This window comes from Propithecus coquereli, unplaced genomic scaffold (assembly GCF_000956105.1).
Source record: "Propithecus coquereli isolate 6110/MARCELLA unplaced genomic scaffold, Pcoq_1.0 Scaffold13, whole genome shotgun sequence".
NCBI classification, from domain to species: Eukaryota; Metazoa; Chordata; class Mammalia; order Primates; family Indriidae; genus Propithecus; species Propithecus coquereli.
This window is the reverse complement of record NW_012137191.1, coordinates 513,612-582,570: the sequence shown is the minus strand read 5'-3', so window position 1 is coordinate 582,570 and position 68,959 is coordinate 513,612. Positions and strand designations below refer to the sequence as shown.

The following is a 68,959-nucleotide window of genomic DNA, read 5'->3' as shown; positions in this document are numbered from 1 at the left end:
GGCTCTTCCCAGCCTTGCTCAGCCACCGGCCAGGCGTCCCAGTAGATAGAGCATCACCAAGAAAGGTCAAGCGCTCAGCCTCAGGCCGGCAAGTTCCGTTTCCTCTGCTGCATTCATCACCACTGGCTGCTCCAGACTGCAGCTGGGCATACCACCCAGACAGACAGACAGAGCAGAGCCCCACGGAGCCCCGGCCAGGCAGAGAACACAGAAAGGCCGCTGCCCTACCTCCCTCAACCCCACTTCCCACTCCCTCTCTGCCCACACCCGCTGGCCAGTCTCAGCTCACACCCCAGCCTCCAGGAGGCAGGCCTCGACCACACCAGCCTCTCTCATCTGTCCCTCTCCTGAGGTCCCAAAGCTTGTGCCACACATCTCCCCTGCTCCCCCGACACACGATGCTGGCTTTCCAACAGCATCTGCGAGCGACTGAGTGATTGGTTGGGTATCGAGTATGGAAGCTGCCAAATGGGGATCTGGGCCTTTTTCCTTTCTGCTCTCTGTGGCCTTGCCTCTTGCTCCCCAGGCTCGCAGCGAAGGTGCTAAGGTCTCAGGAGGCAGAGGCACAGTGTCCCTACCCAGGTTCAGCCCCCAGGCCTGCCCTCCCCCATGGCTCCAGGGAAGGGGGCTGGGCTGCTCTCCTGAGGAGGAAAGGAAGGTGAGAGTCATTGACCTGGGAAGTTTCCATGAACTCTGGCCATGAGGGAGAAAGGGTGGTGGCACCAGAAGGCTGGGCCCTGAGCAGGGTAGGGAGCAACCTCCCCATAAACTTCTAATTGGATCCCACGAGACCTGCCCTTAGCAGGTAGACGGGCTGGGGACTGCTTGCCACCATGGACATTAGAGGAATTAGAGATGTTTGGAGCAAGGACGGAGGACCGTGAAGGCTCCCACTGATCCCAGCAGGCAAGCGCAGCCTGGGTGGGTGAACTGAGCGGTGTGAGTGAGAGAGAAGGGAGAGTGACGGTCCCAGGAAGCACCAAGTTCTGTACCCCCAGCCACTGACTCAGCGCCTCCTCCTTCCCCTAAACACCTCCCTCTCAAGCTGATGGGAACAAAGACACCGCAAGTTTCCAGTTGTAAAGATTGGGAGGAAAAATTGAGAACAAAGATCAAGGCTTCAGATTTTCCATGACATTGGTGCAGGGGCGGGGGCACCATGCCTGTCTGGCACAGCCCCTATCCCCGATGCCCTCTGGGAAGCAGGAAACTGTCAGCTGGCCATTAGCATGGCGCCTCCCCTGGGTTGGCCTGGGCAGGAGGCGTGCACACCGCCAGGCCAGGCTATCCGGGCAGAGCCTCCTCAACTCAGGTCTCCTCCCATTGCTCAGAGATCAGCCAGCCTCAGAGGCCAGGAGCTGGGAGGCAGGGGCACACCCTGCAGATCCCCAAACCTGCAGCACTGTGCAGAGGTCAAGGGTCAGGAGGGACAGGGGCAGGGGACCAACAGATAGAGGATAGGAGAAGGAGGTGTGGACTTTGGGTGGGTGGGGTTGTGGTGGTGGTGAGATCTGGAGCCCTCTTGCAGGAGGTCAAAGGGCAGCTGAAGCTGGACTGCCTCCCAGGGTGGGGCTGACACTGAGGAGCCAGTCTCTGTGCACCCCCAACTCCCCTTGCACCCTGTTCTTGCAGCTTCTGGGAGGCTGGGGGAGCTAGGACACAGAGAGGTGAGCCCATCCAGCAAAACACGCAATGGTACATCCATTTAATGGAGCATTCTTCAGCTGTAAAAAGTGAAATAAATCTGTGCATATTGACAGGGAAGACAATCAAGGTACATTAAGCGGGGGAAAAAAAGATTGAAAAATGATATGTAGATTCTGACACCATTTTTTAAAAAATAAATAAACCAAATACATTTATATATGTGTATCTAAATAATGTAGATAACTGCATGTTTGAATGTGCTTGAAAGTATAGAAGGATAAATGCTAAATTGTTAAAAGGAATTATATCTGAGATAATTTGGACTAGAATTAGAGAGGAGAGACTTTTTATATTTGAATATTTATAATAAGCATGTATTATTTTATAATTAAAAAGAAAAAAGGTGGTAAGGGTTGGGGAGGTGGTTCAGAACAATCCAAGTATGTAGACAGATCTGGGCATACACGCACGGGCATGCCAGGTACACACACGTGCACACACACGTGTATACACGTACACACCAAGCACACCTGGCCCACCAAGGAGGGCACACCTGGTAAACCTGGCAAAACTTGGGCACCACCTGGCGCAGGCACAAGCCCACAGTGCTGAGTCCGCATGGCATGTGCCAGGCAGGGCCCACAGCTCTCTCTAGGCACCAGTCCTATCCCAGGTCAGCCCAGCTCCTCTTGCTCCCCCAACCTCCAATTTACCTCCCTCCCTCCACCACGTCCTGCCAGGTACTCAGAAAGCAGGACCTTCTCCAGAAAGTCAGGAGAGTCAACAATTCCTGGTGGGCGGCACCCGGCCTGGCTATGAAGATGGCCTCCCCCTTCTCTAGGGCCCTGGAGTGGCCGTCTCCAATGCTGGGGCTGTCCCAGCATTTCCTGTGGGTTCTGGTTTCACCAAAGAACCACCCCAGGAAATTGGCCAATCCAAAATATGATCCTGGTTCTTCCACTTGTTGTCTGGCCTAGGACTAATTATTTAAACTGTCTAAGCCTCAGTTTCTTCATCTGTAAACTGGGAATAATAAGGTTATTGTGAAACTCAAAGATGATAATATCTAAGAAATTCTAAATGCTTCAGAAGACAGAGAAGGAAATGATGATCGCAAAAGTCAGGATACCAGTTCCCTCGGGGAGGAGGGATGGGGTTGAGATCAGGGGAGGATAGAAGGACTTCTCACGTGCTAGCAGTATTCTGTGTCTTGACCTGGGTGGTAGAAACAGGGGTGCTTGACTTACAATTATTTATTAATCTGTACATATATACTTAATACATATATGGTATGTTTCACAATAAGAGAAGAAAAAGTAAATACGTTGGAAATTTTCATGCTTAGTGTAAATGTAAAAGTAGCGTTAAGAAGTTCAAATTCCCATCTTCGTACCCTCTGAGGAGGCTCTGGAACTCTAAATTTTGCCTGGTTTCCCAGGGAAATGAAACGGGGTGGAGAGTAGGAGAGCTATGGCCTGAGTTAGCTGGGCGGCAAGGATCAGCTAATAAAAAGAGATTCCAGTTATAAATTCAGACCAGCCTGGCTTTCCTTGCTGGGAGATGCCTAGGAGGGAGGGGCGCCCCAGGGGTGTGGACAGATTCAGGGAAGGCAGTCGGTCCACTCAAAACAGCTCTCCCCTCCCTGTGGCACCTCCCCCCGCGGAGTGCTGCAGACAGCAGGCACATCCTTCTGCCCTGACTTCCTGGCTGGCATCATCCTCACCCCTGCAAAGCCCCTCAGACTCCAAACAGGCTCCTTTACCCCACTCCTTATTCTTCCACAGCACGGCCCCTTCCTTGGACCTCAGGCCCAGCACTTCCCTGCTCCCCCGGCAATTCCACTGCTTGTCAGAGGACCCCAGACGAGGTCCCCAGTCCTCCCACCCCCCCACATCCCAGTCTCTCCTCCCCACTCTGCGGCTCCCCTAGACTTCAAGCAACTTCACCGGAGCACAAGGCATCACCCCCTGTGCTCCCGCTGACTCCACGCTCTCCACACTGTGAAGGTAGAGGGAGCCCTCAGGAGACCCCAGGCACTGGGCAGCCACAGGAATTTCCACGTGGGCCTGGCCAGGGCACTGCCTGGTGGCCGCCGACTCCCTCCTCTCACATCTGACTTGCTCCCTGTCTCCTCCTGACTCGGCTTCTGTTCAACTCTGGGATTTAATTTCTCTCCCATCCTTGGTTTTCTGTGGGTCTCTGTCTCCACCGTCCTCCTCAGCCAGCACAGGGGCAGCAGGAACCTTCTGTCTGAGTGGGGTGCTGGTGGGCCTTGGTCCTGGCTGGCGCCTCGCAGCCTGCACTGGAGGTCTCCCCACCCCCGCTAAGGGAGGCGGCTGAGGCGCGGAGCCCAAAGGCTTGCACGGCAGAGTGGGGCAGAAAGGGAAGAGGAAGATGATGAAACCTGGGGTGCAGGAGGACACGGAGAGTGTAAGGGGCAAAAAGGAAGTTCTAGAGAAAAACATGGTCATGGGGAAATAAGGTGGATTGCAGGGATAGGTTCTGATGTTAAGTTCTGTTCAGTGTCTAACCTCAATTCTGCCTGCTGCAGAGCTGGCTTTTTCCCACCTATATTTCTTGCATCCTCAGAATTTGTGCAGGACATAATGTGAAAGCAAGCATGAGAGGTGCTTGTAGGGGACAGAGAGTCTTTCTCCTTGGCCTGTGAAGCCACCAGAATGTCCCCTCCCAACTGGCAACCACCTGATAGCTCTTTAGTCCTTGGCATGGTCCAGAGACCAAACTGTGGGTAGTGGCAGCTCCAAGCCGTTTAGACAATCTTCCTTTCACAAGTTTATTTATTATTCTTTTCCCACCTCTCCACCCGTTCCCCACCAGCTGCTTAAAATATTTTTCAAACAGAAAAATCTAACCACAGCTGGAAACCAACCCCAAAGTTAGTCCGGAACGTGGGCGCTGCCAGGGAAAATTGCTGGGGCTCAGGCGGGGCTGTGGGAGGAAGGGCCTCAGCCACCGGCACAGGCTAGTTCTGCAGGGGCCTGCAGGGGGGACATGGATGAGGGCAGAGGGCACAGGAGCCCACCCGCATTCCTCAGACCATCAGTGAGGACCAGCTGCGTGTTAGGCTCTGCACGGGGGCTATGAGGGACACAAACTGGCTTAAGTAAAAGAGACTGACCCCAATCTCAAGGACTTATAGGTGTAATGAGGAGGTAAGGCCCAGACACGAACATTCCCACGACCACAGCAGCATGCACTTACAGATTGGTCACTCTGTACCGAGTCCTGGCCTCAGCACTTTACCTGCAGTAACTCATTTAAAATCCTCATCAACCCTGTAAGAAAGGTACTATTATTATCCCCATCTTACAGAGGAGGAAACTGAGGCACACAGAAGGTAAGGAACCCTCACACCATGATACAACTAGTCAGCAGCGGAGTCAGGGTCCAGGCCCAGGGAGTCTGTTGCCTCCATACAATTGTGCAAGGGGCAAGGCAGAAACCCTGGGAGAGAGGAGAAACAAAACAACACAAGAACTCAAAGAAGAGATAGAATGGTTCCTGGCACAGGGTCAGAATCAAGGAGTGCTTCACGGAGGGTAACATAGAGTAGCATCTGGAAAGATCATGGGGATCCTGAGCTTATACTCAAGGGCGGGGACAGAAGGTATATGGCAGAGAACATAGAAAGAGGAGTGGAGACAGGACCCAAGAAGCCAGCTCCCAGGGCACCCACCCCTCAAAAGGCTGTCCTCACAGCTGCCCATGCCCACAGGGGACACTGGCCCGAGGAAGGTGCCCAGCCAGGCCGGGCTCCCCCATGGTGGAACAGCAATTCATTCGTGCTCCGTCTCTCCAGCACCCTGGGCCTGCGTTCTCATCTCCCTCCACCTTCCCGCACGCTGAATTCTCTCACTCTCTCCGTTTATCCAAGTCCCCTTGCAAACGCCGTTTATCCAGGGCCTTTTTCACAGGGAAGAGTGAAAAGACAAAAGCCACAATTCTTTAAAAACTCTTCATATTACAAATGTTTGGTGGCATCTAATTTAGACAAAAATCACCCAGCTGTCTTGTTTGGCATGGCGGGGCCCAGTACGGTGGCCACAGAGCCATGTGGCCCAAGGTCTCAGGAGAGAGGCTGGCAGGTCAGTAGACTGCATTCTATTTGTCTCTACTTGCCTCCATGACCTTTGGCGTCTCTGGGCCTCAGTTCTCTCTGATGTGAAGGGTGAGGGAAGACAAGCCCTTTCCCAGCTCAGGACCAGTTCGACTCCAGCCACAGCCTCCAGCTGCAAGCATCTGCCTGTTCCGGTCAGCCTTGCCTGAGTGCATCCAGACCCCTTCCTGTCCCACCTGGCAAGAGCAGGCTGGGCCAGCCAGTCCCAGGACTGCTGTTTCAAGTAATACTTCCCTTTCATCCTGGCTGCCTCCTGAACCTCCCCTCCTGTAGGTGAGGGGAGTAACCTCAAAACTCTTGCGGGTTTTGGTATTTCTTAGAGACTTGCTATATTGCCCAGGCTGGAGTGCAGTCGCTAGTCACAGGCGTGATCACAGCTCACTGCAGCCTTAAACTCCTGGGCTCAAGCGATCCTTTGCCTAAGCCTCCCCAGTAGCTGAGACTACAGGTGCACACCACCACGCCCAGCTCCATGGCGGGTTTTAAGAGAACTACTGAGTCTGGAGGGCCCGGCTCCTGGGCCTCCCATGCCCCCTGCTGGAAGGAAGAGGGCTGTGCCCAGGCCTGTGCCTTAGTCTGAGGCCTCCCTTCCCACAGCTCCCCTCCCATCCCTCCTCTCTCCCCCTCTCCTTTGTTCATTCACCCTTAACTGCATGTCCACTGGATGCCAAGCACATGCCATGAGATGGGGGCACAGAAGTGACTGTGACACTGTCCCTGCCCCGAGGTGCCCTCCATTCATTCACTTAACTCACTCATTCAACAAATATTCACAGAGCTCCTACTCTCTGCCAGCTCTTCTCAAGGCCCCAGGGACACCATCCCTACCCCCACAGAGTTTACAGTCTAACAGACAAAAAGCCTGGTAAACAGTCGTGACATGGCGGGGAGGACACACGTGCCGGAGAAGAGTCCAAGAGAGGAGACAGACCAGATGCAAGGACAGCTGCCCTGCCACTGAGCAGCAGCTGTGGAAGCACAGGAAGAGCATGCACGTGTGTGCACGAGTGTGCAGGTGCATGTATGTAGGGAGCAGGAGATGGGTTTGCAGAGATGTCAGGGTGATATCAGGGCTGGGCTTGGACGGCTGTGTAGGATCTCTCCAGGCACAGGAGATGGGGTGTGGAGGAAGGGGGCGGGCAGGGAGAAAAGAACATCCTATACTGAGAGGACGGGATGAGCAAGCACATGAAGTACTGCCTGTTCAGGAAGCTGCAAATAGTCTCCTGCAGCTGGAGTTAGTGGCTAGTGGGAAGAGGGCAGCAGGAGAGCGGAGCAGGCCTTGCGGCGGGCTGTGTAAGGGGTTTGGGTCTCATCCTGGAGCCTGTGAGGAGCCACTGAAGGCTTTAAGAGACAGAATGAGGCCGGGCACAGTGGTTCACACCTATAGTCCCAGAACTTTGGGAAGCTGAGGGGGGAGAATCACTTGAGCCCAGGAGTTTGAGGTTGCTGTGAGCTACAATGAGGCCACTGCACTCCAGCTTGGGCAACAGAGTGAGAACTTGTCTCTAAAAATAAAAAAAAAAATAGAATAATACAAACACATTTGCTTTTTATAATAGAAAAGGATCACTAGATTAAACCACTAGACCAATGGAGTATGGAGGGAGGGCCAGAGGGCAAGTGGCCGGAGATGGGGTGGTGCTTGTACCCCAGCTGTGTGACGCTGGCAAGTCACATCACTCCTCTGAGCCACAGAGGGCTCCTCTATCAATTTGGGGATAGAGGCCGGGCGCAGTGGCTCACGTCTGTAATCCTAGCACTCTGGGAGGCCGAGGCGGGTGGATCGTTTGAGCTCAGGAGTTCGAGACCAGCCTGAGCAAAAGCGAGACCCCATCTCTACCAAAAATAGAAAGAAATTAATTGCACAGCTAAAAATATATAGAAAAAATTAGCCAGGCATGGTGGTGCGTGCCTGTAGTCCCAGCTACCCAGGAGGCTAAGGCAGAGGATCGCTTGAGACCAGGAGTTTGAGGTTGCTGTGAGCTAGGCTGACACTGCGGCACTCTAGCCTGGGCAACAGAGTGAGACTCTGTCTCAAAAAAAAAAAAAAAAGTTGGGGAGAGAACACCCAGCCCATTGAGTTGTTGAGACAACTACATGAGATAATGTGCAGGAAGTGCCTATATGCTACCTGACACATAATAGATTCTCAGTAATTTGTAATTTTCAGGTCAAGAGAGCCTACCAGGAAGGCTATTGCAACTGCCTAGGCAAAAACACGTAGAGGGCCTGAATTCAACCACCGACTGCAGGAGGAGAGAAGAGGACACAAGAGCTATTTCAGACAGTGGCCTTTTGGGATGGGGCTGGATATGGATTTTGTCTTTGTAAAAACCTCTTGGAGTTCATCTCAACCTTTGTCTTCAGGCACTGCCCTGTAGCTCCCTCATTCCTTGTCACTGTCCCACATCTTTCATTGCCTGCTTCATATAACATGTACATATGCTTGTTTAAGGCCTGTCCGTCTGCAATTTGTCCGGCTGGACTCAGAAAGAGGCTTCCTAGGGGTCAGGCAAAGGCCCTGCTGGCTGAGCCTCTAGGTGTGGATGTTTTGCACAGCAGTGGACACAGGCAGGAGTTTAATGGGGGTTGCGGATGACAAGCAGATGTGATCTGTTCAGCCACCATGTTCGTGCCTGAAGCTGACCTAGGGGTGAGAGAGGAAGTGCGGGGGGAGGTTGACCATGAAGACTGGCTGACTGGGCAGGGTCTCAGCGGATGCTCACTGAAGAGTTGCAATCTGGCAAGCCCCGCTTTGCCCTAACCTTCATGCATAGCTCCCTGAATTCCCCAGGCCAGGCAGCCCTCCTCCCACACCTGCGACCAGGGTGCTAGCTCGAACACAGGTCTCATTCCGGGGGTTGTCCAGCCCCTCCAGGAGTGGGGGCAGGCAGGGTCAAGCAGTTTACCTGTGTGTTCATCTGAGGCTGCCAGCAGTGGAGGGACTTGCAGTGATTATTCGGGGCTAAGGCCCCCAAAGCCATCACATGGTGTTGGCACCCTCTCCATGCCACACCAACCCTGGGGACAGTTGTTCATAGTGTTCAGGGGCCAGCTATTGGTCTCCTTGGTCTGCAGGTTCCCCTACAAGATAGTTTGGTTCAGATGTTAATTTTAAGACGTCAGTTTGTGTTTGGGTTTTCCCTGTATTTCTGTCCCTTGTTCCAAGGAGGTAACTCAGCTCTTTAGAGTTCTTTGATTTCTTAGGGTGGGAATTATTTTGTAAGTGTTTGAAGACAACCCCTCAAACTGTCTTCCATGAATGCCTGAGTTTAGTGAAGAGATGCTATCAGGTGTTCCTGAGATGCCATTGAGGAGAGAGAGGGAAACAAGGAGCCAGCAGGGGAGGCTGCACCAGGCAGGGGAGGGGCCTCAGGCAGGCGTACCTGCTGCTGGGGCCTGAGAGGGTTCGAGACCCTGGCCTTGGCACCACTGTGGGGAAGGGGCCTGTGAGGCACTGGACAAGGAAATCAGGTGACGTAGTGGGCTAAACATGAGAGGCCCTTCGTTACCCTGAGCCTGGGGCTCTAAGAAGCAAGTCTCCAGAACTCCTGAGTGCCCTGGGGGAGAGGAAGACAGCCTCAGTAACTGAGGAGATTAACCTCCCTGCCAGCCAGTCAGCGTGGGGCTCTGAGTTGGATTTAGGTTGGTTTAAAAATTTTTTAAAATGGGACCTCTTTTGCCCACCTGGGTTTGTGGAGGAGTCATCCCTCCTACCGCAACCCAGGCCCCTTACTGGCTGTTCCAGGTGCATCCCTGAGCCAGGTGAACGTGAGCACGATGCAGGTGAGACTCTCCTTCCTAGTCCCACCGTCACCCTTGCCAATGACCCTCCAGGAAGGAGCTGAGGAGAGTCTCACTTTTCGGACCACTTCGGTTGACTATGGCTTCAAGGTCCCCTTCACAAGGCTGTGGTGGGTCATCAGTTCCTCACACACGAGTGAACACGGTGAGATCCCAGCACACCCACCGTGTTCAACCTCTCTGAGCAGAGCTCCCTACCTGCAAACTCCGTGTGCAGCTCCCTGTGCAGCCCCCTGCCTGGAACCCTTTTGTATGTCAGCACCCTCTGCGACACTCCTCTTCCTGAGACCATTCTTTGTAGGAAATAGCATAGTAAAATGAAAAGAGACAGGACGTGGGGGCAGAAAACCCAGTGATTCAGGTTGGACCCTACCACCATAGCTGGGGCAAATCAGCCTCCCTGTGCCTCAGTTTCTCCACCAGTAAAATGGGAATTAGAGCTGCCTCACATCAAACGAAGCAAATGCCATGTAAGTGGTAAAACGCTCTACGGTTGGAAGCAGTTCTTAAATGCAAGGGACCCTCGCACTTAACCTTGAGCAAGCTTTCTCAACTGCGGAATAAATAAAGGGGCAGAAGGAAGACCGTGAAGGGCATGTCCAATCCCCAATCCTCAATTTCCCTGTCGGTGCAAAAGGGACGCTAACACTGTCCTAAATGCCCCCTGCATTGTCCTGTCCCCACGTATGAGTGCGGGGAGGGACGCAGAGCTGAGCAGGGCTAGTCCCTGACCTCCCTGTCCCTGCAGCCCTTTCTGGCCTCTCCTCCCCTCCCCTCTGCCTGGGGGGGCCAAGGGTATACACGGATGTGGAGAAACAGGAGACTGGGAGTACAGGGATGCCCAGCTGGCCCCGCTCTGCCCCAGCCCACCCTGAGAGCCTCAGTGAGCTCATGTCTGCAGCAACCTCACTGCTCATAACTGGGATGGTGAGACAAACCTGGAAGCCAGGCCCAGGTGAGAGGTGATGGCTGTCTCCTCAGGAACGTGCTGCCCAATTAAAACTGCCTCCCAGATGGCCCCTGCGGATGCTGGGACTGCTCCCCCAGGTGGTGTGGGCCAGCCTCCAGCTGAGTCATTCTGCAAGCATTTACTGACAGCCTACTATGCACCAGGCATTGACTTGGGTGTTGGGGAGACAAGGAAGAATAAAACCCACCCTGCAGAGTACAGTCTGTCCCAGACACACCTTCAGAAGCAGATCGTCAAACAGGCTGAAGGGTTTTGCTGGTGAAGCCCCCAGACCCTTCCTGGTCCCCCATCCATTTCAAGCCCTGCTCAAGCTCTTAACCTCTTTCTCTCCCTTTTCAAAACATCCACAGTTCTCAATCTCCTTCTGGGCTTGTCTTCCTCTTACACTGGGATGGGTCAGGTTACCGCCTCTGGACAACTCACCGTAATGTCACAATCTGGACAACTCACTGAAATGTCCTGCAGTGCAGACATTATTAGGCTTATTGCATCCTGTCCTTGGCTGGGTGTCCAGTAGAGGCCACAAAGTGGGGCAACACCCACGTGACTAGAGGATGGGCTCTCAGTAGAGGTCACTCTCCAGGTGAGTTACCTATCAGAAGCAAGTCGTCAGGCAGGAAAGCCTAACTTGGAAGACAGGCCTCAGATAGGCAAGGGGCCTCCCTCTCTCAAAGGGCATGCACCCTGAGGGCTGAAGTTGGAAGGATAGAAACAAAGTGTGCCTACATGGTATGCTTCCAAAGCAGTCAGTCTGCTTGTGATAAGATCCAGTCTTTCATTTTTACTTATTCTGTGCCTATATTTGTTAGGACTGCATACCACTGTGAGAAAGAGACACCCCAAAAACAGGCTTACACAGTTGTAAGGGGTTATTTTCTCAAGTAATGAGAACTCAGAGGACAGGTAGTCCAGGGCCTGATCATGGCTCCATATGCCATCAGGGACCCAGGCACTTTACCTTTCTACCCAGCCTTCTTCAGCATGCACTTCTTGACTCATCATCACAAGATGACTGCCCCAACCCCAACATCAAGCAGAGAGAAAGATGAGTCCGTACTCTGCTTTTCTTTTTTTTTTTTTTTTGAGACAGGGTCTTACTCTGTTGCCCAGGCTAGCATGTAGTGGCATCATCATAGCTCGCTGCAACCTCAAACTCCTCGGATCAAGCAACCCACCAGCCTCAATCTTCCTCCCAAGTGGCTGGGACTATAGGTGCATGCCACCATGCCTGGCTAATTTTTTTGTAGAGCTAGGGTCTTACTATGTTGCCCAGGCTGGTCTCAAACTCCTGGGCTCAAGTGATCCTCCCATCGCAGCCTGCCAAATTGTGGGATGACAGACATAAGCCACTGGGCCCAGCCTTTCATCCTTCTTAAGGAGCTTTCCTGGAAGTTTCATACAACTTATATCTCATTGGCCATAACTGTATCACATGGCTACCTCTTTTTGCAAGAGAAGCTGAGAAGTGTATTTTTAGTTGAGTATTTGCTGCCACGAACAACACCAGATTTATTTTAAAAAGGAATATAAACTGGTATAGAACTTGCAAGGAGAGAGTCGTATAGGGGTGAAGGGAAAACTTCCCCTTTGCCCCTTGATGGTGTTCCCACTTACAAGTCAAGCTCTCGAGGACATAAAACAAGATGAAAGGAGAACTTCATTTGGTTTTTATTTAGGAGACCCACAGCAAAGTTTGTCTAAAAAGACACTAGTCTGGTCAGAACCACAAAACTAGCCAGTCTGCAGGGCTGGCTTGAACAACAGGCTTATAGAGGTTTTAGGCCCATGTTCTACTCTAGGGTATCCCCACTTTATGACATAACAACCCAGGAGGACAAAGAGTATTTCCGGGAGGAAAAAGAATCATACAATATGAATATTCATTCCAAAAGTCCACCAGAGTCACCACACCCAAGACTAGACACTCAAATGCTTTTCTCCTATTAATCAAGATTTTGGAGAGGAAAAAGTGATTTTTACCATCCCCTCGACTGGATTCCACAGACAGCAAGACTGTGAGCCTGGCTGAGAGGAATTGCTTACCCTTCTGCCAGCTTGCCAGGTTCTGGGTTCCCTTGGCTGCAGCTTCCAGAAGAGCAGAGCCGCTTCGGTATCCTGGTCACAGTGCCAAAACCGTAGGGGCAGTTTTCTCTTTGTCCTTCGAAGGTTTGGGGAAAACCAACTGACAAAAGGCAGATTAATAGAAGAACAGGCATACAAATCTTATCAACATGCATGTGGGAGGGGCGGTTACAGAGTGATTATCCCAACCCTCCACTGGGGTACAGAAGCTTATACTTATGTACCTTTTTCACAGGGCAGGGAGGAGACGGGGAATTTAGACAATTCTTTTGAGTGGTGGGTGGTAAATAACTGTTGGGGAGAGTGAATGGACCATCGAGACAGAAATTAACTTGTAAATGATTCTCTTTGGAATTTGAATGCGCCGAAAGGCAGGCCTTAACTTGTGAAAAAGCCCATCCAGATGTGGTTCCAAAGAGTGTCCCTCTCTACACTTGTGGGGTGTGGGGGGGTGGCGGAGGGAGACAAGGTTAGAAGGACCTTGATTCTGAGGCTTATTTCTGAGGCCTTTTAATTTTCAAAAGCACTCAGCAAGCCCAAGCACCATATTTTGGGGAATTGTTTTCTACACCCCAACAGATGAAAAACAGATTTCAGGAAGGAGAAGAAGTGGGCCCGAGGTGGGAGAGGGGAAGCGATGGTTCTTTGTGGCTTCTTACTCAAGGCTCAGTGGGCGCTGTGGCCAGCGGTTGGGCAGCTGGCTAGACGGCAGCAGGTGCATCCGCCTTCCCCACAGGAGAACGAGGAGGATATGGAGGTGGCAGAAACCTCAAGCGTCGCCAGCCTCACTCTCCATTGCCAAGAGGTCCCTCATCATCCAGTTTCAGAATATCTCCTCCCTCCTAAAGCATCCTCTTCAGTAACTTCACCTGCTTAATGTCTGCCCTCACTTCCTCTGCTCTGGACTAAGCTCAACCTCGTAGTACCGACAAAGAAACCCAACAGTTAAGTGTTATCTAACCTCTTATGTGCGTGCGTGTCCTTTTTGCAGAGGGCCGGGAAGGGGAGGCCCTGGCCTACTCCCTGGTGCCTCCTGGCGCTTACCTGGCTTGCAAAGCTCAGCTCTGGTCCGTTCCTGCAAGACGCGAAGAAGCCGCAGAACTCCCCCCCGCCAAGCTTTCCCCTAGGCTGGGCTGGGGGCCTTTCCACTTGTGAGCCCTCCTGCAGCGCTTTTAAGAGCTTTTATCCACAGCGTTGGAGTGGTCTGTTGAAGCGTCTGGTTCACCTCCCGGCTTGAGGACAGGTAGCAGGGTTTGGCATCTTTGCACCTTCAGAATGCTCTAAGAATAGTTGAGAATGGCTTTGGTGGCCGGCAGCGCCCTCCTCCCGCAGCAGAGAGATGTTCTGCCCCTGACTCGAGCTTTTCCCAGAGTCTCTGGGGAACAGCAGAGTATCGCCCTGGATCTGCGGACCAGCCTAGGCGAAGCCGAGCGGGTCGCAGGTCTGGCCCGCTCTCCGCCGCCCTCTACCGGCGCCGAAGGAGCGCCACAGCTGCGCTGCGGACGGGAGAGCCCCGGAGCTGCACAGAGCGCACGCGCGAGCGCACGCCGGCGTCCCCCGAGCCTCTTCGTTCGGCGCCTGCGTACAGAGAGCGTGCGGCTCCGAGGACCGAAAAGGCAGGTAATCCGGCTGGAGAGGGCAGGAGGCGGGGGGAGTGGACCGGAGGGGTGCTGCCGGGAGTTGTCGCCCTGCAGATCCGGGACTCTGGCGTTCGCTCCTGCCTGGGCGACTTTGGTGGGCTCACAGCGTTGCTTTTTCCAGGGGGCGTGACCTAAGCCCGCCTCCCGGCGCTGGTAGTGGAGGGGGATGTGGCTTGTTAATGCCCGTTATTAGTTTAGTGCCTGTTTGTCCGAGAAGGTTTGCTTGAGGAGGGCACAGACTGCAAATAACGAAGAGGGAGGGGCGAGGCTGGGCCATGTGGGAGGTGCCCCGAGTCCCGAGGCAGTGAGGACCTGGGCAGGTTGGCGGAAGGCAGGCCCCATTTCCCCGGCTGTGGGTAGGGGGTAAGAGCGGGGTGGGAAGCACTGCTACAAAATGAGAGTCCTGATAGAAATTGTGCGGGTGTTGGGATCATACTCAGGGCGGCAACTTGCCGTTTTTGTGTTTTCACTTTTCTCATAGAATCGATTTCTTCTCTTACGGCCCAGTGTGGACAGTAACATGCATTCCCTTGCCTCTTTTCATCTTAGGACATGACACAAGTGGCACATCACGGCCATGGGATCTCAGCATTCCACCTGTGGTCACCCCTCCTCCTGCAGGCAAAAGAAAGAAGATGACAGGGAGGATTTGCTGGCTGAACGAGAGCAGGAAGAAGCCATTGCTCAGTTCCCATATGTGGAGTTCACCGGGAGAGATAGCATCACCTGTCTCACGTGCCAAGGGACAGGCTACATTCCAACAGGTGAGACTCTTGGGTAATCAGGGGAGCGATGATTCCCTGACAAGAATCCTAAGGTACTCTCAGGGGTTCTTGTGTATGCCCAGACAGCTTTTTCTTCTAGTCCATAATACCATTATAGTCATAGACAGTGCCCCTAATAGCAGCCAGCTCAGCTGACTTGATAAACTTGGACAGATTCTGCAACTTCTCTTGATCTCCTTATATTTGAAACCCTGTCTTTTCTTCACTTCCACTCTGTTCTTCCCCACCCACTCCCCAGGGTTGGAACATTCAGTTTGCTCTGTGCTGTGCGATTTGTTGACAGGCACATTTCTTTATTGCTTTTGCTCATAAAGACTGTCACAGCTTTGTGGGGGGACCATCTTGGAAGCTTCTTTTCAAGGAAGCAGATAGCAAATCATTAACAGCCTAAGGTCTGAAAAATATATCAGGTGGGGAGAGAGACATGTTCAGGGGTGGATCCTGGATTAGGCATAGAATCATCTATTACTAAGTAGGCCTTCAGAAAGTCTAAACAGTTTAGATGGAGGGTCACAGAATTTTAGAGCTGATAAGAACCTTAGAAACCCTTAACTCCAACACTGAATATTAAAGGTGAGAAAACAGTGGCCTTGAGAGGTTCAGTGACTTTGCCAAGCCCTGTAGTAAAGCCAGAACAAGATCCCAAATTTCTCAACTTCCATGTCAGTGCCCTGGCAGCAATGATAGATGCTTTATAATTTGTGGCACTTCCTAAAAATTTACTTGTTTCTTGTTCATTAGACCCAAAATGCAAATTTCACTAGCATTTTTTAAAAAGTCTCATTCCAGAAGAATATTTGTTGTGGCAGGCTCAAGTGAAATGTGAAGGAAAGTACGGCCAACACATGGGATTTACAAAATAATTGGTTCTTTTCTAGAGCAAGTAAATGAGTTGGTGGCATTGATCCCACACAGTGATCAGAGATTGCGCCCTCAGAGAACGTGAGTTACCTGCCTTCCACCTGTTAATACCTACTTCTGTCCCTGGTCCCTTTCTAAATTTCCCATTTTTTAAATTATTATTTACCTGAGCAAGATATTTCTGCCCCCCTTACAATATGGGAAAATAAACTTGAAGCTAGAAATGTTCTGAGGGCCAAGGTAAAGGAATAGGATTGGAAGGAATTGGAGAAATGGGGTGTTCTGGGAAGTACGGAAATGGTCTCTGTCCACACAGCTCCTCTTTTCAGTTTTTCTTCCTAGAGTGCAAACAGTGTTTAAACATTTAAAAAGGCTTCTGCTGCTCCACTTATTCTTGGCTAGTTTGTGGTTCCTGGCACTTTGAACTTGCCTTTCACTCTCTCTTCCTTCCTGGTTTCATATTTAATCTTGACTGACTGGACCATGATATCTGACTCCCCGGGTCGGTCATGTGCTGTGTCATTTGCAGTAAGCAGTATGTCCTCCTGTCCATCCTGCTCTGTCTCCTGGCATCCAGTTTGGTGGTTTTCTTCCTATTTCCACACTCAGTCCTTGTGGATGATGACGGCATCAAAGTTGTGAAAGTCACATTTAATAAACAGGACTCCCTGGTAATCCTTGCCATCACGGTAAGACTTAGGGCTTCATTTCCTGGGTTGTGCACCTGCCAGTCTTGGACTCAGGACACTTACACTTGTTTCCTCTCTTGCCTTGACGCAGGCCACCCTGAAAATTAAGAACTCTAACTTCTATCCCGTGGCAGTGACCAGCCTGTCCAGCCAGATTCAGTACATGAACACAGTGGTTGGCACATATGTGACTACTAATGTCTCCCTCATTCCACCTCGGAGTGAGCAACTGGTATGCTGCTCTTGTAGGAACCTTGCCCCTAGGCCTAGGAGAAAAGTAGGGGTTGTGGAAATGCCTTAGCCACGTTCCTTTCCTGTTTGTCTCCTCATTTCCACTTGTAGGAGCTGGTTGATGAGGAAGATTGACAGGCTCTGTAATTATGAAAAATAATGGGAGAAAGTTCAGCTAGCATTTAGTATTTGAGGAACAGAAGAATTCATAAGAGAGAGTAGTCTGAGGTCCATTGGCCTCTCAAAAGGGAAGAGGTTGGAAGTATTGATTAGAGGCTCATAGACTGTATCAGGGACAATCTCGGGGAAGTATTTTGTGTGTGATGGAAGAATTGTCCAGGGTCTTTGGATTGATAATAATAGTACTGTTCTATGTCAAGCCTCCTTGGCCACAGACTGACTCTGGTGTCTTATTTTCAGGTGAATTTTACCGGGAAGGCTGAGATGGGAGGACCATTTTCCTACGTGTAGTAAGGACAATGTTCTCTATGTGTGTGCTCTCTACTGGGTGATAGAGTCATACTTAATTGATTGGGGCATGGCCCTGCCTTAAGTCACAGCCTTGGGCCTATAGGTTCCCAGCCACAGGAGTATCTTGAGATTTATTTGGAAGATGTGTCATTTGATATGTGACTGAAGGGCTGAAATTTCTGAAAGAATATTAAGCCACAAGGAACATTATCAAGCTCCAGCATTTATATGATGGATTTGAAAAAACAAGAAAGTATTATAATACGGGAGGATGAGAATGACTGTGAGCCTCAGCAGCTCTTAGGTCGGAAGGGTGGGTGTCAGGGACGGGAGGCACCCCAGACAGGCCGACTGCTTCTCCGTTTGACAGTGTAACTCTGCACTCTTGTGCTGATGCTCCTTTCTGTTCTTTTTTTTTTTTTTTTTTAACCAAATTGACCATTTTTACTATGCATTTGCTGTTTGATAGCTTCTTCTGCACATTACCGGATATCTTGGTGCACAACATAGTGATCTTCATGCGGTATGTCACTCCTTTCCCTGCCCTGATGGCCCTTATGTTTGAGCCTGGACCATCAGGCCATGTGAGCTTAGTGCCTTTGTTCAGGAGATGCCTGTGTGACCCACGAGGCAGAGGCACCTAGCCAAAGAAGGGATGCCCGGTGCCTCACAGGCACAGATACGGTAGACCCTTGGAGTTCTCTAGATGCAGCGCCCAAATCACCAGATTCACAGAGAACAGTCGAACATGTAATTTTCTCCATGAAATGGGATCCAGTTCAACTGAATATGTTGTCACTCCTTTAGAATCCTAATGAGAGCAGTAATGAACAGAAAAGCTTTCTCAGGGTGTAGGTATTGGGCATTTCACCAGACTTACACTCCAGCCTCACAGATTACCACATGTCATGGACCTTTAGGGCTATTCCTGTAACAACAACTGTTAAATTTGTAGGTGACAGGGGTCTGCTGCAAACATTTGAAATATAAGGGGTTAAAACAGGATTTCTCAGCCTTGGCACTATTAACATTTTGGGCCAGACAGTTCTTTGTTGTAGGGGGCTATTCGGTGTGCTGTAGGATGTTTAACAGTATTCTTGGCCTTTACCCACTCGATGCCAGTAATATTCACCACCTCTTCTCTCCCTCAGTTGTAACAACTCAAAATGTCTTCAGATATTGCCAGAAGTCGGTGGGTTACAATCATCCCTGGGCGAGAACCACTTATTTAGAAGGCTACTCCGTAACACAGCATCTCTATGGATGTGGAGAGATATTCTGACCTCCTAATTACATAATCATGAGGATATATTCCTGGGGCCCATGGGTATTGTTGCCTGAACTTGGAAGAAATTATTCGGACAATTTTTTCTTGCTTATTTCACCTCAATAACAGAATAAATTCTGCTTTTTTTTTTCTCCCTAGAACTTCAGTGAAGATTTCATACATTGGCCACATGACCCAGAGCTCCTTGGAGACACATCACTATGTGGATTGTGGAGCAAATTCCACAGCTGTTTAGCAACTGCTCTCGGTTCTTCCTCAGCAGCACCTGTAGAAGAGAGCACAGCAACTGTTCCCAAGGCCTTAGTTCCGCACCTACCCCAGGTGGTATAAGCAGAGGAGGAATTGATTCTCTTAACTTCCAGCAAACATCTTCCTGCCACTTAGGAGGAGCCTCCTCTCTACTGTACCATTTATGTTTCTCAGAACCAGCAGAATCACTGCCCAGTGCCTAGCCTGTGCCCAGCAAATAGTAGGCACTCAATAAAGGTTTGCAGAATTTAATTCACATCTTTTCAGCTGTTGTTGGGGCATTTAAATGGAAATCATACCATGGTTCTAGGTTGTCAAACCAGAGCAACGTGGAGATAGGACTGTTAGTGCAGCTGCAGACTATTATCAGTGTCTCATCTGTGCAGAAGTGGCAGCAGAGAGGGACCATCTGAATACCGAAAAGAAGAAAGCACAGACCTGTTCAATATGTGAATTTCTTTCATCTGTTCCCAAATGCTTGGGAGCTTTTAAAAAAGAAAAAAATGGGTTTTTTTGTTTGTTTTTGTAGAAAGTTGCAATTGTTTTTACCAAGAGTGTATGTGAGACTTGACTTACCCTTCATTCACTGGCTGGAACATGGATTGGGGATTTGATAGAAAAATAAACTCTGTTTTTGATTCATCTGCATCTCCTCTGATTACCTGGATGTCTTAGTAGGCACCTCTGGGGAACCATAGAATAGTTGCCTACTGAGTGGGTCAGGATGGCATGGGAAGGAAAGAAGGAACCTGATTGTGCTCCTGTCCCCGTGAGTTCCTGTGTCAGCAGCCTCACTTTTCTCCATCTGCCTCTTGGGGCAAAAGGCTGCCTTATTGCTCTTCCAGCGGAGCACTCAATGCCCCATAGGAGTTGGAAGAGGCAGAATAGAGATGCCTGAGGAGGAATAACCACCTCCCCACACACCCCTACTAGCTGGCGTTAGTCCTGAAGAAGAGGACCTGGTTTGAGGCTGAAAGTCTCCTGAACTGTCTCCACCCTCTCAGCCACCAGAGGGTGGGGTACAACCTGGAACTGGCAGAGCATCTAGCTAGGATCTAAGCTTGAGTAGTCAGGTTTCAGAACTCAGCTGAGGTGGGCACCAGCTCCTCCCATGCCACTGGGGCCTCAGGAAACCCTGACAGCAACAGGTGGTGGCCAGGGTTTTCTATTAGTTTTTGTCCCCATTCCCATAGATTAATTTTCAATATTTGCTTAATGATTTTTATACTATGAATCAGACTAGCGCTAAATTTTATTACTATTTAGCTGACATTATCCATGATTGAACAACCCAAAAGCTGAGGGTTTAAACAGTTTTAGTGTTACACGGGATTACGCAGCAATGTGTGTGCACAGCGGTGATGACTGTGGTGTGTGTTGGTGACGGAACGTCACCACTTGCACGGAAGCAAGTGTGCACCACTTCTGAGCATGTAGCCCTAAATACAGCATGCCCTAAACATATGAAGAAGTTCACATTGCTACATTTCCTCTTTAGTTTTCGCGTTTTCCAAATAGCTTCTATAGCATATTGTTCATATAATTTTGAAAGTTACTCATATTTGTACTTTAATTTTGAATCATTTTTTGTAACCACGTACCTCAGTAACATTTCTTTTGATATTACCTTAAAATCCAGCTATGATATTAAAACGAGAACATTTAAATTTTTAAAACATACAGCAAAAAATCTGATCTCATGATGCTATGAATTCTCATATCTGCTTACATTTTTAGCTTCCCAAACTGCATTTTGGGGTGCTCTACATAGTTTTATCATGGTGTCTGTCAATTCTCCAACAAATGCCTAGAATATTCTCTCAGCAACCCCAAAATAGAAAGGGGAAGTGGTTGGATTAGATCATTATGATCACCGTTGTGTTTCTAGGATTGGAATTTGTAGAGTGTGTCTTGGTGAGGCCTTGCAAGCATCTCTCCTCTATAGCTTCTGGCTTGGCCAACGTCGTGACCTCTTCCTTCATCTCAAACCACTTAACCCAGGTCACCTGGTTGAAGAGTTGCTGCAACAGAAGTCTTAACTCCTTTGTCTATGTACTCATTCCAAAAAAGTATTTATTGAGCACCTGTTGTATGCTAAGCATTGCGATTTCGAGGCATTCTATCCAGAGTCATAACTAGAGTTTGAAACACCATCACAGCCTCTTGTGTTCACCAGGCCCCATATAGGCCACGGTTTACCTCCACCAACTATTCTACAGCCTCGTTACCCCAAAACAGAACCCCCAAGATCTCTGCATCAACTCTCCTGGGGATTCTAGCCCAAAGTGTGAAATAAATTATTAAAAGAATCAGCCTATTTGTTAAAAGCGTTACATGACTCAATAGGGTCCCAGATATTCTCTCTTGACAAAATAATCCTTATTCTTTGTCTTCTTAAGTAAAATTCCTTATTACCTTGTCAGCATTCCTTTAAGATTCTGTTCCTTTCATTGTTTAGAAGGGGAAACAATTCAGAAATTGTCCTGTGATTTACCCAGGATCCAACGACTTGAGAGTAGGTCTAAGCTGGAGCTCAGCCTGCTGACAAATAGTCCAGAGCCTTTCCATGCTGGGCAAATTTCATGGCAAAAGTGAGGGAAGCTCAAGAGAGGGACAGTAACCTGACGGGCCCACCATCAGGAAGCCGGGTCTGTCCATCCAATCCTGCTGGGGTCAGGCAGGGCCTCGTCCGATGGGTTACTCTGACTGGAGAGACTGTCTGCTTTTCCTGCGGCATGGGGCGTCACAGGAATTAGCAGAGGTCCTCTGGGACACGGGAGCAGCAGAAAGAGCACAGCACTGCGAGCCAGAGTGGACCCTAGATGCAGGGCTGTCTGTTCCACTCTTCCCTGGGTTCTTCCTTCTGGTTCACGCCTCAATCACCTGCTGAGCAGTTGCTGTTATTTCTAGGGTTCACTGGGCACTCAGGAAGTGGGTGGGCTGCAAGGAATCACCTTGATGTCCTGGGACGTCTCTTGCAAAGGTCTAAGCTGTTGGAGCTGATGTTCACAATCTACTGAACCACGTTGTTCAGAGTAAGTAGCTCTGTCACCTTGTGGGAAGAAAAGTGTGTGCAGCAGCAGCCTGGGCTCTGGAGTGTGACAGGCTGGAAGGGAGAGCAGCTACTCAGCTCCAGCTGTTGACTGAGGAAACGTTTCCATGGGCCTACGCCTCACCTGCTTTCCCTTTGCCCTCATTAGCTCTCTTGCAGATGGAAGTGGTGTTTACTTTAAATTATTAAAATGAGATAGCTATTCTAGTTACGTGTTTTTAGTTATGTTTTCATTTTACTCCTTTATTGTTTTTAGGAGCTGGCCCTGGTAAGATACTTTATTCAATAAATTTACACCATCAGTTGAGTACTAATACATGCAAACAAATCCAACAAAAGTGTCTTTATTCTTATTATTTCTTTAATAGAAACGCTGTCAACCTTAATCTAGAGGAAGTGGGGGCAGGGATGGGAGAGAAGAACAGAGAAAGGGATGTCTCTCTAGTTGTCAGCCATGCCAGATATTTTATAAACACTACTGTGGTCAATCCTGATTGGTTTTATGTCTCCTGTTCACTTGCCACTTGCCAACACCATGGCCCTCTAGTGGAGAAGAGGACAACTTATTCATTTTTGCCACATACTCAGGTCAGTGGAAAACAAAGGACACCTGACAGTGGGAAGAAATGGAGGCTGTCCATTCTGGAGCCTGGTGCTCAGAGGAAGTGTACGGAAACTGTAGGTGCAGGCCCAGGAAGTGAAGAATGGCGGCCAGCAGGGCGGGAGCAGGAAAGAGGAAGATGGCAGGTGGGGAACACAGCTACCTCTCCTTGACCTAAAAGTCTTGTAGAAAGGCAAAATAAATAGATGGCCTAGCTTGATCGTGTGCACTTATCACGGGCTCAGCAGGACTTGCTGCCCTGCTCCTCTCCCCTTTTCCACCCCCCATTCCTGGGAACATCTCCTACCTCGCCCATCCAGCAGGATGTGACTCACATGCAGCCCTACCCCCTAGGGCTGGCAGGGCATCTTGCTTCCCGCACGAATCTGCTGCAAAGCCGTGTTCAGCGTCTGCTCTCAAGAGCAAGGCCATTGCTGTGGCGGGCCTCCCATCCCTAATCCTGGTCTCTGGCCCCTGTTCACCACTGGGTTCTACACAGTGCCAAGGTTTACCATAGAGAAAAGTTTGCGTTTGTGTGAAAGTGCTAACCCGGGCAGTGTGGCTTCGGCGACCTCCCTCTGGGTTGGCAAGCCAACAGAAGAAGGCCTTAGGACTGCCGTTTGGTTATGCCTACAGGACCAAGCGCTGATGGACAATAGACTAAAGAACAAAGCACACATCAATATATACTTTCCAATAATTTTTTTGTTTTTAATATCAATTGATGTTTTAAAAAATACAGAGGTGTTTGACACAGAATAGCACCATTGTGTAGGACACACAGTTCCTGCGCCCGGCACCTGAAGGGGGTCTTCTTGCCTGGGCTGGGGGCAGTCACTCGGGGCGTTTGACTCACACCAGTTAGTTTCCTGTCTCTGCCTTGACCCAAGGGTCTTACAGGAAGACAATAAATAAATAGAACACCGAGATTTTATTTTGCAGTCTGCCCAGTTCAGGTCTCTTAGAAAGAGAGGGGAGAAAAGTCCAAACTGTGAGAGGGTGGGATGAATGGACATCAGGTCAGGTCAGCCATTCAGTGCAGAGTCCTAGAGTGACTGGAATTGGAAAGCACTTGGGTCCTTTGGGTTTGCGACCGATTGTGTTGTCTCTGGGTTCGGGTTTTTACAAGAAGCAGGCTGGCCCTATGTCCACACCAAATTCCTGCTCAGGTCCTCCTATGTCCATGGGTGCAATGTCAATGATGGGGAGGCGTGAGGTCTTCTGTGTCCGGTACTCGATAACAGTCTTGTCCCACTTACCGGTGTGTTTCTACGGGAGGAAGGGAGCAGACCCTGGTCAGTTGATGCCTTGCAATCCAGTGCCAGCTGCCCAGGACCCCAAAACTGAGCAAGCTGATGAGCATCATAGCCCACAAAGTATGAGCCAAACACAGGGGCTCTCTAGACCCCTCTCTCTTCTTGGCTTGCCAGAACCCTCTGTGCGTCAACTCCTACGCTGGGCAGCACAGCCCTCCTACCATCCTGCACTTCCCTCCTCCCCACTCCCTGCACTGGGCTTCCCACCTGTGCCCCCTCTTCACTCTGCTCATACACATCCCATGAACACTTCTGTAAGAGTCACTGGGCACACTCCTGTTTCCCCTGAGCCAGAGGAGTGAGAAGATAGAACAATATGTCCCTCTCCCTCGCCTGTCACTCAGCTTGTCTTCTTTAGGTAACTCCCCAAACTCAGGCCTCTGATGATCCTGTCACGTAGGACCTGACACCTGCTGCAGGCCAGTCCTCAGCCCCACTCACCGTGCAGCCATCCTTCAGGGTCGTGTATGTGAACCTGCTGTTGCCCTCTGCCCGGATCTCTACGTCGTTGGAGCCCTGGATGAGCAGGGCCTTCTTGAGGTTGCCAGCTACTTCATCCAGGTAGGCAATGCTGTTCTTGCAGTGGTAGGTGATGTTCTGGGAGCCCTCTGTGGACAGCAGGCGTAGGAAGGTCATCTGGACGTTGGCAGTGTTGGGAGCCAGGTTGTCATCTCCATAGCTGAACTGTTGGGCACAGAGCAGGGGGGTGAGGCCTGGGAGCCAGCATCCGATGGGACCAGGGGCTGTGAGGCTGCCAGATGTTCAGGGTTCAGAGAAGCTGAGCAGTGCTAGGGCAGCGAGGAGCTGAGGGGACATTTTTGTTTCCAGGGAGCAGGGCAAGCTCAGAGGACCTCTTTTTCCACCTCTAAATGGGAAAAAAATACTCTTCTTCCTCTTTCCTTCCTCTCAAGCCCAAAAGAGAACTGAAGGAGAATGTGGGGACTGTGCTAGAAACTTCCAGGGAGAAAGAAGAGTTGAGGAGCTGCCCCTAGCCCCAGGCACGCAGGCACTCACGTGGAAGCCCCCGTTGATGGTCTCCCCAAACCAGATGTGTTTCTTCTCCTTGCTCTTGCTGCTCCACCAGTTCTTCTTGGGCACGCTCGCAGGGTTGGGGTAGACGCAGGTCTCGCCAGTCTCCATGTTGCAGAAAACCTTCATGGCGTCCAAGGTGCAACCCTGGTTGGGGTCAATCCAGTAGTCTCCTGCAACGGGGAGAGGCAGCACCCCACAGGGCTCAGATAGGCACAGACACCAATGACTGAGGGGGCCAGACCCAACTGGGAGGGACGGAAAGGCCTACAGGGAGACCAGAGAGAGGACTGGGGTGGCCTGAAGGGAGGACACAGGGGCAGGGAGGTCTGGATGGGCAAAGTCCAGTCCTATGGAAGGGCACAGGCAAAGAGGGCAGGAGCAATGCCCAGCTGGTGGATGGGATCTACCTTGAGGTCACCTCTGCCAGGGAGCCATGGTAGGACAGGTGCCTAGCTGCAGGTTCTCTGCTGTGAAATGGGCAGGGTGGGGGCAACCCTCTGCCAGAACCTTCCAGGCCCAGCTCTGCCCTGCACTAAGGGGCGTCTCCTCCCTTGCAGTGGAGGTGGCCACGCCCGGGAGGCTGACCCTGCTCTCCAGGGCAAGGGATCCTGTCCTCCAAACTCACCGCTCTTCCATTCAGGGTGGCAGAGTTTCAGGTCCCGGCAGGTGCGTGCAGGGTTCTTGCGGGAGCCCTCAGGGCTGCGGATGCTCTCGATCTGGTTGTTGAGGGACTTGAGTGTGGCATCCACCTCGGCATCATGCTGTCTCAGGGAGCCGGCTGCCTGGTCAGCCCGCATGTACTGCAGGGGGTCAGGGCCCTTCTCTCTCTGGCCTAGGCCAGCAAAGGCGGACATGTCAATGCCAGGGCCAGGGGGACCTGGAGGGCCAGGGGGTCCAGGAGTCCCAGGAGGACCCTGCAACAGGAAACAGAGATCAGCCAGGAACTGTGGGAAGGCGCCCCTCCGTGTCCCTCCCCATCTGCTAGAGTACACTAGAGTGTCCTCTTCCCAGTCCCGTGGGTGGGGCAGGGGCCAAGGAACCCACAGCGCCATCCCATTTCTTTCTGAGTCCCTCTCTTCTGTCTCCCAGCACGGTCATGGGCCTGTGACTTCTGAGGAGACCACAGGGTAAAGGATGCCATCACCATTAGCTGCAGGCCGACACCCCAAAAGACACCCTGCGCACCAGGCAGCTCAGGCCTCAGGGGACAGCTCAGACAGCAGGGAAGGAGTCAGGACACTTACAGCGGGGCCTGTTTCGCCTGAACGTCCACGGGGACCAGGAGGCCCGATGGGGCCAGGGATTCCATTAGCACCATCTTTGCCGGAGGGGCCAACGGGGCCGGGAGGACCCTGCAGGCAGGAAAGAGAGAAGAGAGTGTGAGAAACGAGCGGTCCTCACAGCAAAGGCTGGGGAGCAGCTAGGGCTGGTGAGGTGGCCGTCCTGACCACACCAGCCACTCTGCTCGCAGTTCCTCACACTGCTCAGCCACGGAACCCCAAGTTGGTCTCTGTATGGCCACGAGCCAGCAGGACAGTGCCATGGCTCTCCTATCCTCCTAAGCTCCTCTCTGTAAAATCCTGTTACCAGCTGCTCTCACATTCATCTATGGCACTATGACCTCAGGTGCTTTTCTGGCCATAGGGACGCTGTGCAGCCCCACCCCCGCAGCTGATGAGGACCCCTGAGCCCAAGGCTTCCCCAGAAGCAGCAGTGTTCCCTCCACCATGGGAACACCTGGCTGGCACCCTGGGCCACCCCTCCCCTCCGTCTCACTTACTCTAGGCCCAGAAGGACCAGCAGGACCAGAAGCACCTTGGTCCCCAGAAGGACCCTGTGTAGAAGGAAGAGGCAAAGAGCAGCGGTCAGCACAGACAGACATGAATGCACACATATATCCTGGGGGTTGGGGGGCAGCCGTATGTCCCACCCAAGTTCCCTTTCCACTTCCTCTTCCCTCTAGCCCTGAAGAAGTCTTGGAAGTATCTTAGGGTGATCCCAAGCTGTGTTAGCATCATGGGGAACTCAAGTGGGCTCTGAGGGGCAGGAGGCCTTGGGAAGCCCCGCGCAGGCAACAACACTCACAGGAGGGCCAGGCAGGCCCTGCAGGCCAGTGAAGCCACGATGTCCCTTCAGGCCCCTCTCGCCAGGTTCTCCAGACTCTCCTTTGTCTCCACGGGGGCCTTGAGGGCCCTGGGAACAAGACAGGCATGAATTGGGTGAGGTCAGGTCAGGGCCAGGACAGGAGCCCTCTGTGTGCCCCACCCAAGCTGGGTGGGCAGGGTCCCCGCTGCCCTCCCCTCCAAGCCTGCCTCTGCGGGGCACCCAGCGCAGGACTCTCAGATACTCACTGGGAGTCCCCGGGCTCCAGCTGGTCCTGAGGGTCCCATGGGGCCTTGTGCACCCTGTGAGGAGAGAGTGAGAACAGCGTCAGAGCGAAGCTAGGACAGGATGACTCTTCTACATCTGCTCCAGGCTGGGCACTGAGTCTGCCACCCGGATGGCCCAGAGACCGCCGGACCCAGGGATGGCCTCCGTCCCTCATGCAGGGGAGGGCGGTCCTGGAAATGCTCTCTGCTCACTCAGCCACCCTCCTCACCACCGGCTTTTACCGAGTGAAGGATACTCACAGATTCTCCTCTGTCTCCCTGTTTGCCAGTTGGGCCGGCAGGGCCAGGAGAGCCAGGGGGCCCAGGGGCTCCGGGAGCACCCACAGCACCAGTCTCACCACGATCACCCTGTCAGGAGAGGTCTCAGGCTCAGAGAAGATGTTCCAGAAGAGGCAAGGACAGAAGGTCCTTCCAGATGGAGATGAGACTCTGATTCCAACCTGCCACCCCAGCTGACCTGTTAGGCCAGAGGCAACGTCCTCCCCATCCCACCACATGCAGGGACACCCAGGCGCTCACCTTGACTCCAGCTGCTCCATCTCTGCCAGGGGGACCATCTGCACCGGGGCTTCCCTGGGCAAAGGAACAGAAATATGATCAGAGCTTCTCCCTGGCCCTGTCTCCCACGCTGCTACCCTGTCTTCCCCTCAGAAGCCCAGGCCTATTCTCTTCTGCCCACTGACACTTTGGAACCAAAGCTTCCTCGCTGAGCTTCTGTCACCCTTCCTCCCTGTGCACCCAGCTCTCCGTCTCTGTGCCCGTCTCTCTCCCCCACAACCTTCCTGTTGCACACAGACCCTTGGGCCTACCAGCCGCCCCTGCCAGCCCCTTCTCCAGGGCCCCAGGACATGGCCTGGCTGGCCCTGGAAGAGACACACAAGGCTCCTCTCCCTAGTCCGAACCACCCTGGGCGGGGGTGGGGGTTGTCCCACTGCTCACCTCTCGTCCAGTTTCACCTGCAGGACCAGTCAGGCCAGGAGGACCCACGGGGCCAGGAGGACCTCTGTCTCCAGAAGCACCAGGCGCTCCCTGCTTGCCAGGCTCACCCTGGAGAGACAGACCAGGGCAGTGAGTGCGCACACTAAGCAACCGTGACCAGGGTAGACAGGACCAGTCTGAGAGTGCTGAGCGGGTGGAAGCCCAAAGTGGTGCTGTTTCTGTAGAGGCCACGCCATTGCACCAAGAGCACTGAGCAAAGAGCCTTAGGCCTGAGCCAGGCTTGGCCCAGCTCAGCTGGATGGAGGGCGTCCCACACTCACCGATGGGCCAGGCAGGCCAGGGAATCCTCTCTCTCCACGCTGCCCAGGCAGGCCAACGATGCCCCTCTGACCAGCCAGACCCTGGGGACCTGGAGGACCATCAGCACCCTAAGAGAGGAGGGGTGGGAGATGAGAACCGGCCACAACTCTTCCCACCCTCCCAGAACAGTTCCCTCTGTGCCGCCGCCTCCGCTGTACCCCCACAGCCCTGCTCCCTCCCATGTCGCACTGTGAGCTCAGGAGCCTCTGCCAACTCTGCTCCCGGGGACCTCAGAGGCCAGTGTGGCCTTGTGAGGGACTTACAGAGGGACCATCATCTCCAGGTTCTCCCTTCTCGCCAGGGGGCCCAGCAGGACCTTGGAGGCCAGGGTCACCAGCTCGGCCGGGGGCGCCACTGTCTCCTCGAGCACCTTTGGGACCATCTTTTCCAGAAGGACCAGGAGGACCAGGGGGTCCAGGGTTGCCCTAAAAGGAGCAAATGCAGGAAGTGAGAGCTCATCTCACCCTTCCCTATCCAGGCTGCCAAAGCCACGGTGGCTTCAGGGACAGCACTTTCCCATCTGGGGGCTTCCCTATGTCCCCACACTAGAGCAGCTTCCTCCCAGTCCACCCCTCCATGAGAGCTCTGGGAAGCCAGCTCAGCCCCTCCAGCCCTCCCTGTCTGCTCCCTTTGCTTCCTCCCCTCTGCCCCCAACCCCCATTCCTCAAGCAGCAGCTCCAGCCTGGCTCCTCTGACCCTGGCTCCCAGGGCCATTAGCTACCCCTCCCTGGAGTGGGAATGGGCAGAAGGGAGTGGAGGCTGCCTGGGGCCCTCTGGACCCCCGTTGGGGGCTGGGCCAGACATTCGACCCCTGCCTGTGTCTCCCAAGCCAGGAGCGTCACTTACATTGGAGCCGGGAGGTCCAACGCGGCCAGCAGCTCCAGGGAATCCAGTGGCTCCCTGTGTGAGGAGAGGGGAGCCCCTGAGCACCTCAGACCTTCAGGAGGTTCAAGAATGGAATTGGCAGGGGTGTGGAAAAGGGTGAGGGCTGCAAAGCAGCAAGGGGAGCCAGGGAGGGAGGAAGGGCCCGTCTGACCACAGAATCAGGCGCAGCTGCTCCCCTGCCTCCTACTCCTGCAGAGGGGCACTCAGCACTTCAGGGAGCTGAGTGAGGGGCTGAGCCCAGGGCCAGGGAATCCGGGATCCCTGTGAGCCCAGCAGAGAGAGGCGCCCTCTCTCCACCTGCCTGCGTGATAGACGCGGGCTGGGGCACGAGCAGGAATGAGACAGGAGGAGGCGGGGTGGATTCCAGAGCAGCACCTGCTGCGGGTGCTTTGTGAGAGGGGTGGGGGTGCAAGGGGCCTCACTCACCGGGGGGCCTTGGGCACCGCGGGCTCCTTTAGGACCAGTCACTCCAGTAGGACCCTGGGAAGGAGAGAGGGAGACAGTGAGGCCAGTGGCCCAGAGCAGGTGGTGGGCTTGTTTCTGAGCCCCAGGAATGGACTCCCAGGGCTAGGGTTTCAAAGATGCAGCTTTCTGGGCACTAAAATCCCAGCCTGGAGAAGCCGTCCCAGGCAGGCCTGTCCACTGCCCCCAGCAGGAGACTTGTGTTCTAAGAGAGGCCCGTCAGGCACCACAGAGCCAGTCCAGGGTCTCACCTCCAGGGAAGCTCTTCCTGCCACCCCTTCCCCTTTCCCCAGGAGACCAGCCACTTTGTCCTGGCTACCTGTCATCAATGGAGACCAGCCTGCACTGTGTGTCATCCCCAGCACCCCCGCACCAGCCCACACGCCACCCCAAGACAATGAAAGCTCCTCTGCCGACTGTCAGGTGGCTTGTCTTCCAGGCCTGTGACCCTTCTCTGCCTGTCCGGTCTGCTGGGGCCTCTCCTCCTGCACCCAGTGACCCGTGCCCCCAGGGAACAATTCTCGGGGGACCTCAGCATCACCCACCTGAGGCCCAGGAGCTCCAGAGGGACCCTGAGGACCAGGGGCGCCAGCGTCACCCTTCTGGCCGGCCTCTCCTTGCTCACCCTTGGCACCAGGCTGGCCGTCAGCACCCTGTAGCGGGAAGGAGGGGACAAACGAGTGAGGGCCAAGCCGAATCCTCGAGTTTCTTCCAAAAGAGCCAGAGACTCTGTGAGCGTGTGTGTATCCACCCCGGGCCTGAGAATTGGGTCTAAGACAGGATTGTAGCATTGGTACGGAGGTGTGAAAGGACAGGAGGGGACAGTCCTCTTCCCGCTTCTTTAAATTACATCCTTCCCTCCCCCAGAGGCTCAGTGCGCTCAGGGGCTGGATGTGGCTGGACTGGGAGGGAGGCAGCCAGAGATACTCACGGGAGGGCCGGCGAATCCAGCTGGGCCGGGGGGTCCAGTCTCCCCACGTTCACCCTGTGAGAGAAGGGGCCAGGCAGAAGTCAGGGCCTGCTGCTGCTTCTGCTCCTTCCTGAGAACCCAGAGCCCCCCAGGCCCACCCAGCCTCATGCTGCCAGAGAGGAGGCATCTCAAAGTAGCCTTCATGCTACACAAAGGGTCCCAGGTGGGAAAGCCTCTCCTGGTCAGGCCCAGTCAACCCACAGGCCTCGCCCTGGCCATGTCCTCCCACCTCTCCTCCCACCCCTAGGCCCAGAGGGCGGGCAGGAGCAAGGCCACGGGCAGGACAGACACTCGACACTCACTGGGGCGCCTCGAGCACCAGCACTTCCCGCAGGACCAGGGGGTCCAACTTCTCCCTAAAACAGTGAAGGGAAGAGCCATGGATGAGGATGGGGGTCAGAGTAGGGAGGTCACAGTGCGTCCAGAAGCCCTGCCACTGGGGGCCCAGGCCCCACCCCCACGCCCGTGTTCCCCATCTCAGCCCACACCGCACCCTCTCGAAGGTCTCTGCTGAACGCACTCTTGCGCCCAGTGTAGCTGCTCCACCCGACAGGGCACATGGCCAGTGACCTCATTCTAAGGAGTCTTGGCAACCCCCAGTGGGCAGGAGGGTGACAGCTGATGAGTCTGGTGGGTGTCGAGAAGGGGCACAACGGGGATGTGAGGCAGAGAGAGGAACGGAGCTGCGACTCACCTTCTCACCATTGGCACCAGCCGGGCCGGGGGGCCCAATGGGACCAGTCAGACCCTGGGGGAGAATGTGGAGGTGAGGGAGGCAGGGGCCAGGCAGGGACCCCAGGGGCCCACACCCAGCGCACCACACCGGGCGCTCCTCCCCTGGCCCCCAGAGCCTCCTCTGGCCCCAGTTTGACAGGGAAGTCCCCACAGCTGCCCCCACAGGACCGGGGACCCCACTCACACACTGCCCAGCCCGCTTCCCTGAGCGCAAGGCTAGAGACCCACAGGGAACCCTGCATGCGCTCCCACCCCGATCCTAGGGGTCCTGCACCAGCATTCACTTACACGTCCACCGTCCTTTCCGGGGGCTCCTTCCGGGCCTTTCTCACCAACATCACCCTGGGAAAAGACAAAACCAGTCGTCTCAGGGGGGCACTCCAGGACCACTAGGCCACTCAGTCCCACCCTGGCTGGGGCTCCAGGGATGGCTGGAACCCTGCCCAAGAAGGATTTGCTGTGGTCTCAGGGTGGACGACAAGGAGTAACAGGAGTGAGATGAAGGCCCAGGGGAGAGGATGTCACTAAAAGGCAGAGAGCTTTGAGAGGGGGTCTCCAGGTTCGCTAAGTGGGACCCTCATCCCCAGGCACCACGAGGGAGAGGGTGGGAGCCGAGGGGCAGGGGTGTGACACAGTCGCAGCCTTGGTGAGTGGTATGCTAGACCCAGTACTTACCCTGTCTCCCTTGGGCCCAGCGATACCAGCTGCTCCCCTCTCGCCGGGCATCCCCTGAAGACCTGGAGGACCCTGAGCCCCAGGGGGCCCAGCTGGGCCAGATGCACCCTGGAGTGGGGGGCAATAAGGAGTCTGTGGGGGGCAGACCTTCCCCAGGACCCCAAACTCCTCTTTCCTCTCCTTCCTCCTGCCCAGACCTGCTTTCCGGCTCTATCTTCCACTTCTCCCTCCTGGTCTTCGTTCCTCCCGAGCCCCCTCCCCTTCTCTCCCCACTCAGTGAGTCTCCCAGGGCTGCCCACAAGACCCTGCAAGACTCGGCCTCACTTACTTTGGGACCGTCAGTGCCTGGAGTGCCAGGGAGGCCGCGGGGACCCTGGAGGCCCTGGGCACCGGGAGAGCCGCGTTCACCTGGGAAGCCTCGTTCACCCTGTGACAGACAGCAAGGAGCAATGAGGGAAGAGCAGTGGGGGAGAAGGCCCAGGGAGAAGCAGGGGGGTGCGGAGGAGAGGGGAACCTGGGAAAGACTGTGGTGCTGAGAGGCTCTGGCAGAGCCACACGGGAAGAGGACGGGCCCAAGGAGATCACCCAGCGATGGTTGACGGGACACTCACCCTGGGACCCACGAGGCCGGGGGCTCCAGCTTCACCAGGAACACCCTGCAGAACAAAGGAGGATGTTGAGAGAGCGAAGGCATCATGTCCCAGACCCCCGAACATCCCTCCCATGGGGGCCGCTGAGCTCAGACTGTGTCATCTGGTGGGAGTTGGGACGTGGGTCTGGGACACTCCCAGACCTCACAGGGCTCCTCATGCCCTCTTGCCCTTGCCTCAGCAGCATAAGAAGAGACCATGTAAACAGGTTGCAGGTTCAAAGAGCCCCATGCTCACCTGGTCACCTGGTTTTCCACCTTCACCTGGGGGACCAGGAGGGCCAGGAAGTCCCTAGAAGCCAAAGTGACAAGCATTAACAAAAGAATGAGTTTGCTGTCCCAGCCCTGCAGGGTGGCACGGCACAGGGCAGACCTGGAGAGGAAGCAGCCATAGGACTTAGGGGCAGGGAAGCCTCAAACCCCGAGAGAGGGGCGGGGCCCCCGCCCACAGAGCCTGCTGCTGCCCCAGACAGCCCAGGCCAGAACCTGGTCCAGCCACCTACCTGGAACCCAGATGGCCCAGGAGCACCCTGCTCGCCTCGTTCACCAGCAGGTCCCTGCAGAGGAAAAGAGAAGGAGAGCTGAGCCAGTGCTCCGGAGAACGTGAGAGCCACAGCTAGCCCAGGGGAGGGTCAGCAGGGTGGGCAGGATGGGGGCCTTCCTACACTGCCCAGCTCCTGTGTGTGCATGTGCCTCGCTGCTCTCCCATCAACAACCCAACTCCTCACCGCCAGAGCAGGTCCGCACTGCCTCCCGGGATGCCCTGCCACAGCTCAGGGTGGGTCTGGGGGGCCTGGCTCAGCTCCATTATTGGATGGGCTCATAGTCACCCTGCCATCACCCCACTAAGCCCTGCCACAGGGCCCCCTGGAGAGGCTGGGCAGGTACTTACAGCAGGGCCGGGGGGTCCTGCAGCACCGGTCTCACCATCCTTGCCAGGAAGACCCTAGAGGGAAGGGAAAAGATGATGCGATGACTTATGCTTTGCTTCATTCAGTTCTATAGTAGCCCCAGGACTGCATAGAGGCACTTTTGGGCCCAAGGTCTTCTGACCTCCACCATTCTCCAACTGAACTCCATTTCCATACCCTCCCCTCCCTTCCTTCCCTGGCCCGCCTTTTCTCTGTCTTTCTCTGCAGCCTTTTCTCCGTCTTTCTCCGCACAGATGCCTCCTCCATCTCCCTGGCCTGCTGACGAAGCGCAGCCAGAAGTCTATGTGGATCCCACAGGGCCCGGCCAGCATGGGGCTCAGCCACAGGGATCCATATCACTAACAGGAACCCCAGGACCACGCCACAGGAGGCCACGCCCCGTCCCCTCCCAGGTGTCCAGCCAACACCAGGCACAGGCAGTGGGGAGAGGCACTTACTCTCAGACCAGGAGCACCGGGAAGTCCCTTCTCACCAGCTTTGCCAGGCTCGCCCTGCAGGAGAGAGAGTGCGGGCCCTGAGCGGAGGCCTGGCAGGGAGGGGGCAGGGCCGGCTGGGGAGACTGGGGCTTGGGCCACACCCTTCTCTTGTGTTCAGAGGCATTAATGGCAGCGGGACCACCGGGCACTGCCCCTTGGAACAATGTCATGGCTGCAATGTCCTGAGGCTCTGCGGGGCCCTGGGTTCCCCCAGATCACATGCGCTCCTGCCCATGGCACAGGGATCCCACTCATCACTGTCCCTGGATTAACCCCACTCAGCATCCAGCCCTTTCCCCAAGGGGGCAGGAAGGCAGGTAGCACCACATGGGAGGAAACAGAAGAGCAAATTATTACTTACATTGGCACCTTTGGGACCAGGGAAACCCATGACACCAGGCTGCCCACGAGCCCCCTGAGGACCTGGAGGTCCAGGGCGACCATCTTCACCAGGGGCTCCCTGAAAGAGAGGACGCGTTCTCAGACCACAGACACTCTGACAGCATTCGTCCATCCAACATCTACTAAGTGCCTGCTGTGTGGCTGGCACAGGACTAGGTGCTGGCCACACGCATGCAGCATCTAGGATTGACCACAGTTGCGACCAGCAGCCCACAGCACACACAGGCCCATCTGTCACAAGGCACTGCTGAGCTCAGAAGTCTGCCCCTGAAAGTGCACACTAGACATTGCCATCCCCGCCAAGGAAAAACCATAATGCATAGAGGAGTGGCATTTCCAGAGCTCACAGCTACTACACAGGCCACTCCTGGCCCCAGAACCTACCGTCTCTCCCCTGCCCAATTCTCCGAATTCACAGCACTCCAGGCTGCCCCACCCAAGCTCCCATCACTCCCCACAAAACTGCCTCCCCCAGGATATCCCCTACCTTCCCAACAACCCCAGGATGGTGGACTTACAGAAGGGCCAACTTTGCCTTGAGGACCAGCATCACCAGGGCGACCAGTGAGACCCTTTGTTTAAGAAAGAGAAGAGAGTGGCGTCAGGGGCAGGCCCCAGGACTTCCCAATCCTGGCAGCACAGGGCTGGAGGGAGCAGGTGGGAAGGGCATGAGGGTCTGCTCAGAGTCTGAAGCCAAGGGCAACAGCAAGCAGCTCTGCTACTTACCCGGGCTCCAGGAAGGCCAGGTTCTCCGGGACGGCCAGGGTCACCATTGGCTCCCTTGGGACCAGCAAGGCCACTGGGCCCTCGCTCTCCGGGGGCTCCCTACACAAGAAGAGACAGGGAGTCAGCAGGGTGCCATGTGATCAGTGATGCATGTGCAGGGAGGGCCCTCAGCCCCTCTTTCCCCACTCACCTTGGGACCTGCCAGACCATCCTGACCTGGGAAGCCACGGTTGCCAGGAGCACCCTAGGAAGAAGTGGGAGGAGAGGCAATAAGTGAGAATGGCCACTAACCCGATGGCAGCTGGAGAGAGCCCAGCCAGGCTCCAGGGGGGTCCCTCCCATCAACCCCTCAACCCAGCAACCACAATCTCTGGGGAGCAGTAGCTGTGGCCTGCGGGATTCTTGGAAAGATCTTCCTGGATTCTGAGAGGATAGCCTCTTGAGCCTGTCCCCACCTTTTTGGGAGGAGCTCAAACTGTTTTGTGTCACCCTGGGGGCTGGGGGACACAACTAAGGATGAGGGATCCCTGTCCCCATGGTGGTAGGTGGAGGAAAGAGGAGTGTGATGTCTAGAAAAGTCATGAGGCTTCGCAAGGACTTGACTTCCATCTCGAAGGCACAGCACCAGTGGGACTGGGGGCTCCCGGTTCACTTACTCTTTCTCCAGGGGGACCAACGGGCCCAGCACCACCAGGCTCTCCACGGGCACCTCTTTTGCCTTCTTCACCAGCAGGACCAGGGGCTCCCTGGGGGCCAGCAGGGCCCTGAGGACCAACACAGAAGAGAAACAGGGTGAGTCTTCACCTGGCGCTGGGGCAAGCCCTGACCCGGAGTATGGAGAAAGTGGCCCTGGCAATTGCTTCGGGGCTGGGGGACTTGGGGAAGAGAGGCCATGAGGATCAGCCATGGAAGAACAGAAGTAGCCCCACAGGAAGAGAGAGGATGTCAAGTTCAAACTGTTCAAACTGATTAAGCCAAAGATGAGACCTGAAGCTACAGCAGGGTCTTCTCAGCCCTGTTAAGTCCCCTTCTCTGGGACCAACCTGAGAGGACCCAGACTGGGGGATGGGCCCCGAGGAGGTGGGCAGTGGGGCGGGGGAATGCTCCGCGCCCCATGTGGCAGCAGCAGGGAAGATGGCAGCTTGTGGCAGATACTCACAGGTTCTCCCTTGGGTCCCTGTTCACCTTTGAAGCCAGCAATACCAGGTTCACCCTTAACAGAAGAGAGAGGCAGGTCCTCACACAGGTTCTCTCCACAGAGCCTGCCCCACCTCCAGGACCCCTGTTCAAGGTGCCCCTGGATGGACACTGGTTGAGGCAAGGTGGGAAAATGTGGGAAGGAGGGGCGATGGCATTTGACTCCAGGGATGGCAGTGGGACTTAGGGGTCACATCAGGCTCTTACCGTCTGACCTTTCGGGCCCAGAGGACCAGTTGCACCTTGAGGGCCAGGAGGACCACGGGGTCCAGGGAAACCAGGAGCACCAGCAATCCCAGGAGCGCCCTGTCAGCGTGAACAGAAGAGAGGAGCGTCAGGAGAGAGGCTGAGGCAGGACTGAGCCCGCGTGGAGGAACGAAGTCCAGCGGTAACACTCACAGCAGATCCTTTGGCTCCAGGAATTCCATCAGTTCCAGGGTTACCCTGAAAAAGGAGATAGTGTCATTGTAAACTAAACAGCAGAGAATGAGCCCCAAACACCTCCCAGCCCTCCTGGGTCCAGGTCCAGGGACTGGGGCAGGCGCTGTCCATTTCAGGGACGTACCTACTGCATGTTTCCAGGGAAGACTTTGGGTGGGGGGACATACGTCTACACCAGGGGACAGGCATTGGGTCTAACAAAGGTTTGGTGATTGGGGCCCATGCCCCTCAGAGTGAAGCACAGAATCAACAGTGCCAAGGCCACAGACCCCAGGCCCCCCAGGCCAAAGAGAAGCTGCACTTACAGAGGCACCAGCGGGCCCAGGGGACCCAGGAGTACCAGGTTCACCACGAGGACCTTGAGCGCCTTCAGGACCACGGGCACCAGTGGGGCCAGCTTCACCCTGGCAAGAGGCAGGGAGGATGACATGAAGAGAAGAGGGGGACACAGACCTCTAGGGGGATGGCAACAGTTCAGGGCCAGCTGCGTGCACGGCACCCGAGAGTTGAATTACGCATGTGCTCCCACCCTTGCACACTAGCATGTGTGTTCACACGTGTGTTCACATACAGGTCACATTTTTGTTTTTGTCCCTATTTGGCTAAGCTGATGACTTGATGACTGCCATGCCATCCTTCTCCACCCCACCGCACCCCTTCTCGCCTCTACACTGTAAACCTCCACAGGCAACGGCACAGTTAGGTGCTCTAGCAATGGGCGGCTTGAAGGTTCCGCCAGCGCCCATCAGAAAGGCGTGGGCTGGGGACCCTGCCATCCTGGCACCATGGGATGACGAACATATGCCCCTCTCTCCCCACCCCTCCTGTGTTTCCATTTTATTGAGGAACTGAGGCCCCAGGGGTGAGCTTGGGGTCACCTGGCCTGCTGCTTCCCTGAGCATCTCGGCTCAGAGCACCCTGCACCCTCCCTGCCCATCTGGCTGTCGGGTGCACAGGGACACCCCAGGCTCTGGCCCCAGCTTGCTGGAAACGAGCTGGGAAGCCAGGGAAAAAGCGTGCTGTTTTTCCCTGCTCCACTGCAGGCCAGTCCCCTCTGGGGGCCTCCAGCAGCCCCCTCCCCACAAACGGCCTCTGCTTTTACTTTCATGTTTTCCTGAAAGTTATAATTCTTTGGACGGCAGAGTCCCCAGGGAAGGCTGCTGACCTGGAGAGAGGGCAGAGCCTGCTCAGGTTTCTTCTCAGACATTCTTGCTTCACTTTTGTAGTTATTATTTTCTAGAGGTCAGGCCCCCTCACCTTCTGCTGTCCCTCTTCACAATGGGTCTCCTTCACCCGGCTCCACAGGCCTCAGACACTGTCTGGTTGCCATGGAAACCCCCAGGAGGGGAAAAGCAACCTGATGCCAGTGACACACGGAGGCTCCGTATTCATTCCCAGGGACGTCCACACTGGAATCCCTCCTGGGCCACAGGGGCCTGTCCCTGAACTGGCTGGCCTCCCACTGGCCTCTAGCAATCCTCCGAAGGACTCCATTAACTCAGCTCAGGAGGGCCAGGCACCAGGGTGAGGCAGACCCTGGAGGGGAGGGAAGCTGGGAGCTGGCTCCTTGCCCGTGCATGCCCCGCCCGTCCCCTCCAGCAGCCAACACCCCCTGGTCTCCAGGCTGCTCAGCTGTTGGGTCTCCCCCAGGCTTGTTTGTCTTCTTACTGCTGTTCCTGGACTTCTACCCCCTCCCAGGTCTCTGGTGTGTCCCCATCTTTTTCTCTGTCTGCCTTTCCCCGCTCTGAAGCTGTAACTGGACCTCTCGCTTTTTATCATCCCGTCTTACTTTCCCTCCAGTGATGCTGCGAAGCGCCTGGCTTTGTGCCCTGCCCGGATGCAGAGCAGCAGTGGGCAGTGGGAGCCACCCCTCAGGGGGGTGGCTAGCAAGGGTCACAGGGAGAGGGGAGTGTCTCAGCATGCAGCAGGGCACCCACCTTTGCTCCGGGGGCACCAGGGAAGCCAGGACCACCAGCGGGACCGACGGGACCCTGGAAAGAAGAAACGGGTAAGAGAGGTGATGCAGTTCTGGGCACAACCTCTCCCACCTCCAAGGTGAGCCGCCTACACACCTCACGCTCCCTCCCACCCCTGTGCTGATTTCACTCTGCATCTATTATGGTTAAAAGTCCCTGGATGAAAATTGCCACAACTGCCAGTGTCCCTAGGACACTCCAGAGAGAGGCCTTGCTTTGCCTGGCATCAAAAGGCAAAGCAAGTTTCTGACTATATACGAAGAGAGAAGAAGACATTTCTTTCACCGCCCTCCTCAAAAAATACCAAAAGGGTGACTGAGAAAAATGAACAAATGCTTCAAAGCTTGTTATCCACATGCTCGGGCAATATTTAAAAATGATTCCTCCTCCTTCTTCCACTTTTCCGATAGAAGTCAGAGCACTGCTGCAGTTACACCAAATAACCCCTGCAGACCTCATCGGGCTGTTTACTGGCACTGAAAATATAACCACCACCCGCTGAGGACAATAGGAACTCACCGGAGGCCCTGCGGGGCCTGGCTGGCCATCGTTGCCGCGGGCACCCTGTGGGCGAGGAAGAAGAAACCTCCATGAGAGGTGTGCACAGGCCTGCCCACCCCTGCTCACAGCCCATCCTCACAGAAAATGAGCCAGACACTGCCCGGGGCGTCCCAGGGCTGAGCACAGAGGGGCGGGGTTCGAGGGGCAGGACAGCCCGCCATGGGAACCCCTCTGTGGCGCTTTTGTGAGTGCCTGGAAGCATAGGTGATTTTCCTGCTATTCCCTTATTTTGTCAACTTGAGTTTAGACTGCAAATATCCCTAACTTCAGGCCAAATTATCATCTAAAGACTCAGTGAATTGGGCAAAAGGAAACTGAAATAGCTGCGCAGCAGCCTGGACTCAGCGCTTCCCGCATGCCCACAGAGGGATGCATGTTCAAGGCTTGGTTAACCTCCTTGGTTAGAGCATGGTTAAGGCCTCCTCTTGGTTGGCTTCAGGTTGCCTCTGTGCTCCGGCCCCTCTCCAGACAACCTGCTTTTTAGGAAGACAAAGATGCTTGCAGGATGTCTTCCGCTGGCTGGCCTGATGGGGACAGGGCACCAGCCACCGCCCAAAGACATACAGCTGAACCCTGAGAGGTTTTGCTTCACAAAGCAAGGCTGCCAGTTCCTTCTGTACAGGATTTGTGCTTTGAGGGTTTTTTCCCCTGGGTTTGTGGTGTGCACCTCTCAAACTCTCTCTCAAGGCCCCTAGGGTCCAGGGAACTCTTTACCCAAACTCCGGGAGCCAGCGAGCTGGGCCAAGCTGGGCCTGGGACCTGATCCTGGGCAGGGGACCTGAGCAGGCCAGGAGGGGACCTTTCCCTTCCTGGGCCCCACCTGCCAGCCTCTGCCTCTCTTCAAAAGCTGGAGGAGAAGGATGCTTTAGGGGGAGCTCGTGTTTTAAATGAGACAGAAACCGGCTTCTTGGCTATAGCCCAGCTCTCCTAACTGAGCCTCTCCAGACTGGCATTTAACAGCAAAGCACGAGAAGACGTAACAGAAAAAAACATCAGAGGGAACATAAAGCCTCAGCATTGGCCACAGCCCTCTGGGCTAGACTGGCCACTTTGGGAAACTCTAGAGCTCCTTCCCCCCCAGAGGCAGCCAGCAGAGAGTCCCAGGCTGGGCATGAGCAAAGGGGAGCTGCCACACTGCTCTGAGAGCCAAAGTCGGGCTGGCATCGGCCAGCTCTCCCTGCAGTAAGGCTGGGGAGAGGGCACAGTCGGGCCCAAGGGAGGGCACATGACCTCAGCAGGCAGGGCCGAACCAGCCCAGTCCCCAGCCCAGCCTTGACACCAGGCCCACAATTGGAAGTACGTGAACCTGCCCTGTGTCCAGGGCCCGCACGCCTCGGACACTGCACAGCCACCTTCTGGAAGTCAAGGCTCAGAGGGCTGCTGGGAGCCCTCAGAGCCAGGGCTGGCCAAGAGGAGTCTGATTGGAGGGCGGAGGGAGGAGGAGCAAAGAAGGGCTCAAAGGCAACGTTGTCAACCTTCGAAGCCAAATGTTATACACACGCTGGCAGCCTGACTCCTGTGGGGACAGGACCCAGTGTGGAGAGCCGAGAGCAGGGCCCGCTGCTCCCAGGAAGGAGGAGGACCAGGGCAGGTCTCTACCCCTATCCTGGGCTGAGGCCACCATGGCTCGGAGCCTTGCTGAACGGCCACAAGCCAGCGCCTGCTAATCTGTAGAAACAGTGGTGTTTCTTGGCAGGCCCAGCGCTCTCTAATCCCCTCACACAAAGTGATCTGGGGCAAGGCACTTCAGCAGCCCTGGCTGACAAATGGGGGTTGAGGCTGCTGGTTATTTCACTGATCTGCTATGGAGGGAAATTTCTGCCAAACAGACACATTATCCGGAAAGCAGCACAACAGAGTGAAGCGGATGTGCTTTGGCCAGCCCTGCGAGGACCTGTGAGGAGGGGCCTCAGCACTTGGGTGGTTGGGGTATGAATTCAACAGAAAGCATAATCTTTCTTAAACATGGCTTTCATCACACCACTCGCCTGACCAAGCACCTATAAGGACTCTCTATTGCTAAAGGACAGGAGCTAAACGCCTCCGTCTGGCACCCTGCACCCTCCGCTGGCTGCCAGTCCCCTTACTCTTAATCCCCCACATTAACTAGGGGCCACCAGAGTCCGAGGCTGCAAAATGTCATTTATCATAGGCTATTTAACCTTTCTGTGCCATGGTTTCTTCTTCTCTAAAATAGGGAGAAGAGTAGAACCTACTCCACAGGATGTGGGGGAGATTAGATGAGACAAAGCGTATAAGGTATTAAACATAGCAAGTGCCCATGAAACGGTGGCCACCAGTATTCTGTCACATCACCAGCAGCAGCGTCAAATATAAACCCCCTGTGAGTGGATGCTGGACTCTGCTATACTTTTCTAAGCCATCATCGTCTGAGCGACCAGAAAGGACAAAAAGAGTAGCACAGTGTCCATAAACTTCAACTAGAGAGGCCGAGGAGCAGGTAGGTGGAGGCTGTTGAAGGGGTGACTGATAACCCGGACTGGTTAAGAGAGTCCCACTCCCACCCACAGCCCTTCTCCATTAACTGCAGATCCAGCCTGGGAATTTTCAACGGGCACACTCGGAGTGAATTCTTATGGGATCATGATACTCTCCACACTTCACAGGGCTGTTTTGAAGGTCAGGTGAGATAAACTTGTAAACTCTAAAGTGCTGGGCCAATGGTGGCATTTGGCTTTGTCAATTACTCACCGCGGCACCAGCAGGTCCAGCTCGTCCTCTTTCACCAGGCAGGCCACGGGGACCCTGGAACGCACAACATGACAGCCCAAGCATGAGTTGGCTTCACAGCACCCTGGTCATCACCCCAGATCCCAGAGGAAAGGGGGCCTGTGCTCGCCCAGGAAGCACAGGAGCTCCTGAGGGTGCTGCCTTCCTGCCCAGCCCAGGGCTCCCGGGACCACTCCGAAAGGCCTTCTGCCCGGGCAGAACGCAAAGGCTCCTGTTGTTACCTAGCGGAGACCTTGTTACAGGCATGTCTTGCCTCTTGCCAAAATGTTGAGCATAAACAGAATATTTAAAAATTGGAGCATATTTTAATTGTGTTAACAGGACTATTTCAAAGAAATGTTGGTGAAATCTTGAACAAAACATCTATCTAATACATTTTACTTTTTGCTCATAATCACATCAAATCTACAAAACTGAATATTTACTTTGTACAAAGGGAGCACTGGGGTTTACGGTGCAGCCATCTGTTAGGCTCTAGGAAGTGTCTCCAAAGCGTCTGGCAGCCTTCTGGGGGCAGGGGGACGCCCATACTCACCATCGGGCCCGGAGAACCATTCTCGCCAGGGGAACCACTCTCACCCTGGAAAAAAGACACACAGGGTCAGTGTCTGGGACCCCGTTTCCAGTCCCCAGACAACTCCCAAGGAAGACACTGAAAGCACTGGTCATCTCCCCTAGCAATGACACACTCGAACTTCAGTCCTGTGAGGAGCAGTGCCCCCAGCTCCCAGGCCTGCTGTTCACCCATCAGGATGCAGGAGCGGGAGCAGGTGTTCCCGGCCAGAGCTGTCCTGATGTGCTAACTCCACTAAGCTCCACAGTGTCTCCTGGACTGGACAGAAGGGTCCTCCCTGTGTGCTTCCAGGTCCCTTACCTTCACGCCTGGGGCACCAGCTTCTCCCTTAGCACCATCTAGGCCTGGGTAACCCTGGGGAACAAGAGAAAACTCAATCACAAATAGGAAGAAATGCACACCCCCAAAGTGCTTTTCTCTCCCCCGGGCAACCTGTTCCTTCCAACACCCTCATGTGCGGATACTCACTCTGTGACCTTTGACACCAGGAAGGCCTGGGGTTCCTGGGAAGCCACGAGCACCCTGCAATCCAAAGCAGAGAAATTCAGGGAACAGAGTAGAGGCTGCTCTCGGCTGCCGGAGCACCTTCAGCTCCCACAGGCCACCAGGGAGTTGTCACGAACCCCAGCAGTTGGATGCTCTTTCAGTAAAATCCAGGCCACCCCTCCCTGTGTTTCCCCACCTTGTGCAAAGTGGGTATACACGACAGCTGCCCAGCCTCCCCTGTGGGCCTGTGCGAGGATCACACACGACTGTCCGCATGCAAGCGTGACAGACATAGGGGCCACAAGTGTTTTGTTTTAGAAGTGGCCTCATTGAACTGGATGAACCAGGCTTAAGGCCACCAGGAGGGAGACTCTGAGAAAGGTGTTTGAGGCTGGGGAAGGTGGGCCTTTACCTGAGGGCCAGGAGGGCCTCTTTCACCAGCTTTTCCAGGTTTTCCAGCTTCGCCCTGAAGGGAGAGAGTGAGACCTCAGCTAGCTCAGAAGACACGTCGGCGTAGTTGGCACACTCCGGAACAGCATCTCTCCCCAGCCCTCCAGGCCTCGCACCCACGTGCTCACTCATCTGCCTCACCTGCTTCAGAGTCCAGTCCCCTGAATGCCTTCCATGGCTCACAACTTATTCTTTCAGATGCACACAGGCCCGTCGGCCAGCTCTTCTGTCCTCATCAGCCTCCCACTTCCCCTGGAGGGTCTTTCTCTCCTCTTCTGGGCTCTGCAGACAGGACTAGCCCTGCCTGACCTCGAGAGTCCATGACTGTCTAATGCTATTCCCGAGAACAGCTCAACTGTGCCAACTCTTGTCTCTTCACTTCGTTTGCATCCTCTGTAGACATCCTGACTCAGGCTGAGCTTTTTTCTAACTCATTTACAATTAAGATAACATTGGGTTGTTGAACATTTCTTTCTTTGTTTTTTCTTCTCTACATTTCCTCGCCTTATGTTTTTTCTCTCCCTTCTCTCATTTCTCAATTTCCCTTCCTGGGGCTAATGATGTTTTAATTATTTCCCTTCCCATTGGGTCCAAAGTGGTCCCCAAGGAACTTGTGAGTTCACTTACAAGTGGGCATGTAGACAGGGGACAGAGTCAGGGCTTAGGATTGCCCAGTCTTGCTCCCCAGGACACGGCCACCCTGGTCGCTCCCCCATCACACCCCAGCACACACCCTCTCCAGGCCCTTTCAAATGAGGCAGCTTCCCTTTGGACTACCCAGGTATACTCACATCATCACCAGGTTTTCCAGGGGGGCCAGGAGGACCACGAGGACCCATAGGACCCTACAAACAAAGTAAGAGAGGTTTAGAGATAGTCAGAGGGAAAGACAGCTGATCAGTGGACAAAACATTGGGATGGTATACTTGGAAGTCAGTTCTCCCATCAGGAAGAAAGACGCCAAGGTCAGAGCAAAGGTACAGAGAAGATCACAGTGGGAGGCAACTACAGGGCAGGCTGGGGTGTCCTGAAAGGGGACCTGGAAGGGGACGTTAGGACAGTTTCTGGAGGTCAGAGTTCCTCCATACCTAGGAAGTGACATCTGGATTTCCTTTGGGCCACCCCACTGTGGAAAGAGCTAGGGACAGCCTGGGAGGGAATAGCAGCTGGGGTCCCAGTGGTCTGTCATCAAAGTCGGGGGGCCATGGGGTACTCACAGAGACGCCAGGTTCACCAGGTTCACCAGGATTGCCTTGGAATCCTTGAGGCCCCTAAAAAGCAAAGTGAGGACACCAGGTTGACCCCCATAAAGTGTGCTAAGACATCAGAGTGTTTGACAATCATTGGTGACACCACAGAGAGGAAAGGACCCAGTACTTACAGGAGCACCAGCAGGGCCTGGAGGTCCTCGAGGTCCCATGGGGCCCTGCATTGGGACAGAAAACAGGAGGTTTACTGGAAATGCTTTGCCAATGGCCTCCAGTGTGCCACCTTCTCCCAGCCAAAAGCCCAGACAAAGGACAAGGAGTTACTCTGTGGGCAGGGGGCCTACGGTGGCTGCTCCCTCTCGTTTTCCACTCCCCACGCAACCATCTATTTTTATTTATAGGCACCATTTGGACAGAGAGGCTGGCCTTGCTTTCTCCTGGACAGCAGCCATGTTTACTAAAATCTGAGTTTCATTTAGCATGTGCCAAGTCAGAGCTGCAGGGCTGAGATTTCCTGCTGGAAGTCTGAGGATGCTGGAGAACAGTAGCTGCTGTCTGCATTCTTCAGTTCTCATTCCAAGAGCAATAGCAACTGGCTTTCTAACAGATCAGCCTATATGCATCTCCCCATCCTCATTCTTCTTAGTCACTCCAGCGCATCATTGAAACTGGCATCCATCGCCATTAAAAACCAAATGCTCTGGGCGAACTGAATAAGAGGTTATATAACTCATGGAGAAGAGCTGCTCTGAGCAATTATCTGTAAAGCAGAGATTGTCACATTCTCTGGCTCTGCTAAGGGCCACCTCCCGCCATTCTGGCTGCAAAGAACTGGTGTCTCTTCTTACCATCGGTCCTTGCATTACTCCCATCTGGGCACCACCAGCCTTCTCATCAAATCCACCAGCCATCTGGGCAGCAAAGTTCTGCAAATAAACCCAACGACATTAGAAGGTTGAGAGGCCCTAGGTATTTCCTACTTGGCTAGGTAAGCTCTGTCTGGATGGAAAGAACTCCACTTAGATAAACTCTAATTGTTGGAGACTAAGCCCTCATTGATCAGAATTACCAATGATGCCTGAAAAACAGTTTTGGGAATGTGTTATTTGATGACAGTGGCAAAATTATGTCCCTGGAAGATGAAGTGTTATTTGGAGGAGTATCGGTTTCTTACATTTCATTTTCTAAAATTATTTTTATATTCTAAAATATGACATGTTTTATTTAACATATATTGAGAAACATAACTAAAGCATCACTTTTTTTTCAGCATATTATGTGGGTACAGATGTTTAGGTTATGTATGTTGCCCTTGCCTCCCCACTCCCCCCCAAGTCCGAGTTTCAAGTGTGCCCATCCCTTGGATGGTGCGCATTGCACTCTTTGTGTATGCAAATACCCGTCCCCTCCTCCCCCCTCCTCCCTCCCCGCTGCCCGACATCCAATAGATGTTATTCTTATATGTGCACTTATGTGTTGATCAGTTAATACCAATTTGATGGTGAGTACATGTGGTGCTTGTTTTTCCATTCTTAGGATACTTCACTTAGTAGAATAAAGCATCACTTTTAAAGGTGTCCTTTATTCTCCAAGACTTTAATGTCCAGAAAAGGTCTAAAACCAACAGTCTTGAAATATTTCAGCAAGAGATGTAGAATGAGTCTGAGAGCCCATTTAAGTTTAAGAATTTAAAACAGAGCAAACATCGAAATGGCAAACCTGCAAAAACTGGGCACTAATATAATTTGTTGATTGGTGTGATTCCAAAAATGACTAGTCACACACCTTCACTCAGTGGAGCTCTTTCATGAGAATGAATAGTTGCTTGGAATGTAGTTGGCAAGAACCATGAATAAATATCTTCCAAGGACAGTGGTCACTCTTCTTCCAGGGAAGTACAAGTGCCCAGTCATCCTTCCTCCTAACCTTACACCCACCCCCAAGAATCAACCACATGGTGCAGAAGCCAGGAAGCCAGGTAACTGAAGACTTTCTTTACAGAAACCAAAAAGTGAAAAAAGTCAGCCCTTAGTGCCACAATCTCATGCCTAACATGTGATTCCACTAAACTATAGGCCTGGGATGAAGCCCACGGACAGACTAGGTACACACTGCTGGCAGCCCTGGGAGCCAGCCAGGTTAAGTGCAAGTAGCAATTTAGAAGCCACATTTCTGGAGGGACAGCCTTAAGGAAGGGGAAATAAGGATACTTACTCCACCAAGCCCAGGGGGACCAGGGGGGCCGGGAGGACCAGGGGGGCCAGGATTTCCAGGGGTCCCAGGCTCTCCATCTCTGCCACGAGGTCCGGGAGCACCCTTGGCAGAAAGAGAAAAAGGCACCAGTGTGAAGCAGTGTTTCTTCAAGAACCATCTGTCCCTCCCTGGGCCACTGTTGAAAAGGTGATCAGGTATATGGTGGGGCCTTTGAGGGCCTGGGAAGTCCACAAGGGCTTAGCAGCATTGCTCTCTACTCACTTTTTCACCTTTGTCACCACGATCGCCTCTGGGTCCTTGTTCACCTGCAGGTCCCTGAATGTGAAGAACTTGGTAAGATGACAGCAAGGCCAGGAGTCTGCAGATCAGTAACTCAGATGCAGTGAGGAAGGGATGGAAGAAGAGATTTCCCCCTTTCTTACCTGAGGCCCAGGAGGTCCTTTGGGTCCTACAATCTGGGAGAGAGAGACCCACAAGACAACAAGTTAGAGGAGAGCACAGGGGAATGACCCATTTAGAGCAGCAGATGCAACGCAGTCTGTGAATAATTCTTACTTACATCCTTGATGTCTCCAGGTTCTCCTTTCTGTCCCTGAAACATGAAACATTCATAGGATTAAGCTGAGTAAGCCCACTAAGCCCCAGTACAAAACCCAGCCAGCAGCCCCGTGTTGAGATGCCCTCTGAAACAGACATCTCCTGATGTGTAAAGAATCACAGGCTGGATCAGCATAGCATTGCTTCTGAAGAAGGATGTATAAAGGCAAGAAGAACAAGCAGGAAGAAAAAAAAGAAGGAAGAAGAAATAAGATCTCTTACCTTTGGTCCTGGTTGCCCTGCAAGGGAAAAAAAAATAGAGAAGAAGGTAAGAATTATGAGACGGAAAAGTACCAGTTCTTGTCACTCAAATACGCTTTAGGGGATCAAACAAAGGAAAGGACACAACCAAGAAAGGAGGCAGCTTCTTGTTACTTGGCTGGACCCCTCTGTTGGAGAGTTAGGGTCGCTGTGGCCCAGGGGTTGCTGAGGACCCACGAGGAATGGAGGTGCCCCAGACTTTGTTATGCAATGAGCAGGCAGTGTGCACAAGAAAGGAGTGAGGGCAACACAGGGAGAAAACGGAGAGCTCAAGATCTAACCAGCCACAGAGGGAGCAAGCACAGAAGATTCAGGCTCTTTTCCCCCACAGGGTAGGAAGCCCTTCCCAAATCCCAAGCCACCCCAGAAAAAGAGTTAGGTACTTAGAAAGGTCTTACATTACAGCTGGGTCTCCTTGAAGCAAGCACAAAAAAAAAAACAGCAGAGCACAGGAGTTATACAGAGCATTGCAGCCAGTGCCATCCCAAGTCAATAGCTCCTCCCCATCACAGCAGCAAAACAGTAAAGGCAATCAACACTTCTCTCACATGGGCCCCCTCAGCAAGGGTCTGGGAATCTGTACCACAAAGGAGCCAGTACCGGTGAAGTGTTAAGGAAAGGCAACTTCTCACTTCCCTTTCAACTGTCTTCCTCCTTGAACAGGAAGAGAACAGCGAGGGCCACCCTAGATGTGTATCCCTACTCACTCTGCAGCAAGATAGGATGTGTGTTTGAGTGCTGGGGAGGGGTCACCTGCACACATACCACCCACCAGCACTGGCTCTAGCTGTGAGTTAATAACTACCTGCCAGAGTGCAAGCACCTGGGGCTCTGTCCTAGCCCATCTCCACCCTTCCCACTGGCACTCCCAGAGCCCATCCCCTCCTGCTCCCATCAACTTGCTTCTTAATTGGTGGGCAACTCCAAGAGAGGTAATAGCAAAGAGGAAACTACCACCAATGTTTCATACCTCAAAGAGGGAGCCTGCCCCTTGTCTCCCCACTAGCGGGAAGAGGTTTCTCCACACTGAAGACCATGTACTTGGAGGTCTTCTAAGGAGGAGACAAGGTGTGGGTGACAGAGGGGGAATTTATTCATGCTTTGGCCAGACAGAGCATTTGATCTCCATTGTGGCTCTAGTAATTTACAGAGATGATTCCAGAGAGGATACTTTTGTGGAATCATATCTGTACTACACGTGTCTTGGAAGCATGTGTTTTTTGGAGGTATTGGGCAAGGAAAGACAAGATTCCTCTAGCGGTTCAGGCTCACTCAGTTTCAATCTGCAAGTGAGAAGTGGCCTTTCCTTTCTGCCCCCGCTGCTGGAGTCCCATGGATAACCAGCTCCTCTGTTTTGCAGAGATGCCCAGCATCTATGGGAGGGTGTTTGCTGTGCCTGCAAGTAATTTATTTATGTTGAACAGGAAATAAATAAATTACAACCACTGGCAGTGGCGAGGTCAGTTGGGCAGATGGGGCAGCACTCTCCGAAGGGGATCTCAGGGTTGAGGCAGTCTTTCACATCTTCACAGATTATGTCGTCGCAGAGGACGGTCCCAGTGTCACAGACACAGATCCGGCAGGGCTCGGGCTTCCACACATCCTTATCATTATACCTCTGCCCATCCTGCACACAGCTGCCAGCCTCCTCTGTACCAGGGTGGGGTGGCGGAAGCAGAGAGCCAAGGGAAGGAGCAGATGGGGAGCCAGAAGAGAAAAAGAGAAAGGTTGCTGTCAACTTGACATAATTCGAATGCTGAAGAGCATGGGCTCAGGCCACGTGAACATAGGGGATTAAAAATTACTTTTCTAAAGCATCATTCATTCTTTCGTGTATTCGACAAATATTTATTATGCACCTTAAACCATTCTATTATTCACCAGTGAAAATCCTGATCCAGCAATGAAGATGAGGGGCCTACTGCGCCATATTTTCTTCACCCATCTAGTACGGTGGGGGGTGGGGGGGATGTGGGCATGGGAAGGCAAGCTGGAGGGTGAGCAGAAGAGAGGAGATGAGACTCTGATTAGGAACTCTGGGACTGTAAAGAGAGAGAAGACAGGAAAATGGTAAGACCAGCCCAGGAGCAGAGAGGACTTCTTTTTTCTGCCTTCCTCTAGGAATTATGGGATTTGCTAAATACAACTGACAGCTAAAATTCAGAGGGAATGTAGAAAATTCTACCTACATAAATTAGAATCTATAAATAGCTAGGCTCCAAACAATGGATATATGAGGGAGAGAGGTGAAAGAAGGTGCTATTAGAATTGGGATCTTGTCCCATTCTTTGAACCATACTAGAATTAGGACTAATTTGGGAGGAAGATGGACCCATTCAAACAATAGCCCTGGGACTCAGGAAGGCTCAGAAAGGCTGGGGAGGCAAGCAGGGCCAGGGCCCGAGGCTGACTCCAGCTGTCACCCTCCGGGAGAGGCCCTGCCTACATGGGAAGATAGCACTCCAATTTGGGGAGTAGGGGGTTTTGAATGCCTGGCCTGGTCTCCTCCAAGAATGCAGAGAAAGAATAGGAGGTCCCTCTCCACAAGCGGCCTGCCGTCTGGAATTCGTGCTGCAAATGAAACCTATGCTGACAAGAGGTTCCTTAGCAGCCAAGGACTGTAGAGCCCGCACCACGTGCCAGGGAGCGTCCAGTGCTGTTTTTCTCATCAAAATCCCCAAAGCAGTGGCAGCAGCAGGGTATGAATAATAGGAAAGAGCCACAAACCCAGTGGGCGGAGAAATAGTGAAAATCTAAAGATAAACGTTTTTATTTCTTTTCCACTAGAGGAAATCCACCTCGCCTCTAGGCAAGATAATCACGGGGAGCGTGGAGGATCCCAGGGAAAATGCGGAAGCTGCTGGGACACACCCACCGTTAAAATAGCTGGAGCAGTAGAACTCAGGCAGAGGAAGGTGTAGGAGGAAGCGGGGCGTCGGTTAATGATCTGCAGTCTGGACTGAAAGAGCCTCCAGTCCTTAGAAGAGCCCACCCCCACTCTAGAGGGGGAAACGCGGGGAGAAGGGGGTGCGCTCTGAGCGCGGATCGGATTTCCCGGGCGGGGCCGCCCGGGTGCGCGGCGCAGGGGCGGCGCCGCGCGGCGCTGGGTGTAAGAGCCGCGGGGCGACTCTTTGTGGCCGCGGCTCTCGAAGCGGCTAGCCTACAGACACCGGGAGAGGGGAAAGTGGGATTAAATGACTGCCCCAGAAAGGAGCCAGCACCGTAACTGGATCCCCTAGGTGTGGACGGAGGAGCCCAGCACCACCATAATTGGGGATGGAAAACTGCTGCCGATAGCATCCCGGCGCGCCCGATCCGGTTCCCCTCATTACCGCCGCACCGTATAAGTGATTCTTTGTGGCAGGCCAATTAAAAAGCTACCTCTCTCGGGGAACTGTTTTGCTTCGCCGCCGCTTTGCGCAGGGCTGGAGCCCGGGAGGTGGCGGCGGGCGGGCACAGGGGGGCATTATGGGAGAGGGGGTCGCGGAGTCCGGGGGAACCCACCGGACCTCGCCTCTCATGAATGGGGCTTTTCTCGAGCGCACACAGAGCCCGATTCACAGGTCTCCGCAAGGAACCAGTTTAAATAAATACGGGCAGCGTTTCAGCCCCATCTGGAAGCCATCGCTGCCAATCTCCCAACGCAAACAAGCCTCACAAAGGAGGATTGAGATCTCTCCCCTGAGCCAGGGCACTTTCGGAGACGAGGGCTCTGAAATGCAGATGTGGGTCAAAGACGCCGCCGCCAATCAGTTTCCCAAACTCGTGGAAAGACGGAGAGGAGGGGCGTGGCCGAGCTCTAGGTTTCTGACTTTCCTGGCTTCCACTCAGACTGCGCCCTTCCCCACGTCACATCTTTGGGTCCGCTGACCCCGGGCCGGGGGCGGGGGGGGGCGGCGGTTACGGAGGTGGGATGCGCCAGGACGCAAAATCAGCCGCTCAGACGCAGAATCACACTCCCCTTGGGAGGAGGAGGAGCGACTGGAAAGTTCGGTCCCAAAAGCTGTGGAATTCACTCCCTCCCAGGAAAGATGCGGCAGTGAGAGCGCTCTGCCACTTAAGTGAGCGCCCCTAATACCAGATGGAGAAATTGGGGAATTATTGTAGAGTCACCCAGCTAATTCCATTGCGTACTAAGGCAGAGGTCAGCCAAGAAGACACTTGAGTGTATGCTTGCAAACTGAGGACAAAAATGTAGTCAGTCTGAGCTCAGGCCCAGGATACACTCCACATTCCCCCCAGTGCCCAGAAGCGCGCCTCGGGTTTAGCGCACTACAGGGAGAGCGGGCCAGAGCCCCCTGCCCCCGGCTTCTTGAAGCTGCGCGCTGGGCTGCCACCCTGCCCCGCCGCGCTAATGAACTGAAAGTCCGCCCGGGCCTGCCGCCTTGCAAACCATCTCTGGAGACAGCCTGGTGGCAGGAGAGAGAGCACAGAGCCTCGAAGGCAGAGGGACTTTGATCCTCCTCCCCCAAAGAGTTTCCCCTGCGATTGATTTACAATCTGTAACATACAAAGACAGGGCTAGAATCCCAGCCGTCGGAAACGTGCCCAAACACGTGGAAAAAAAAATCCGCTCTACCTAATACACTTTCCAGGCTTCGTTTGTCCTGAATATAATCCCAGACAGTGGACCTTACCAAAGGAGGGGGTAGAAAGGTGCGGTCCGAACCTCCTTTGAACCATTCTACAACTGCCATCTCTAACTAATTCGGTGGAAATAGTTATAGTAATCGACCAGCCGTGCCCCCTTCTGCTACACACACACACACACACACACGCGCGCGCGCGCGCGCGCGCCGCAGCCTGGCTCAGTGAGTTCCAGAAACTTAGAAAAGTAACTCATTGTAGTACCTCGGAGGGGGAGGGGAAAAGACGGTGGGGAGGGGGCGCTATTTTCGGGGGCATTTGAAAAGCACCGTCTAGTTGGAATGTTATCGCCTTTCAGATGGCTTCTCCTACAGGAAGTTTTTGTACCCTTTATCATCAGAAGAGAGGCAGGGGAAAGCCGAGATGCGAACGAGGGCTGCACCTTGCTACAGGGCCAGCTGGGAGGGGAAGTGAATTCGAGAGAGGCGCTGAGGTCTCGGAGCGCCTCTTCGAAGTCTTTCTTTGCGGCCTCAGATTTCAGCCCAGCAGTGTCACAGTGCTAGTTCTCTTTGTCTAACTCCCCTTTGAGCCCCCCAGCCACCAACCCCCGGACAGGCTACGAAGTCAACCCTTTGGCGTTTGCTCGCTTCCTTGCTCGCGCTCTCTCCTACTTCTCCTAAGTTTGAGGGGCCGTGATCCGTTTTGCTGAACTCTGGGCGCTTCGCTGAAGCCAGCGGTGTGCACGTGCGCCTAATTATCAAGGCTGTTGGAAAAGCGCGTTGATATCTGTGAGCAAATCTCGCCGACCTGACACTGCAAGTTCACTATTCTTGCGCAACGTAGGGACCTGCAAATGCCTCCAACCGCGACCAGCACTGAGGACGCTGGGACGCGGTCCTTCGCTCCACTCGGCGAACTCCTGCATATACTTCACCTAAGTCTGGGCGCCCTACGACCCTGGGAGTCGTTCTAATCCGGCCCTTACAGGCTCCAGATCCGGAGCGGGCCAGGGAGGAGGATGCTGAGGGACGCACGGAAGGCAGGCAGGCAGGGGCGGTGGGCGACTTACGGACATCCTGGCCCTGACACCGAAGGACAGCGGCGATGAGCAGCGTCAGCAGCACCAACGTCTGGGAAGCCCCGAGGCGGATCATGGCTCACCGCGGGGCCTGGCGGAGCCGGGCCCGGGCGGAGGGCAGCGAGGCGGCAGGAGCACGGCGTGGGTCCGGGTCTCTACCGCGCCCTCATGCAGGAGGCCCTTGGAGCAGGAGTAGGAGGCGGGAGACCCGGCAGCCCAGCAGCGCTCTGCGTCTTCTCCCCGCCACGGCGCCCGTTATATGCGCCGGGCCCCTTTCGAGGCTGGCGAACTTGCCCAAACCGCGGGCCGCCCCCGGCCCCCCGCTGGGCTGTAACCTGAGACCCCGCCCCGGAGCCCGCCCAGGCCCTGCCAGAGCCCGCACCTGCCCCGGCCGGACCCCCCTCTCCGCGAGTCGCGCTTCCCGCCCCCCACCCCTAGTGTGCCGAGTGGCCTGATCGGGCGGGGCGCAGAGATGGCCCGGTCTCCCCACACTCAGGGCAGCGGCGCAGCCCCCTCCGACCACAGGCGGGAAGGGGGGCCTCGGGCCCTCCCCTCGGAGTTCTGCGGGGGATGGAGGGGAGGGGGTGTTTGCAGAGGCGCAGGCCGCGAGCCCCAGACCAAGGACGGAAAAGACTTGGGAGGGAGGAGGGAAAGCAGTAGAAAAGAGCAGCGGGGGGAGACAGGGGGCACTGTGTTGGGCGCTTGGGAGGGGGACACTGAGGAGCCCACGAAGCTATCCGGAGTCCTAAATCTTGGAGACCGGCTAGCCGAGCCAGGTTTGAGGGGTTGCCCCGACCTATCTTCTCATCTAGCCCCTTTCCGGAGTACCTGGCCCCTGGACTCCCACCTGGATGTTCAGAGCGTCAGCCCCCCAACTCCTCCCGATCCAGCTAAGCGATGAAAGAGTCTCCTCTGGAGCCGGGGCAGACGTTGGCCTTAGCGGACGGCCAGGAAAGGGGCCGGTGCTACAGCACAGAAGCAGACCTGTGTGAAGGTGTGGGTGGGCGGAGGGAGCAGGCCCTGGGAAGGGGACTGGAGGAGCTACAGAGAACTGAGGGAGCCGAGACTAAACTGTGCACGCTGCCGGCTGTGGGGGACTGTCTCGTTCCAGGCTCAGACGTGGTGTCTGCTCTTCCTGGCCGGGGTCCGGGAGTCCCTAGGGGAGTGGGCGCTGCCGGCTGGGGTAGAGCAGCTCTGGCCAGGGACAGTTGGTCACTGCTGCGGCCCTGGCCAGGGAGCGAGGAGGCTGCTCCAGCTGGACCGAGTTCTGTGAACCGGAGAAGCAGCGCCAGAATTTCCTAGTTGGCCCCCCCCCCACCTCGGCCCTGCGCTTCCCGCCTCACCTCACCTTCCCGGGTGAGAGCCCTGCCGCACCTTAGCCCAAAATGCCTTCTCCACGGGCCCAGCCGAGCTCTTTTCTTGGTCACTGGTTCCTCCTTTGACACCAAGGAGGAAAAGTCCCCAAAACAGCTCTTGAGCGAGATGGTCCCTCAAAGAACTTTTGGCAAAATGAAACTCAGAATTTGAGGTCTGACTTAACTGGAACTTCCCGTCTCCAGCAGTTTGGTTTCTCTGGAGCTTTCTTCCTAGAAGCTGAGAGCACTTGGAAGAAGCTACACCCAAGCTTCAGGCTTCCATGAGGGGCCCTATGCTCCCCCTCCCGCCCCCCAACTCCTACTCCCTCATGCTTTGAAGCTTGTCCGGTAGAGACTGGAGTTCCAAGTGTGCAGAACTTAACTTTTGTGCAAGTGGGCTGGCTGGAAAGGGAAAGAGCTCATTGTTTAAAAAAATGCCTCCATGGTTTGCGCAGTCTGCAGGGGTATGGTGAAGGGCCTTCCGTGGGCCTTCCTTACCTGTTTTCCCACCCTCCCAAGGCCTTGTATTAAGCTCTGGGCCTTTCCCCAGCCCCAGCCTCTGCTGGGAGAAAGCTCATCTCCTGCCCACAGTGTCCCATGTCCTCCTTGGGGCCATAGGTCCTATCTTCTCCACTTAGAAGGTAGAATGGCCAAATCCCACCATTGCTCAAGACCCCTAGTTTAAAGCCCCTCTAAGAAGCTGTCCCTGATATCTCTAGAATGCAAGGTCTCCCTGCCTTTCTGATCCCTCTGGCTTTTATAGCCTAAGCTACATATGTTTTTGTGTAGTTTTCATTTTTTCCCCCTAGTGTTTCATTGGTCTTTATCTCATCAATGAGGCTGGGACAAGAACTGTTCCTAGCACAATTTTAACACAAAGGAAGGTTTAGGAAAGCCCCTGTAGACTAATGATTAGATACTAATAAAAAATATGATATATTTTATGATACAAGTAATACAGAGGCAACTATAAAACTAGGCATTCACACAATTGACCTCAAATATAAATGGCCTTAAAAATTCAATAGAAAAAAAAAAGAGTTTGGGAGAAAACACTAAAATATATTTAAAATGTTGAAGACTATTTCAAAATGATCTAGTTCAGTGAGCAGCAGAGTGGCGCAGACTTTCATTGCTAATTTGCTCTTAATTTCATCCTCTAACTCTGTGATTCATCTTTGCCAACAGACTGTATCTATATGTAAGAGTTCTGGATTAGTTCTAGTAATCAAGGGCCATCTGTGAATACAAGGCTTAGTTCTCCACTCTCTGTGGAAAAAGATTTTTTTCATCAGAGATAGGAATTGAAAAAAGCAAACTGAAATTTAAAATTTACATTGACAAAGCCAAAATAAACTATGAAAATTATTTAAATTCTAAAGAACTGAACACCAATATTAATATTTTGTCCATCTGTGAATACAAATAACTACAATTTTAAAACCTCTAATGTGTGACCCAAACTGGAATTACACCTATATGTGGCAAAAAATAACAACAAAAAACCTCTCACAATCCAGTCACTGATTTAGAAATTACTTATCCAGCAATCTTACCATCCAGAACATAGCTAAGAAACCAAATAAATTTCTGAGTAGCCAGAATTTATGTTATATGCTAAAGCTTATGCATTTTATGCATAGTAGAGTCCCTCTTATTCTGTGTCTATTAATTCATAGTTTAGATATTGTATTAACAGGTAGTGTCATCTGACTTTACCAATTAGATGCAGAAAAATAGAGGTAAGATCGAAGAGCAGTTGTTGGATGAAAGCACAAAGAGAACAGCAAGAAGGAACAGCAAGAGAAGAGAGAGAAAAGCAAAACGAAAAAAAAAAAAAGAAACAAAAGCAATATGAAGTTGACACAATGATTACAAAATGTGAGAATTGGGGGTCACTAGGGTAGGTATCAACAGCCCTATAGTCCTCAGTGGTTCCATGAGTATCCTGATTCACAGCATCTACTGCAGTCTCTGAAGTTCATAATGATGAACTTAAATGTCCAATAAACTGTTAGTTTAGGTTTAATGTGGTCTCATTGAGGAGACAGACAAATATGTGTTCCATTTTAGAAGGATCTCCATTAACATAACTAAAATAAATGTTCATTCATTTAATGTGAAAAACCTTATGTCATAGCAGTGTCAGATGAATGAGGAAATGCTCCAATTTCTGGAGCTTTTGAACTGGAAATAAAAAGCTTCTGTTTTCCCCACTTGGTAGAGGAAGGACATCCATGGCTGGGGATGAGCATCCCACGTGGCCACTGTCATTCACTTACACCTTTAAGTACAACATATGTAATAGGAGGCAGAACAGTTAGAAATTAAACAGGCACAATCAGTGTATCTATCCCAAATCAGATCAATTCAATGAAACAGATGGATTAAATCAGTAATATTGAGTCATATAGACAAAATAACCATTTCACTATTTTTCTCTCTTTTATGGGGATATTAAATTTAGACTTATGTAGACACAGCCTTATTGGGAAAGATATTTGTAGGTAGGCTGTCAAGAAAAGATCTCTTTCTCTTCCTCTACACAAATCCCATTTAAAAATAGTGATAAAGTGAGGAAGGATTCACATTCCAAAGAGGTAAGCCCACCCCAAATATGGCAGGTGGTGAATGCACACACTTCACACAGGCAGCCACAGCGAGGGGAGAGGGGGCCCGGCTCACTCAGTGACACTCGGCTTCTGTTGGTTGGGCTCAGTTCAGACTGTCTTTCAAGATGTGTTTATGTTTTCCTTTGGCATTTTTGGGGCAGAGTAACAAGATCGGGACTGTCCAAGGTAGGGTTTTTCCAGATTTATGGTGTACATTCCATTCCATAGGAGCATAAATGTGTTACTCTGTATTCTCAAATGCAAACAGCATTAAGAATCCCACCCAGTCTCCTTGGTCCTGTCGCAGTACCACACAAATTTAGCTTAGCACTTGTACTACACAACTCCTTCTGTATGAAATGGGCGTACAGAGAGCATTCAGATACCACCTCTGCACCTGTAGAGGAAACGAGGAAAAAAAGATTGTAAAAAATGCTATAAGAAAAGTATCCAACTCCCCCCATCAAAAAAAAAAAAGACAAAACCAGAAAAGAAAGAACAGCATTCTGGAAGCTGTAGAGTAAGCGGGGAAGTTTCCTAGAAGCGTGTCTCCAGGATGGGTGGGGTTTTGAAATGAGAGGGCAGGAGAGTGGAAAGCAAAAAAGGACATATGCACCAGAAGACATGGCAGGGGTTCCGGAACAGTGTGGGGCCAGCCATGGGCCCCTGGGAGTAAGACATGGCAGGAAGGGAGGACATGAAGGCCAGACACCGAGGACTCCTCCAACGCCACTAGTTGTCACTGAGTCAGGCTCAGACCTGCCTTTCTTCTCATTTTTCCCTCTTCTACTTACCTCCTACTAGCTAGTCCTTTGAGGAAAAGATAAAGACGTCTGGGATTTTTTAAGGGTTATTTTTTTGAAGAAATAGCTGTATTTTTACTCAGAAATTATCTTCCCAATTCTTTTTCTTTTTCTTTTCTTTTCTTTTCTTTTTTTTTTTTTAATATAATCTTTCATGCAAACTCTTGCGTTTTCTTGAAGTGGGTAGCTTTCTGGCTTTAAGGAACATGTGTCTCTCATCATCTGTTCTGGGATGCAGGAAGAACACAATGCCTCAATGCAGATATGTTCGAGCCCTCCCAGCAGAAGTTCAACATGAAGCAATTGGTTCTACATGAGGCCACAATCGGTTCCAAGAACCATGGAATGTTTGCTTCTGGCACTTTTGAAGCAATGGCCCAACATGGTGGATCTAAGGGACATCCGTTAAGGGCTCAACAACCCACAAGACATGTGAAAGTGTCTCTCCCTCTCACCCTTCCTTGAACTCTTACTGCATTTGTGTACAACTGGTACCACGAAGTTATAACTTTAGTCATCCATCCATCCATCCATCCACCCAGCCCTCAACATTATAGAGACATTCCATATGAGTCTATTCACATACCTCCTTGAGAGCAGGGCCCAGGGCCCAAAACTTATGCACTTAACTTTTTCCCCACAAGGCCTGTCTGGCAAATGTGGTCTACAGACCAGCAGCATCAACCTTCCCTGGGAATTTGCTGGAAAAGCAGAACCTACTCAATCAGAATTGTCTCTCCAGATAATTCACATCCCCATGAAGGCTGGCAAGGTGCTCTGAATATTGACCAATGGACAGTTCCCTGTGGCCCTGGCTAATAGAGGGGTGTGGTCTGTGTGGTCTGCAGCCACAGGCTGGGCTCCTACGTGCACCAGATGCGGGCACGGCATGGGGGGGCCTGAGTTAAAGGTGGCAGAAAGGAGAAGTGAGTTGAAGGAGAGGAATGGAGAGAGGACCCTAAAGGATGTGACAGGTACATGACTCTGAAAAGCCTGCTGCTGGGGGTGTGTGTTAACTCTCAGAAGGTCATCTCCTTCTAAAGCAGGTGGGAGGTCACTTTCTCACATTCCATTTCTCCCATAGGAAATGGGATCAGTACAAGGAAGAGACTGACCTGTGATTAGAACCTGAGTCCTGGAATCCATGGAGAATGTCAGGGCAGAACTGGCAGGGGTGGATTCTGCCGCCTGACCCTCCTTCCCACTGTAGCCCCTGCTCCTTGGGGACTCCTGACCGATGACCTCTTGTATCATGGAAAGCAAGGAGTTGACTGGGGTGTCTCCAGGACTAGCAGAGTGGGGTCCGCTTCAGGAAAAGCCAGGCTCCTGAAAACCAAGTTTATCCTGCCCCAGTGGGTGGGGTAGGCCTGCCCTCCAGGAAGTCCCTGAAAAGCTCAAGGGAACATGTGGTAAGTCTCTAGTGGGCTCCTCTGCCAAAAACAACCTCCGCAGGGAGCAGAAAGACAGTGTTCGCTGCCCTTCCCCGCACTGCACACTCCGTGAGGGCACCTTGTCTGCCCGCGCCCCGCCCCCTCGGCACCTGGCCAGGGGCAGCCAGGACCCCACTGTACTCTGTCTGTCCCACCCCACTCCAGCCTCCAGGCCACCTCCTCTGCTGGCAGTCCCCCCACTGCCCTCGACACCCGCCTCCCAGACCCCTGGGCTGAAAACCTTGGGGTCCTGCTTGGCTGATCCCCTTCCCTCTGTCCTCCTTTCTGTCACCTCCCCCCTCATTCCTCAGCTAGCATTCCTTCAGCTCCACCGTGTTGAGTGACAGCCATGCACCAGGTGCTTGCTAGGTAGTGTGGGGGATGTGAATCTTGCCTAAAAGGAGATTACCACCTCTCAGGGGAGGGGAGATATTCACATAAGAGGCCAAACCACAGGTAAACAAGTTGTAATATACTGCGAAGTGCTGTAGCACGATGCAATGTCCTGTATAGAAGCACTGTGTTCTGGCCTTTAACTGAAAACAGCTGTTCTTGACACAGACTTGGGCAGGGAAGACGGACAAAGTTGGGTCTTGTTTTAAATGTATGTCTTAATAGTTATGTTTGCATGAGTTTGGATTATGACTGATAGGATCTAGGTTGACTGATGAATATTCTGGAATTTCAGATATAGATTTGAAGATGTTTAATTCTTTTAAAATCAGTTAGTAACACAAACTCTGTTTTCACAAACTTTCAATATTACCTGAAAAGGAAACTTGGCCCTGGGAATAAGTGGACCCAATACTTTGACACAAGTTTTCCCTAAGAAGAACAGGAACTTCTAAGTTTACCAAGAAGGCTAGCACAGTGAGGACAGCTATTGACCTTCTCATTAACTACCAGCTTATACAAAAAGACGGGTTTGATAAAACTGCAGAAAGGTCAATATTTGGGGGAAAACTACCTACAAGGCCTTTAAATTTGGTTTGATAAGAAGCTCTAAAGAATCTAATTCAAAGAAATGAGAGGGAGAAGCTAGTTCTTCTCGGGTCTGGACAGTGCCAACGCTGTATTTCACAGTCAGAGAACAGTTGAAAGTGAGTGAAAAGATATCTAACTGTATTTAGGTGTTTCTGTTTCTTTAAATCTTGCTTGGAATTGTGTAACTTTATTTATAAGTTACTTATCCTGATTCTCTCTGATCTTTATACTTAGTCCTTTAATAGTATTTCTAGTTTGTAGGGAAGATGTATTTAAATAGGAAACTGGGTGGGCCAGGTTATCCAGACTGAGTCCACAGGTAAGACAGAGCGTCCACCTGGTGGCAGAGGGTCGCAATTGCAGGCAAAGCGCTCAGGAGCAAAAGGCCTTGAGGCGTGCCAATTGACAAATGGAACGAAACGGCAAATATCACATTATTCTCCTTTTCTGTAAGTATTGTAAATACTTTATACTTGTGAACTCAGTTAATTTTCTTTATTTTAGGTGAGATTATACTTACCGATGTTATTAAATAGGAGCACTTAAGAAGTGTTAGATTCCCCTAATATTAATGCCTTATAAGTGCCCACCTTGGTGTGTTTGTCTTTGGCATTAAACTAAAGGGCAGGGTGACCTTGGTCTAGCACAGGCTCTCAAGGGAGACAACACTCAATGATGATAACACTGGGATGGTTTTATAGCCTGAGATCAAGTAAGTAACACGATCAGTACTGGGGTAAGGAAGTGGTAAGGAAATTTTGAGAAATGTTAGCCAGTGTAAGCTCATTTGTTTGTTCAGAGCCAACTGACCACCACTTTGGTGTCTTGGGCTACATGCCTTACAGATGTCCAGGGCGGTGTCTGTAGACCCACAAAAGAAGCTACCACTCTCTTCTTTTCCGGCTTGGAAACATTTCATTTGGTTACGGTGCTTATAGCTTCACCTTTCTTTACTCATGGTGAGCTACTTATTAAAGATGTTGCTTTATTACTGAGATATGTGCAGGGAGATTTACTTGTCCCAGGAGTGTACAAAGTGGATCCAGCAGTAGGATGTGATGGGTGAAAGTGAGAAGACAGGAAAAAAGCAATTTCATTATCATCCTTTCCAGAAAACATTTAAAGAACACCTACATTGTATATTGTACCAGAGATACATATTTATGTAACATTCTATTTCTATTCCATGTGTGTGGCTTATACATTCTTACAGATATCTTGGGCATGAAGCAGTGGAAAGAACACTGTCTTGGGAGTCAGGAAACCTAAATTTTATTATATCCAATCATGCATCTAATTTGTTGTGTGACCTTGATCAAATCGCTTTACTCTGTGGACCTCAGATGCTTCATCTGTAAAATAGGTGGCTGCATGTGGTTCTGTGATGAGAGGCACCAGGTGCAGTTTCTTTTCCACTACCGCTTTAATCCTAGCAGAATGTAGTTTTACTATCAATGAACTATCAATTAAATCTGAAAATCAATCACTGTGACGCTACAACAAGAGGTTATCTGGGTGGAGGTTTAACTTTCCCACCCAGTGTGGCTAAGGCACAAGGAAACTCCCTCTGTTTTTTCTGGATTGTTTTTGTTTGTTTGTTTGTTTGTTTTAAGAGATGGGGTGTGGCTTTGTTGTTCAGACTGGAGTGCAGTGGCATCATCATAGCTCACTGCTGCTTCCAACTCCTGGGCTGAAGCAATCGTCCTGCCTCAGCCTCCTGCGTAGCTGGGACTACAGATGCATGTCACCATGCCTGGCTAATTTTTTAAAATTTTTTGTAGAGACAGGGTCTTGCTGTTGCCCAGGCTAGGCTGGTCTTGAACTCCTGGCCTCAAGTGATTCTCCTGCCTTGGCCTCCCAAAGTGCTGGGATTAAAAGTGTGGGCCACTGCACCCAACCCTTCCTTTGTTTTTGGGACTCAGTGCCCCACTTCTAGCTCTACAGCTCCACCTGTCTTCTGTGTCTGTGACAGTTGCCCAAGAAGAGACAGAGCAGTTACCTAGAAATAGGAAGCAGACCATCTCCAGGCACTTCCCTTTCCCCAAGGCCCAGGAAAAAAGCCTGAAGAGAGAGAACATATCCAGATTCATCTCCTCTGAATTGGGCTTGGAAGATGAAGAGTCCCATTAGCTGTACCTGGGTATCTTGGCCCATCTCCCAGGCTATGGTGACTGATGATGGGCAGATGCTCTGGTGGAGAAGACCACGTGGAACCCTGCTTTTTCTTGCCTGAGCCATGGACCAGCCCAGAATAGGGGAGGTATTCCCGTTGTCACCTGATCATTGACCTATGCCAAGCTGACATGCCCACCAAACTGTGCTGGACGTAAGAAAGCTAACCGACATCCAAGTAGACATCAGTTAATCAGCCAGTGTTTATATGGTAGTAGTCTCTGGGCAAAAGTGTGAGTACCTTAACCTGAGCAAGCAGTAACTGAGCACCTACTACATGGCTAGTGCACAGGCACTATGTGGAGAGTGCAAAGGAACTGTTTCACAGGCCCTGCCACCAGGAAAGCTTCAATCCACAATTCAAGAGTGGCAACTTGAACAGGAGTTCAGAGACAAGGAGATGATCTAAGATAGTGCTACCCAATAGAACTTTCTATGATGATGGATAGATTCTCTATCTGTGCCATCCAATATGGTAGCCACTAGCTACATGTGGTGATTATCTGAAATGTGGCTAATGCAATTGAGGAACTGAATTTTTAAAGTTTATTTAATGTTAATTGCTTTTAATTTGAATTAAATAGCCATGGGTGGCTAGTAGCTACCATATTGGTCCATGCAGCATGTTCTTAAAGTGTGGTCTGTAGACCAGCAACATCACAACCCCTGGGACTTGTTCAGACATCCAGGTCCCACCCCAGACCTCTGAATCATTTTAACAAGATCATGAGGTCATTTGTTTGCACATTAAGGTGTGGAAGCACTGGTCTGGGGCAGTGGTTCCCAGTCTTGACTGCATATTAGAATCAGTTGGGGAGCTTTTAAAAATCTCAATGCTGTGACTGTACCCCAGAACAACTAAATCAGATATTTTTTTGGCAGGGGGAAACCATGAATCAGTATTTTTAAGCGCCGCAGGTGATTCCAATGTGAGCCCAAGGTTGAGAACCGCTGCTCTCAGGCTACACAGCCAGCTAGGGTCACACTCAGATGGATGAGTCCATGTGAGGGCCAACGACTCACTTCTCAGCCTCTAAATTCACTTGTTGGGTACAGCTGACTAGGAATCCAAAGGGACTTATTCATCCTCAGCAAGTGTAAGAATTGGCCAGGGCTTATGTTTGTTTCCAGCATCGAAGTGAGATGTTCATTAGTTTTTGACAAAACATGTCCAAATACCACACCACCAAAGGGTACAGAACCGGCCTGGATGGCTGAAGGCGGGGAAGGATTGATTCACTTCCTCACTCTGGGACCTGGGTACCCTGGCATCCCAGAGCAGTCCTGATGAAGGGAGCCATTCTTCTTGCCCAGGGTGGAGCCACTGGTTTTTCCAATGCCACTTGTGTCCGGCTGCCCCTCCTGCAGCTCAGCAAGCATCCAAGAGCCACCGGGGCCAAAAAGAAGAGGTGGGTTTTCCTGAAGAGCCAGGTTCTCTCATTCTGTTGATCTGAACAGGACCTCAGAGGCCCCAGCCTCTTTCTAGTGATGCTTGACATTTACAGAGATGAGTCTTCATCTCTGAGCTGGTGAAGGCCGGAAAAAGCAGTCTGAAGTCAGGCTCTGAGGAAATTGGGTCCCACGAGCAGCAAGGCTGTCCCCAGGGGTGCCGCTGCAGCCCTGGTGTGGAGCAGCAATTTGCAGAGTCTCACTGAGAAATATCACCATTGACCTGGGTGACGCAGAGGTGTAGGTGATTCACTTTGGAACTGGGATTCCCTAACTCTATGATTATTAGCTCATTTATCTTGACATGTCCATAGAATTTCTTAAGCTTTATACTCACAGCTGTTCTCATGCATTCATTCCATGCGACCTTAGAGGACAACAACATTGCCCTCAGGAAGGTTACAAGGGAGCAAGCCCTGATGCTTTGCCCATCTTGGGAGGAGGAGAGAGAGGAAAGGAGGACAGAAGGCCAGCACTGTTTGTGTCCCAGGACACCAGAGCAAGCTATTCCCTCCCCTCCACCTGGGGGGTTCCAAGCTTCTTTTGGACATCCTTATAAAGCTCCGTGAGGCAGCAGGACCCTGGACCACTCACATCTGAATGAGGTTTTCTGTGCCCCAACTAGGGATGAGCCTAGGGAAGACTCTGGAAAGAGGCAGGGGAGGATTGTCTCCCTCTGTCCCTGGCAGGTGAGCCTGTGCCCAGTGGAAACGAAGGGAACACTGGCCAAGAGCTGTTGTCTCCTCCAGCTGTCTCACGCTATGGCTGTCCCTTGTCTCCATGAAGACTCCCAATCACCCCCCCACACACACACCCGAGCTATTGTCTGGGCTGTACAATTAGCACTTTGTTAAATGTCCCCTCATTCTTCAATGGCACTTCATTACCAAGCCATAAAACAACAGGGCCCAGCAGGCTCCTTAGTGGTCAAATGGGCCAACCCGCTTGACTTAGAGTTGCAGAAAATGAGGCCTAAGGGACAATGCTGTCCAGCCACAAAGGAGCCCAAAGCAAAAGGAAAAATCAGTAATACAGATCTTGTCTTTATTTAAAATTTTGGTATTTTGTTCATCACAGATTTTTTGGCATAAGTTTTTATTTTTGAAATATTGCATTAAAATAATCTTTATCTCAATTCATGAGTTTTTTGGTGCCCCTGAAAATTTGCACCCTGGGGCCAGCCCTGGCAGGGAGGGTGGTGACTTGCCCAAGGTGGCACTAGCTTTGGTCAGGGGTAAAAGGAGAGCTCGAGTCTTCCAGCTTGTCCACTTCCTTCTTTTCTGTCAGCTTCAAGTGCAAAGTCCCGTTTCTCCAAGTAAGTAGAGATCTGGCAGGAGGGGTGGTGGACTTGTGGAATAATAACACTTTTACATGGTTGTTGCCCAGCCACAACTGGGCGAAGTGACTATATTTGAAGTGACTATATTTGAAAGTGACTATCTTTGAAAATTCAAGAAGCTGCAAATTTATTCCCCAAATAAGGCATTGTTGATGATAGTATCAAAATTTTGGTACTACAATGAGATAACAAGAGATCTAGGGACACGTGCAAACACGTGGACCTGTCCCCCAGTCCAGCCGTCTCTCACCTGCACTGCTTTGGAAGCAAAGAAGCCCCTTCCGTTCTTTCCAAACTCACCTGATGTCCTTCCAAAGAGTTTTGTTTCTTTGATCAGGCTTCACCACACTTGTGCTTCTTCCATGGTCCAGAGCACAGCCGTAGGCACGTGGAGGGTGAGCAGTGTTCAACAGCCGAGCACCGAGCACCCTCCTTTTTCTTTGCAAAGACTGCAGGACGTGGTCTTTCACCCATATGGATATAGCGTGGTGTACCAGTCACCTACCGATGGACTTTTAGTTGTGTCTTTTTGTTCTCTCTCTCCCTGCGCCCCCCTAGCCTTTTGGCCTGCTTTCTCCCGGGTTCTCCACTGCACAGTCATGTAATTCCCACACAATTTTCTCAGAGAGCACGTGTTCCCTGCCCAGCATCAGTGCTGCTTGCCACTCATGTCCCTGTAACTATAGGGGCAACCATGCTCCACTTAGACGAAAGCCTTAGAAATCCAAACTTACAGAAATCGTGGTTTAGTGATGAGCTTTTGCAGAAAATTCATTCCCTAAAAGCCTCTGTGAGTGTGGCTGCTGGAAGTCCCATAAAGACGGAGAGCCGCGGGAAGAGAGCGCAGCCCCGGCTCTGCTGCTACAGTGAACTAAGTGAGGTCAGCTTCCATCTGCTGCACAGGCGGGAAAGTACACTTGGTCTTTCTCCTCTTCCTTAATTCTGCCATTCCCCCTCCCTTTCTCATCTCCTTTTTTAAAAAGAATCATAATTTTAATATTATCTTTTCAGTAGATAATACATTCATACGATTCAAAATTCCAAAGCTACAAAGGATGACGTCTCCTCCCCCTCCCACCTACCCCCTCCCCAGAGGGAACGGAGATTACTAGTTCTCAGGCGTCTGTCCAGAGAGACTGCAAGCGTGCATCAGCAACTGTGTGTACAGATCACCCCTCGCCCCCGTCACGAATGGCGATGTAGCCCACACACTGATCCACATGAGACTTTTCTGTATTTTGTAACCTGGAGATTCCACATCCACACATTTTCAAAGTCCTCATTATTTTAACAGCTGCTTAGGATTTCATTGTATGACTATACCATAATTTATTTAACCAATATTATCATTTATCATTATCTTATTTTATGGTCTCTAGTTTCATTCTTAGATTTTTCAAAAAAAAATTTCTCGTGGTTCCTTTGAGTCCCTTCAGGGTTTAATTTTTATTTAAACTTTTGATCCCCACACAGTTTTAAGGTATGAGGTATGAATCTGAATTTATGAATGTCTACCCAGTTGTTCCAGGACACTTACTGGAAAGTCTGTCTGTCCTCACTAGCTGAAATGCCACCCTCGCTCTAGTATACACTCCAGAGTTTGTGCCCGTCGCAGTAGTTCCTCCGTGCTGGGGGTTCAGGCACCAGCCCCATAGTCTTTCTTTTTCTCTGGGCACCAGATGGATTTGACTGCAGGTCCCTGGGTTTGCAGACACTGAGATTTGCAGACTGAGGTAGGAGGGGAACAGCAGATTTGGATGTTAAGGTCAAAAAGCTTCTAGCTCTCTCCAAAGAACCCTTCGCATCTAAAATGGCTTTGCTCCCATACCGCCTTTCAAAAGAAAAACAAAAAGAGAACAAAGAAATTAGATTCGTTTCCTCATTTAGAAATCTGACTGTTCGTCTAGCCCCAAGGGACCCTGCTCCTCCAACGCTGTGCACTCTGGGCTCTTCTCCCGGGTGCCTTCCTGCGGGTGCAGGAGCCCGGATGGCCTGGAAGCAGGCCTTTGCTGGCCATGTTGGAAATGCGTCCCTTATGGGCTCCCTGGGCTCCAAGCCCAGTACTTGACAGTTGCCTGTAAATTGAGCTGGTCTTTATCTTAAAGACATTACAGCCGACCCTAAACAAACACATTAACAGCCACTAAGAGACCTAACTAACCTCAGCCAATAAATAAGCTCCCAGGAGAGCTTATGCAGAAGAGATTCCTCCTTGGGGGCCCCTGAGGGCGACTCTTGAGTCCCTGCTCCCTCAGCCCAAGGCTGCTGCCCAGGCTGGACTGGACTATAAGCGCCTGCCCTGCCTGTCTTCTCTCACTTTCCCCCACAATAACCCAGCATGGTCACCATGTGCTCAATACACACCTATTGCAAATACAAAACAAGAGAGTCGATCTCTTTGGAAGGAACAACTAATAGTTCCAGGCTATCAGAAGGAATGTTTTCCATTGGAGCTAGTCATTACCTTATATACCAGAGGTTTTAAATTTTGTAAAATTAAAACTCATATGAGCTTTGGAGGTTCTCTGAACCCCTGTGATGATTTGCAAAATTTATACACAGACCTACAGGAGGCATTTTTTTCTAAGAGGTGGGAAAGGTGATTCCTTGATTTTCATCAGAGTTCAATATTTAAAAAAAATTTTAAACTAGGTATCTATGGATAAAACAATATGAGGTCTAGGATTTGCTTCAAACACTCCAGTTGGAGGGCAGGGAGCAGGTGAGGTGGGTGCAGTTATTGATTAAACAAGATTGGCCATGAGTTGATCATTGTTAAAGTCAGGGATGGGTGCTTGGGAGTTTATTATAGGATTCTCTCCTGAAAGAAGTGAAGGAAGGAGGGAGGGAACCTTTGCTGCAGACTACATTGAAAGAACCAGACAGCCCACGGTGCATATCTACTATTCTCTAGTTCTAACTCTGTGGGAACAACTGCCCGGTGGTTTCCCTGGTTGGTGTTGAAAAGCCTGGA

General features: G+C 52.3%; 2 protein-coding genes across 4 annotated transcripts; one reads left to right on the top strand and one right to left on the bottom strand.

Moving 5' to 3' along the window:
- The first annotated feature begins 14,214 nt into the window (after positions 1-14,214).
- On the top strand, positions 14,215-19,500 carry TMEM106C (transmembrane protein 106C). 2 transcript variants are annotated; one of them, XM_012638480.1, is made up of 8 exons: positions 14,215-14,264; positions 14,834-15,048; positions 15,948-16,011; positions 16,460-16,619; positions 16,711-16,851; positions 17,271-17,320; positions 17,791-17,844; positions 18,748-19,500. In XM_012638480.1, exons 2-8 carry the CDS (start codon positions 14,862-14,864, stop codon positions 18,842-18,844), a joined length of 753 nt encoding a protein of 250 aa, XP_012493934.1. In that variant the 5' UTR covers positions 14,215-14,264; positions 14,834-14,861; the 3' UTR covers positions 18,845-19,500. The 2 variants fall into 2 exon arrangements, with proteins under 2 accessions (XP_012493934.1, XP_012493933.1); XM_012638479.1 differs by lacking the exons at positions 14,215-14,264; positions 17,791-17,844; positions 18,748-19,500 and adding an exon at positions 14,316-14,378 and having other exon boundaries at positions 17,271-17,351.
- A 3,698-nt stretch (positions 19,501-23,198) lies between these two features.
- COL2A1 (collagen, type II, alpha 1) lies at positions 23,199-53,917 on the bottom strand. 2 transcript variants are annotated; one of them, XM_012638476.1, is made up of 54 exons: positions 53,833-53,917; positions 49,620-49,826; positions 48,138-48,154; positions 47,878-47,910; positions 47,741-47,773; positions 47,580-47,633; positions 47,319-47,420; positions 45,953-46,030; positions 45,278-45,322; positions 45,114-45,167; positions 44,688-44,741; positions 43,859-43,912; positions 43,429-43,482; positions 43,261-43,314; positions 42,922-42,966; positions 42,348-42,401; positions 39,594-39,638; positions 39,036-39,089; positions 37,404-37,502; positions 37,057-37,101; positions 36,865-36,963; positions 36,620-36,673; positions 36,117-36,224; positions 35,651-35,704; positions 35,461-35,559; positions 35,253-35,306; positions 34,694-34,792; positions 34,294-34,347; positions 33,817-33,870; positions 33,428-33,481; positions 33,163-33,216; positions 32,887-32,931; positions 32,604-32,702; positions 32,276-32,383; positions 31,889-31,942; positions 31,560-31,613; positions 31,168-31,221; positions 30,827-30,880; positions 30,441-30,548; positions 29,860-29,913; positions 29,395-29,448; positions 28,812-28,973; positions 28,509-28,616; positions 28,189-28,296; positions 27,769-27,822; positions 27,490-27,597; positions 27,211-27,264; positions 26,945-27,052; positions 26,640-26,693; positions 26,104-26,211; positions 25,485-25,773; positions 24,842-25,029; positions 24,269-24,511; positions 23,199-23,780 (listed from the first exon to the last, which is right to left on the bottom strand). In XM_012638476.1, the coding sequence occupies exons 1-54, from the start codon at positions 53,915-53,917 to the stop codon at positions 23,634-23,636; spliced, it is 4,464 nt and encodes a 1,487-aa protein (XP_012493930.1). In that variant the 3' UTR covers positions 23,199-23,633. The 2 variants fall into 2 exon arrangements, with proteins under 2 accessions (XP_012493930.1, XP_012493932.1); XM_012638478.1 differs by lacking the exon at positions 49,620-49,826.
- Positions 53,918-68,959: the final 15,042 nt, after the last annotated feature.

What these genes read in the sequence shown, in the direction of transcription:
- TMEM106C (XM_012638480.1), top strand. Translation starts at nt 14,862, where the DNA reads ATGGGATCTCAGCATTCCACCTGTGGTCACCCCTCCTCCTGCAGGCAA. An exon ending in GACAGGCTACATTCCAACAG is followed by an intron (nt 15,049 to 15,947) that starts GTGAGACTCTTG and finishes GTTCTTTTCTAG; the next exon opens with AGCAAGTAAATGAGTTGGTG. An exon ending in AGATTGCGCCCTCAGAGAAC is followed by an intron (nt 16,012 to 16,459) that starts GTGAGTTACCTG and finishes TGTCATTTGCAG; the next exon opens with TAAGCAGTATGTCCTCCTGT.
- COL2A1 (XM_012638476.1), bottom strand. Translation starts at nt 53,917, where the DNA reads ATGATCCGCCTCGGGGCTTCCCAGACGTTGGTGCTGCTGACGCTGCTC. An exon ending in CTGGTGCCAATGGTGAGAAG is followed by an intron (nt 31,222 to 31,559) that starts GTGAGTCGCAGC and finishes TCACTGTTTTAG; the next exon opens with GGAGAAGTTGGACCCCCTGG. An exon ending in TTGGACCTCCCGGCTCCAAT is followed by an intron (nt 28,974 to 29,394) that starts GTAAGTGACGCT and finishes TGCTCCTTTTAG; the next exon opens with GGCAACCCTGGACCCCCTGG.